The 71,929-nt window shown below is 42.8% G+C and overlaps 3 protein-coding genes and 2 pseudogenes across 9 annotated transcripts; 1 reads left to right on the top strand and 4 right to left on the bottom strand.

The window, feature by feature from the left end:
• The first annotated feature begins 856 nt into the window (after positions 1-856).
• On the top strand, positions 857-3,218 carry LOC125506825 (obtusifoliol 14-alpha demethylase-like). Its single transcript, XM_048671530.1, has 2 exons — positions 857-1,466; positions 2,074-3,218. The coding sequence occupies exons 1-2, from the start codon at positions 987-989 to the stop codon at positions 3,067-3,069; spliced, it is 1,476 nt and encodes a 491-aa protein (XP_048527487.1). The 5' UTR covers positions 857-986; the 3' UTR covers positions 3,070-3,218.
• A 17,685-nt stretch (positions 3,219-20,903) lies between these two features.
• On the bottom strand, positions 20,904-23,358 carry LOC125506824 (obtusifoliol 14-alpha demethylase-like). 4 transcript variants are annotated; one of them, XM_048671527.1, is made up of 3 exons: positions 23,184-23,357; positions 22,240-22,742; positions 20,904-22,130 (listed from the first exon to the last, which is right to left on the bottom strand). In XM_048671527.1, the coding sequence occupies exons 2-3, from the start codon at positions 22,723-22,725 to the stop codon at positions 21,141-21,143; spliced, it is 1,476 nt and encodes a 491-aa protein (XP_048527484.1). In that variant the 5' UTR covers positions 22,726-22,742; positions 23,184-23,357; the 3' UTR covers positions 20,904-21,140. The 4 variants fall into 4 exon arrangements, with proteins under 4 accessions (XP_048527484.1, XP_048527486.1, XP_048527485.1 ...); XM_048671529.1 differs by having other exon boundaries at positions 22,240-22,489; positions 22,591-23,356; XM_048671528.1 differs by having other exon boundaries at positions 23,221-23,356.
• A 959-nt stretch (positions 23,359-24,317) lies between these two features.
• LOC125506823 (obtusifoliol 14-alpha demethylase-like) lies at positions 24,318-29,477 on the bottom strand. Of its 4 annotated transcripts, none has more exons than XM_048671524.1 (4): positions 29,273-29,477; positions 29,107-29,201; positions 28,136-28,385; positions 24,318-25,497 (listed from the first exon to the last, which is right to left on the bottom strand). In XM_048671524.1, the coding sequence occupies exons 2-4, from the start codon at positions 29,112-29,114 to the stop codon at positions 24,487-24,489; spliced, it is 1,269 nt and encodes a 422-aa protein (XP_048527481.1). In that variant the 5' UTR covers positions 29,115-29,201; positions 29,273-29,477; the 3' UTR covers positions 24,318-24,486. The 4 variants fall into 4 exon arrangements, with proteins under 4 accessions (XP_048527481.1, XP_048527479.1, XP_048527480.1 ...); XM_048671522.1 differs by having other exon boundaries at positions 27,890-28,385; positions 29,273-29,469; XM_048671523.1 differs by lacking the exon at positions 29,107-29,201 and having other exon boundaries at positions 27,890-28,385; positions 29,273-29,468.
• A 7,049-nt stretch (positions 29,478-36,526) lies between these two features.
• On the bottom strand, positions 36,527-37,884 carry LOC125555667 (annotated as a pseudogene).
• Positions 37,885-67,127: 29,243 nt separating this feature from the next.
• Positions 67,128-69,441, bottom strand: LOC125555408 (annotated as a pseudogene).
• Between the last annotated feature and the right edge of the window lie 2,488 nt (positions 69,442-71,929).

The raw sequence follows: 71,929 nt of genomic DNA, 5'->3' as shown, positions 1-71,929 counted from the left end.
TGATTTGAAAAACGTGAGAATATTAACCCACATTGAATCCGTCCAAAATTGTTGGAAACACGAACAATTTTTTTGCCGCAAATCCGCGAACGTGAAATGTTTTGTAAACTTTTGGTCAAGAGACATGAAAAGTATTTGTGTTTCAAAAGAATTTTGGCTCCCTTTTTGGGAAAATGTTTCCGTTCAAAATTTAAAAGGTTTCGGATTTGCCGCCATCGTTAGTCTTACAGTCTCGCACCGATACATAGTCAAGAACCCACATTGGCTCCTGTGGCTAGCAACACTCTCACATGAACATGAGATCTTCTGATCGAATCTAGGTCAGTGCATTACTTTTGCATTTTAGCGCTACGGTACCGAAGCTGGTACACAGTAGCCTGCTCGCGGGAGCCTCTAATGGGCCAGCCCAGTCATGTTTGCCCTTGTGCGTCGCTGCTCTGTTTGACTTAGAATGCGTAAAATAGGAGGTCCCGGGTCTAGCCCCCCATCGCTCCCCCTTAGAATCATCCCTGCAGCAGCATAGGAGAGTCCCGGCAACATCGGAACCATTCCTATGTTTTGCAAAACGCACGATGATATATATCAACCTAGAGTTTTGACCGATGGAATCATCCGAAGCACGTATGTATGCATAGGTACTGTGGATTTAGTTAAAGTTGGGTAGGGAAAAGAAATAGTGTTAGGGTTTCGCCCTCCGGTCGCCGTATTGTGAGAAACACAGAACGAGCTGGAGGAATAGCGTGCTGACCTTGTACTAGCAGGTAGCGAGGTGGTACGGCATATATAAAGTATATTCCTACATGTTCCTCATATATAAAGTCTAAGTCAATTTATTTGACCGCTGGGTGAGATGTAGATGCGGAGACTGAGCTACTGAGGCGCCATACATGACTGGACGTTTACTTTTTATTCTACGCAAGTCTGCTAATCTGCACGTTAATTAATTTTTGCAGTACAAACCAATATTCTGGTTGGTGATTGTCAGCATGGAGATGGCAAGTAGCGCCAAGTGGTTTGCTGTGGCTCTTGTTTTCATCACTGTGATCCTACTCAGGGTCATAAGAGGAAGGAGGATGGCCGCTGCTCCAGCCAGTGAGAAACCACCTCCACCTGTGGTGAATGGTTTTACTTTACTAGGACTTCTACCTAGGCTTCTTACAATGGACCTTCGAACTAAGATAAATTGCCTGCACGATAAGTATGGCAGTGTGTTCACAGTTAGTCCTTTTGGACTAACTAATGTAACCTTTCTGATCGGCCCGGAGGTCCAATCCCATTTCTTTCAAGGGTTGGAGTCAGAGATTAACCATGGCAATCTTCTTGAGTTCCTTGTGCCGATGTTTGGACAAGAGATAGGTCAAGGGGTCGATGCAGCCACTCGGACTGAGCAGTCCCGCTTTTATCTCGATGCATTAAAGCAATCCAAGTTGAGGAGACATCTTGATCCAATGCTTCAAGAGGTCGAGGTGTGCACGCTATCTTCTGTAACCTTCATTCCATTCAGAAGCTTTAATACATCATCATGTGGTTATATAATGTACCATGAGGAAGCGGCTAATTGTTACTTATATATTTACTACTCTTCCAAACATAATTTATATATTGCAGCTTGCAAACTCCTGTCTTGAGACTAGTCTAGCTAGTGTTGTCTTCTGAATTCATAACTACAAGAGAAGTTACCATGGAACTTTTTCTACCTCATTAGAATTTGTAGATAAGATGGAACAATAACATTATTAGTTTCCAACTGAGAAGAGTTGTGAAAATTGAAATATTTGTCCGTACTCCGTACTCGTAACCTATCAGCATCACTGATTAACAATAGCGTTCTATAGCTTCGTTAATAGCACGCTAGAGCGTGCTGAGAATTATCTCGCTAAATAAATTATTGTACAATGCCTCGCTAATAGTGTATTTTGAGGCGTGCGCTATTTTGCTATAGCATACTACTATTTTTTTTCCTTCAGCATACTTACAGATTATATTGTGTAGAGAGTTAGTTTGAATTTATGCTTAAGGATGCTAGCTAGATTTGCAAATTTCTAGTATTGATCAATGTTCTTTTGTCCGTAGAGCTACTTTGGCAAATGGGGCCTGGAAGGAGAAGTTGATTTAAAACATGAGTTTGAAGAGTTGCTCATGTTGATATCGAGCCGATGTCTACTAGGAAAAGAGGTTCGGGAGAAGATGTTTGATGAGTTCTATAAACTATTTCGTGATGTCGAAAATGGACTGAACATGATCAGTGTCTTCTTCCCATATATTCCAATTCCTGCAAACCGTAGGCGTGACAAAGCACGTCTTAAGCTCATCGAATTACTTTCTGGAACTGTGAGGTCACGTAAGAGCTCCCCCTCAGTGGAGGAAGATGTGCTACAAAGATTGATAGATTCCAAGTATAAAGACGGCCGCTCCACAACGGAAACAGAGGTAGCCGGGATGATCATTGCATTGATCTTTGGTGGAAAGCACACAAGTTCCCTCGCTAGTACCTGGACCGGAGCTTGCCTACTCACCCATCCAAAGTTCTTAGCGGCTGCATCCCAGGAGCAAAAGGAAATCATGATGAAATACGAGGAGAAAATAGAATATGATGCCTTGTTAGAGATGAATACCCTTCATAATTGTATCAAAGAGGCACTTCGGTTGAACCCACCAACAACAATGTTGGTTCGCAAGGCACTTAAACATTTCACAGTGCGGACAAGACAAGGCCAAGAGTATGGCATTCCCAAGGGGCATACTCTTGCAAGTCCCATAATACAAAACAATTACTTGCCTTACATTTATAAGGACCCCGAGGTATATGATCCAGATCGGTTTGGTCCCATAAGGCAGGAGGACGTGGTTGGCGGCAAGTTTTCTTATACATCCTTTGGTGGTGGAAGGCATTTTTGCAGTGGGGATGCCTATGCTTACATGCAAGTTAAAGTTATATGGAGCCACTTGCTCAACAACTTTGATCTCAAATTATTATCTCCTTATCCCAAGACTGACTGGAGTAAGTTAATCCCAGAGCCTCAAGGGAATATGATGGTTAGCTACAAGAGACGCCAGCTGCTAGGCTAGCTTGCTATATATATCATTTGCATGAGGAGCACCGGCTTGCATGCTTGTGTTTGTATGGGTGCATCACTTATTACTTGTATTTGTGTATGTTTTTATGATTGTAATAATTTTCAGTAACCCTTGGATGAGCTATATATGGTCTTCTCATAGTGTGTGCCACTAGTAAACATTTGGTTGGTTTCCATTAACTCAGCGGATTCACCCATTAGCTGGTCTTTTTCCTTTTTTTCCCTTTTCTGTAAATACTGTGAAACTTTATAAAAGATTAATAAAAGTACATGCAGTAGGAAATTCTTAAAGTTTTTGGTAAAAAAACATTTTTGACCCACTCCTCTAGGATGGACTTGCAGATTGACCGGAATCATCGCATCACCACAAGAGCACGTAGACAGCGATGTTGGGAGCCATGGTCACAATGAGATGGTGGTCATCGGAAATTACCTTAGCATTGCATGTTTTCCAGATTCCTCATAGCACAACCATCGCAGTTGTGCAGCAGAGGCAAGGTCGAGCCGGAAATCATGCCATGGAGACAGGCGTGCAGAGGGCTTCGACGATGGGAGCATGGGACATGCCACCTGGAAGCACAACCCCCGGCCCTGATGGCATGGGCATGATCGCACCCGAAGAATAGGTACTGGATGGCCTCCTCCTCCCCACAGAAGACACAACTTGCAGTGGATATAATACAAGGATGATGAAGCATGCTAGCACACGGGAGGCAATGACCCTATAGCAGAGTCAAATGAATAACTCAAACCTACTCGGGGCGAAGGGTCTCCAGATGATGGACGCGGAGCCATCAACAGGGTGATGAGCCATGGTCAGGGTGTGTGCGTCGACTGCCATGAAGGGTGTCGAGAAGGTGGCAAGCACTACGTTGTCATCCACACCCATACATAGGATCATGGCGATCAACTCAGAGTTGGGCAGCAGTAATGATGCTTTTAATAGTCCAATGCACGGTCATGAGCACCTATTGTGGTTGTTTAGGGTAGCTCCAACGCCGGACGCTTAGATGGGCGCGGTGATCAGATTCCAGACCGGTTAGAAGATATCCCCTGAATCCCAACAATATGTGTAGCATCAGTTGTAGACCTTGCATTGAGTATTTCACTGTTTTTCTTCCCAAAGGAAGCGCCTAGGTAGTTTAGTCGGTCCATGTCATTAGCAACTATTGTTGCAACCTAAGGTGCTTAGACACTTTCTAAATTCTATAACATGTATTATTTTCTCTTTTAGCATCTCCACAAGTGTCTACCGTTGTAGATTCCATTAGGAGAATATCGAGGTGACCGAAAACACTATGCCACAAGCCAAAGCCATGGACGTGGTTGATGAGATCCTGCTCGCCTATGGAGGCTGGAACAATCCATTTCCTCTAGTACATCTTTAGTTATCCTATAGCCTATAGGGTTGTGCTATCCGTTGGTCGGGTGGAGGCAGAAACAGATCCTCCCAAAAAAAATCGTCATGGAAGGCAAGAGGCCAATCCAACCGACCTGGGCTAATTTAGCCCCTCATTTTCCATGAATACGTGTGGATAGCAGTGTCCATTTCGAACCCTCGTATGGATGTGCATTTAGCTGTGTCCCCGTGCTAAATTATACGGACACATGCATATGACTAATGGGGATGAAGAGAAAAAGAGAAAGAAAAAAGGGGAAAAGATAAAATGGTCTAGGTGGGCCATGTCCGACGTGGCAGATTACCTAGACGCCCTCATTTCCTCTTCGCGCACTTATATAAATTTGAAATCTGGAGTTTCAGGTCCTTCCAGCATGTGTTTATACTTGGTTAATAAAAGTGAAGTTGATTGTTAGATAAAAGTTTGACGTGGGTCCAACGCAGAAGTAGTCAGCTGAATTTTCTCATTAGCAGCCAACGTGGTCTAGGAAGTCTGCAGCCACATCCATCTCTTTCATTATTGTGGTCTGAGTGTACCAACGATTTATTTGTCACCATTACATAATACACGAGATTCTCCAATAGGTCGCATTCGTGATTGACCCATGCATGGACTTCTATATCTTGGCATAATTTTCTACTCCGCTAGGCACGGCACGAGCGAGGAAACTACGCATATCTCAGATACATTTCCAGTCTTAGCTTAGACTTATATGCATGAGAGGTACTCTTTGATGGACTAAGAGTAGACACAAGTCAGTTTCATTGCAAGTGGCATTTGTATACTTATCTTTCTTAATACTCTCTCCATTTTTATATACAAGGCCACAAACTTATATTACAGGTACCAACGTAAAATTTAAGGCCTCCCTTTGTAAATCAGCTTTTCTTTTCATATACTGGGATCATTAATACGTCACGGGCATGCAAGGAAGGGATACGAAACTGAGTGGAGTCTCGTTATGTACTGCAGAGAAAGCCAATCACATCATTCCTTTCTCAACTAAAAATGTGCTATTAATTAGGGGGCTCCTTCAAATCACAATTGCGTGCCGCAGAAATTGCATGCATTGGTCCTTCAATTAATAGATGGAGTCTAATTAATATGCATGCAACTAATGCATCGAGACAGAGGGAGTACCTAAGATTGGTTTGAAGTTTAAGCTTAGACTGACATGTGTGTATGCTATACTCTTCCGTGGACTAAGAGCAGAAATATTCTCTCTATCATCATTTTAGTCTAGACAGAGCATCTTCGGTCAAAATTCTTTGTTGTATTAACTATGCATGTGACCACGAAAAGACTGCACCGTTTCCGATTACTACTCTACTATACAAAAAGTCACTTTGGTGGACTAGTTTTAGTTAGCCCTATTATTTTTAATAGTGTCAAAATGCCATTTTGAAGTTTTAAAAAATCAACATGTTCATATGGATGTATATTACACACATGCAAATTCCGATGATGACATGAGTAACCATGTGAGCTACACAAAAATGGCAAACCCATAACTTTGGAAATATGAATTGTCCATGTATTATTCACTATTTAGAAATCACCATTTTGTCATTTTTATATACCTCACACGTTCACTTATTTCATCATCAAACTTTACACGTGTGTAATATACATCCATATGATCATGTAGAATTCTTTTTGGAATATTTTGAAACTTTAAATGTGATTTTTAAACTACTTAAAATAAGGTCCTCCAATGCACCCATGCTTCAAAAATCCATACTCGTTGCCTACTATCCTACAATCAAAAACAAAAGGACCACATTAGCATCAAAGGTCTCCCTCACCATTTGATGCCACTCAAAAAATTGTGGGTAAATTCATTGCATTACTCCAATCACAGTGCCCATACAATCAACATTGGCTAGCTCTACGGAATCTACTGGGCCAGAATCAATCCAGGGCATCGTTCTGCCCTCAAGTCTACCAAATTTAGCTAAGCTATCACCAACCTTATTTTGATTGTGACACAGTGCCCATACCGTCTCCCCCGCCGTTTGATGTCACTTAAATTTGAAATCTAGAATGTTTGATCTGACACATATGAGGTTACTCTAGCTTGTACATAGGTTGCCCATTATTGGTTCTAAGCATGAAAAAAATTCAATATGCAAAAGTGAAAACAGAGGTAACTACTCGATAAAACTTGATGTAATATCGGGAGGCGACTTATGGCACGCCGGTGAGGGAAATCAACCCCATTTTTCTTTTGACTTGGTCATTTGAATCCATTATATCTTTTGAACTGGAGGTCCAATTTAAGTTTGATTTCCATATTTGTATTCATTGTGCCGAGGGCTTTGAAATAAGACAACTTTTGAGTATGTTTCAAGAAGTTTTGAAAACTTGATGAAGTTTCAACTACTGAAACTTAATATAAATGAACAACCAATTCACTAAGTGTCAAAAACTAAAACTTACAATCATGCAAGAAAACAAACATTTTTGTGAATCGTGAAGCAATCATGTGGCCGGGCCCAGCTGGCAGGTGCGTACCCGTGCACATGCGTGCCACTGCGGATTTCCATGTGATGTCACAGAAACGTTATATTGTCCCATGCTTGTGTTCATTAATGTTCATATAGTACAAGATCTGTATTTATATTTTGTTTATTTGGTTAATAGAAGTGAACTCGATTGCTAAATAAAAGTTTGACGTGGGTCCAACACAGGAGTAGTCAGCTTAATTTTTTCATCAGCAGCCCACGTGGTCTATGAAGTCTGCAGCCACATCCCTCTCTTTCATGATCGTGGTCTGAGTGTAAAAAAGATTTATTTGTCACCATTACATAATACACGAGATTCTCCAGTAGGTTGCACTCATGATTGACCCATGCATGGAATTCTATAGCATGGCATAATTTTCTACTCCACGAGCAAGGAAAATATGTGTATCTAAGATACGTTTCCAGTTTTAGCTTGGACTTACATGCATGCGAGCTACTCTTTGATGGACTAAGAGTAGACATAAGTCAGTTTCATTGCGTGTGGCGTTTGTATACTTATCTTGCTTAATTATATAAATAAATAAATAAAAGAGAGGCACGCAATTCATGTTTGTCGTGAGTGGGAGGATGCTTTCAGTGCATAGTTGGGCTGGTATGTGGAAAGCAATCTAGTCGATGGCCCTGTACTTTTTACCATGGAAATTTTAGTAATATTCCAAACTGGGCACAATTTTCTACCCTACTAGGTACTCGTGAGCGTGGAACTCGTGTACCTAAGGTTCATTTCAAGTTTAAGGTTAGACTCATCACATGCATGCAGGCTACTCTTAAGTCTTTTCTTGTGTGGACTAAGACTAGACAGAAGTAAGTTTCACTGCATGTGACCTAAGAGTAGACATATTCTCATTGTTGTCTTCTCATTTTAGTCAGTGCATTATTGGCAAATATTCTCATTTTAGTCTAGTCGGTGCATTATTGACAAATATTCTCATTTTGGTCCAGTCAGTGCATGAATGGTCAATATTATCTGCTCTATAATTATGCACGTGACCACGAAGACGCTGCGCCGTTGTGGATTCAAGTTTCAGCTCAGGCTGGCAACATGGCTCAGTGTGCGCCAACCATTTCTGCCTAACTTTTATGTGGTGAGACCAAAACCCAATGGCATCACCTAAACAACTTAGCTTGCTCATTACTACTACTCTAGTCTACATGTCTAACCAAGCTGCCTGTTACTAAGACAAGAAATCAGGTCCAAGTTTTACTCTATACTGACGTCATCGTCTCCTGTATATAATAAAATATGCTCGAGGAACTGAAGTAGCTAGTCTGTGTCGCTTCTATTCCACGTGTTCAGACCAACCGAGTGAGTGTGATGGGTCATGTGGCAAGACCGTAAGTGGTGCTTTAATTTACAGTCGACGTTAGATGGGCATAAACATGCTCAAAAAGTTTTATGACTAAACTTGTTTGCTCAGAGGTGCTACGAATGATATATACATGACCCTGTTGGTGTGCATGACGGTTGTTGGTTCGTCACAAAACTTTCCAAAAGCATCGTAGGCATGCCTGCAGATAATCTACCTCTGAGCCAAGTAGATTCAAGTTGACGATACTTAGGGTCTAGGACGATTAGGTGTTATCCTTGGCAATCAAGAAAAAAATGTCACAGAAGTGACTCTTGATGACGAAATTTAAGAAAGCTTTTGTCATGTATCATTAGGCTTCGTGTCGTATACTATACAATAACAAATCATGCCTAAATAGACAAAAACGAGATGAAAATTTAACCACAAAGAAACATATTTAACTAAATAACTACGAATTTGCATCCTCAATGGGTATTCTCGAAAAATCATTTAAGGCTATGTTTTATGTCTTTCGAAACTCTTATGTGCCTTGTTCTCTTCAACCTACCCAACGTGAAGAATAAATGTACAAATAATTGACGAAGTTCATATTTTTTGTGTGTCCTTATCATGATCTAGACTCTTCAAAAATGCATTTTCCCGATACAAGAGAATAGACATTGGATCAACTTTAGCCACTATCATTTTATGTATTTGGAAACTCCATTTTAAAATAAACTTCAGAAAATGAAACTTCTAACACTTCTCTATTCCACTTCAAGAAGAAGAAGAAGAAGAAGAAGAAGAAGAAGAAGAAGAAGAAGAAGGTTTATTTATTTGTTTCAATGCTGCCCAAGGAGTTACCTCGTGTGTATTGACACTAGCTCTCCAAGCATGTACCATTTTTTATTTCAACCTCTATGCTTGCAAAACAATCTAGGGCAATCTCTGGTTGCATTGTATTTCTCTATATTATGATATACCTGAAAATATATTGACCATCATCAAGAAATAATAAAATGTGGTGGATGTGCATCGATGTCTCATATCTATTAGTAGCCGGACATATGTATGTGATATCACTTTATTTGATGCATGGCATGTTTCCGATCATTGCGCCAAGATAGCGCAAAAATAGTTTACAGTTGGTATGTGTATAACAAGACTACACATCGTTTGAGCTTTGTTTATCGAGCACAACAAATGAGGCTACCCCATTTCACTCAAATGATCTTAGAGAAATTAAGAGCGGAAGTATCTTCTCAACTTTGCATCAACTCCAGACAAGGAGCATTGACCTAATAGCCTGTAATATCCTACTAGTATAAATATTTAGCCTGTGACATAGTACTAATCCAAAGATGTCCAGATGACTGCGTTCTCTCATAGAGAAGGGGACATTTAGTAGCACTAGTAGAAAACAGGGCTTTGGTTTAGGCCTGGCCGGCCCATTAGTCCCGGTTCAGTCATGAACCGGGACCCATGGGGCATACGTCCCGGTTCGTGCGCCCAGGGGGGCGGCCGGGCCTCGTGGAGCATTGGTCCCGGTTCGTCTGGACCCTTTTGTCCCGGTTCCAGACACGAACCGGGACCAATGGGCCTCGCTCCTGGCCCACATCCATTGGTCCCGGTTCGTGGCTGGAACCGGGACAAAAGGGTTGCCTTTAGTCCCGGTTCCAGCCACGAACCGGGACCAATGATGTGGCTATATATACCCCTCGCCCGCGAGCAGAGCACTGCACTGCTTTGTTTTTTTCTGACCGGCGAGGGGAGGGCTTTGTGGTGCTCTATCTCACCTCCTATGCACATGAGGTGTTCGATGAAATCCCCGAGCCACACTACTTAAGCTTTCTCCTCTCCAAGCTCCATTTTCCACAAGATTTGTCTAGGTTTAGCGGTCCGTCACGTCCCGTCCCCGTCTTCACCGCCGTCGATCGCCGCCGCCGATCTCATCGCCGGCACCACCGTGGTGAGCCTCTTGTTCTTATCTTCTTTCTGGAAAAAAAATCTTACTTGTATGATTAGATAGATACTTGTATAATTTTCTTACTTTTATTATTGTTTGTTATTATATAGTGCGATGGTTTTCATATCCGCCCCGTCGGCCCTCGTCCTGTCTATGATTCGGATGTGGTATATATTATCTTCTATAAATATTTGGTTCACTTATTGTTTATGACAATTATGCCAACCAACGTGACATAGATTTTATTTATCTAGGAGGTATGTGAACCAGAAATTCCAACCGACCCTATTGTCGAGAGGTTAAATTTAGTTGAAGAAGAAAACAATAAGTTGAAGGAAAAAATAAAAAAATTGACGAGGAGAAGATAATATTGGAGTTGCATGTTGCGGATGTCGTCGATGATCACAAGATCAAGATGGATGCAATGCGCTTGAAGATTAGAAAGATTAGAAAATATGCCATTCATATCGAGGCTTGGTATCATTATGCCGTTGGATCAATTGTTACCTTGGTTGCGATTATGATCGCATTTGTTGTTGCATTGAAATGTTTTACATAGTTTCAATGTATGGTTTAATTTGATGCTCTGGAGAGCTATATGTTGTTCAATGAGAACTATGTATGTACTTTGGTTTTAATGTGATGATGAACTTCTATTAATTTGGTGGCTTATCTATTCATGATGTTCTGTAATGGTTTTTGACACACTTAATTATATATAATGCACGCAGATGAACTGGCAATGGATGTACGGTGACAGACACACCTCCGAGTATATTAAGGGCGTGCATAATTTTCTCGAAGTGGCTGAGGCAAACAAGTAGAATGGTTTTATGTGTTGTCCATGCCCTATATGTGGGAGTACGAAATCTGACCGAAAAATCCTTCACACCCACCCGCTTTATAAGGGTTTCATGCCACACTATAATGTTTGGACCAAGTATGGAGAAATAGGGATTATGATGAAAGACAGCAAAGAAGAATAGGATGATGACAACTATGTGCCCCCTGAATACGGTGATGCTGCAATGGGGGAAGCTGAAGATCAAGAGGAACCAGACGATGTGCCCGATGATGATCTCCGCCGGGTCATTGTTGATGCAAAGAGACAGTGCGAAAGTGAAAAGGAGAAACTGAAGTTCGATCGCATATTAGAGGATCACAAAAAGGGTTGTACCCCAATTGCGAAGATGGCAACACAAAGCTCGGTACCGTACTGGAATTGCTGCAGTGGAAGACAGAGAATAATGTGCCTGGCAAAGGATTTGAGAAGCTACTGAAAATATTGAAGAAGAAGCTTCCAAAGGATAACGAATTGACCGACAGTACGTACGCAGCAAAGAAGGTTGTATGCCCTCTAGGATTGGAGGTGCAGAAGATACATGCATGCTCTAATGACTGCATCCTCTATCGCGGTGCGTACGAGGATTTGAACGCATGCCCAGTATTCGGTGCATTGCGGTATATGATCAGACGAGATGACCCTGGTGATGTCGAAGGCGAGCCCCACAGGAAGAGGGTTTCTGCCAAGGTGATGTGGTATGCTCCTATAATACCACGGTTGAAACGTCTGTTCAGAAACAAAGAGCATGCCAAGTTGATGCGATGGCACAGAGAGGATCGTAAGAAAGACGAGAAGTTGAGAGCACCCGCTGATGGGTCGCAATGGAGAAAAATTGAGAGAAAGTACCAGGCTGAGTTTGGACGGACAAGCAACTTGAAATACCGGTCAAGAAGCTTCAAAAGTATATCGCCGCAGCGCAACAAGGGACGTTCGTTCCCGACAGAGAGAACGACGAGCTCACAGAGGACCTCGGCAATCCTGAGCACCCAGGACGAACACGAGGCACGGCAGGCTCCGTTGCATGGAAGGTTGGGTTTCCCGACGCAGGCGGTTACAAAACCCAGGAGAGGAAGAGGAAACAGGAGCTGAGCGATCTGCAGAAGCTCAATACAAGAGTACTAAAGCTAGAGGAACAAGTTGAGAGCCAGCGAGGAGCCGACCAACCATCTTAGCGGCACGGAGCTACCCCAGAAGCTACCCCACCATCTCAGCGGAGAAGCAGCGTGGCTTCCACCGAGCTCCTTCAGCAGCCTGACTTCTCCTAGCTACCCCGTGGATGCTATCACGGAGGCTCAAGATTGCCACCTTATGACGCATTGGCAGCACCTCAAAGTCAAGGCGGCTGTCGGCTCTGTTGCACCTCCTCAACCCGACACAACTTTTCACTGCCTTCCGATTCCACAAGGCTATGTTGTTGTGAAGGTGGATGAAATAACGAAGGGATTTGAGGAGCTCGAGCTTGACCACCCTACCGGTGAAGGGGAGACTCAGCTGGGTCTTGCTCTGAAGACTCCATGTCTATGGCGGAAGGAGCTCATCAACCTTCCGAACTGGATGCCTCCTCCTCCTCCTTTGGCGAGTCAGGGCACTCCACCTCCTCCTCCGCCTCCTCCTCCGGCGAGTGATCAGGGCACTCCGCCTCCTTCTCCGGCTGCTCCGCCGCGTGGCGGCACTCCGCCTCCTCCTCCTCCTTCTCCGGCTGCTCCGCCGTGTGGCGGCACTCTGCCTCCTCCTCCTCCTTCTCCGGCGCGTCCGAGCAGCCCGCCTCCTCCTCCGCCTCGTCAGCAACGGCAGAAGACAGCCGCCGCCGCTCCGGCTGCTCCAGCGCGTCGTAGCACTCCGCCTCCTTCTCTGCCTCGTAAGAAACAAAAGAAGACAGTCGCTGCCACTCTGGCTGCTCTGGCGTCTAGCAGTACAGTCAGAGGCGGGAGGCAATACAAACTCGGTCCATCTCTCAGGCCTCTAGAGAAGTTACCATACGAGAGGACCGTGGAGGAAAACACGGAGATCTATCCAGCCTATGTTAAGGACTTCTTTGAAACGCGAAAAGCTATGAAACATCCACCTCCGGAGGAGAAGATAGATCCCATGAAAGTTCAGCACACTATCGATGCCCTAAAGCGACCACCACCGTCTCTGCCGCAAACCAACTATAAGCGCATTATTGAAAGGTCATATCAGGAAGCGGAGCGGTCGGGAAGTACTTGCAGTGATTGAAGGTTAGCAGAACGAAGAAGTGGGAAAAAATCCCCGGCTTGGTAAACAAGCGAACCAATCGTGCCCCCCGCTCAAGGTGTCTAGCGATATCGTCGCTAATAATCCGGGGATGGTGCCCGGTACCAATCCTGCAGATTACCTGCCCGACGATGCACATTTTGATACAATGGAGGTGGACGAATTCAAATACCGGCACGGGAAGCCTCTCGTCAAACCTGGTCATCCTCCTCTAACAACGATGATGCGAAGATTCCATGAGTGGTACATGAAAACCTGCAACGAGTCTGGGAAGGATATTTTGACGCTGAGAGTTAAAAAGGAGCACGACCTCGTTGGAATTGATCTGTTGTCTGTTCCATTTGAGGAGTTCTTCCAGTTTTTCAATCAAAAGACCCTCGATAAAATAATCATCACTTGCTACTGTCTGTAAGTACTGCTTCTTTAATTAAGTCTCTATATATAGCACAACTCTTTCATTGCATGTATATATAATTATCCTTACTATATTATGCAAATTGAAGATCATCAAATGCAGAAAAGCAGAAATCTAGGATATTTGGTTCATTAACACAAATCTCATAGATGAATGGACGGTTAAATAGCAAGCCAAAGAAATCGAGGCCAACTTGCTACGGTCGTTGCTTCAAAATCAAAACAAAGATAAAATACTCTTTCCTTACAACTTCAAGTGAGTGTTAGAGCATCTCCAGCCGCGCCCCCAAGAAGGCCACCCAGGTGATTTTTCGGCCGCCGGCGCCAAAAAATCGGCCCAGTCGCGCCCCCAAGGGCCCAGTTTTCGCTGGCTCGGGCCGAAATTGGCGCCGGCGGACCCAACCCGAACCCGGCGCGCTGGGGGTCGCTCGGGGGCGCCGGGCGAATCGTTTTTGGCGCGAAGAGCCACGGGCCAGCCGCGTCAGTGACTCAACTCTCTTCTCGCCGCTTCGTCGTCCTCATCGCCTCGTTTCCCGTGGCGAATCAATGCCAAAGCTGCGCGCGCTGCCGCGCCAGTCAGCCTCCATTGATGCCTCACGGGCGGCGCAGTGAAGGCCGGGCAACGCGCGTCCCCTCGGCCGCCACGCCATCACGCCACGCGTAACGTGCCGGCCAAGCCTACCACGCGGCGCCTCCGCCTATATAAGCCGACCGCCAGTGCGCCGGAGACACGCACAGATACTCCATGCCGACGCGCCCATTTCTGCCCCCCCCCCCTTCCTCTTCTCGCCGTCTCCAGTTGAGAAGAATGGCCGAGCGCTTTCCAGGCGACGGCGCGGCGGCGAACGGCTTCGGGCGCCGCCATCTTCACGAGGACGAGGCTCGCCTCCTTTTCGAGGCCGAGTACCCAGTCCCGCCGGACATGCGGGTGCCCGGGGCTTGGAGGATCAGCGCCAGCGGCGTGCCGGTGCCACCACCACCCACCGGGACGGCGCGGCGTGCGGAGATCGCACGTATCCGCGCGTCCCTGCCGCGGGCGGCGAGGGAGAGGCCACGGTACGTCCCCGACAGCCCGCTCTGTGAGCCCTACTTCCGCCGCTGTCACGCCGAGCAGCTCGAGGCCACCAACGGCGTCGTGCCCTTCGGGCGGCTCAACTCCGAGGGCCGTCGCCGGTGGTGGGGCGTGCCCGGCTGCACGTTGGAGGCCGTCCTCAAGTACATCAAGGGCGGCAACACGCCGCGCCTCGAGTACCCTGCTCCCCCATCCTTCTCACGCCGCCGTGAAAGCTCCTGGGCGCCGAGGCGCATGGAGCGGCCTGGGGCGTCCTCCTCCTCGTCCGGCCGCTCGTCGGGCTCTCCCTGCCTCCGCCCCGTCAAGCCGGAGCCCCAGGACACGCCTGTCAGCGCGCGTACCCGCAGCTCCGGCGTCCGCATCGGCGACTCCGCCCCCCCCCCCCACCCACCGGCCGCTTCGTCCTCGTCGAGCCCAAGCCGGAGCCCGTCCTCCCCGCGGAGTATGAGGAGATAGCCCGGCGCGGCTTCTCCGACGAGGACGCCCTGCGGTGGAGTACGAGGAGATAGCCTGGCCCTGGAGGAGATTTCCGCCCTCAAGTGTGGGCGCGAGGACGAGCACAGCATCGTCTTCCTCGACAGCGACGACAACGACGACGCCTCCGGACCGTCCAACCCGCCGCGCCAACCGGGGGAGGGATGCAGCAGGGACGGCGGCGGCGGAGGCGGGGACGACGACGACGGCGGCGGTGGAGACGGCGACTACACGCGCTTCTACCGCCTCCTCGGCATGTAGAACTGCAAAGGCGGGCGGCGGGCGGCGGGGAGCGGTGAGGTAGACGGCGAGGTGCAGCGATGGAGACGGCGGGGGCAGCCCGTACTAATTTTTTTCTTTTTTTGTAAAATATGTTTAAATTTGAACGAGCTCGCCGATGTTTGCATTAAATTTGAGCCTTGTTTGCCCTGTATTTGACTTTTTCAAAAAAACGTGGGCGCCGCGACTGGGGGGCATCATGCCCCAGTGCGCGGTTTAGCGCCGGTGCGCCCCCAGGGGGCGATTTTTAGCCCCTCCTGGGGGGCCAATGGCTGGAGATGCTCTTACTGTCTTGTGCATATTCGGTTTCCCTTGTTACTCGAGGTTATAGTAATGTAATTGATGAGTTATGCATGCGTGCGCAGCTTCCACTTTATTCTCCTAGAGATTAAGCTTGAGCAGGGACTAGTAAACGTCTTAGACTCGAGACGAAAAAATCCCGAGGAGTATGCGACCATGACTAAAATGCTCGAGAAATAAGTTCAATCGATCATTATCGCACCATATCGGCAACTTTGTTCATTTCCTGATATCAAGTAATTGTTTTCTTTGTCTGGCGGGGTTTTGAAAGAGTTCACCGCACAAGCTCCGGGACTGCAGGGGGAGCTGCGATTTACACACCCCAAAGTAAGTACTACTAGCTAGTTCCGCGCATCTCCCATTGATTCTAGCTAGTTTCATCAATAACATTTATAATGCTTGATTATCAATTTGATTGACCTCTATTTCTCGTAAAGTGCTTGTGGCAGGAACCTGGGAATGATTACTGTGGATACTACGTTTGCGAGTTTATCTACAACACAACGACCAAGAATAAGCGGGGCTACTCTAAAAAACAATATGAAGTGCGTAAGCAATAATATTCATAATTTTATTTTATTACCATCATTTGTGTTGAGTTTCATTCATATATATGTATTGGCCCCCTTCTTCAAATTAGATGTGGCAAATGCGGAATGAACTCCTACCACAAGATCACATACGAGCAATTCAAGAGGAATTGGTGGGATTCTTTCTTGACCACGTCATCAATAAAGCCGAAGAATACCATGTGGAAGTTGAGTTCAGATGTTAGGGGATTGTAAGAGATCTTATATTGTATATATGTAGCCAGTAGCGTCGGATAGATATACGAAAACTTGTTGTCGGACCAATCTCTCGGAAAAGGAGAGGCTGATCACTTCTCTGTGTATATGTTCATGACGATCTTCTGTACTTAATGGTTTCCTTCATTTGCTTACTAGCTAGCGTGTCGAGTCCTCTCTATACGTATAGTACGTAGCGTCGACCAAGCACGGAGATAAGAGATGACACTTCTCTCTATTAGCTAGCTAACACAATATATGAAACCCCTAAATTAACCCTACAAAACCCCAAAACCCCAAACTCCCTCCCCCCTTTCAAAAAAAAACAAAAACCCCAGCCCCTGAACTGCTGACGCGTGGATGCCTTTTGGTCTCGTTTGGTGCTACCAACCGGGACAAAAGGCCCTCCTGCCTGGGCAAGCCGCAGCGGCCACATGGAGCCCCATCTGTCCCGGTTCGTAGGCGAACCGGGACTAAAGGTATTGGGCTTTAGTACCGATCCTTTAGTCCCGGTTCCGGAACCGGGACAAATGGGCATCTGGAACCAGGACAAATGGGCATTTTTTTACTAGTGAGTCTAATCCATGTCACTGCTAACATATACTTTTCATGATATTGCAAACAACCTCTAGCATGCTACTAGTCTAAAAATTCATCACACGACATGGTATAAGTACAAACATTAACTAGCCAAAAGGTGTCTAATTGGCTACGTTCTCTAGTAGAGAAGGGACATTTAAACAAATTCATGATATTACTCAGCTAGTGTTTTGTCGTACAGAAATAGGAAAATATAGTATTGTTGTCTGTCATCCATCAACTACTATCATTTGAGACAACTTCACGATAGACGGTTCCCAAAACTCTCTGGGTGTAACCATGCAAGTGACTTTTGATGCTAAAGCGCTATAGTAAGGCATGATCTTCATAACCATTCGTCCCTTCAGTAACCATATCCTGGATCCAAACATCTGTGGTATTTGATATTTGAAAAAAAGACAACCAATTAAGGTTGGAAATTACAAGGTTATGGTAGCACGTGAAGGTAATCCCGCCAAGAGGAGATGACTACCTGGTCGGTTGGTCCTCTAAACCAATATGTCGAAGGTACAAGGTCGGTTAAGACCTTTGAAAGAATAGCTATCCTTGAATTGTCTAAATAACGAAATACTTTGGCCATTAGGTCACATTTATGGGCCGCTATAACTGGGCATAATTTTCTACTCTAGCAGTCACATCACGAGCGAGGAAACTATGCAGATCTAAGATTTGGTTCAAGTTTTAGCTTAGACTATCATGAATATGTGCTACTCTTTTGTGGACTAGGACTAGAAGGAAGTCGGTTTCATTGCATGTGCCGTTTGTTGACCTACCTTTATTAATTGTTGGCCATTAGGTCACATTTATGGGCCGCTATAACTGGGCATAATTTTCTACTCTAGCAGTCACATCACGAGCGAGGAAACTATGCAGATCTAAGATTTGGTTCAAGTTTTAGCTTAGACTATCATGAATATGTGCTACTCTTTTGTGGACTAGGACTAGAAGGAAGTCGGTTTCATTGCATGTGCCGTTTGTTGACCTACCTTTATTAATTGTTGGCCATTAGGTCACATTTATGGGCCGCTATAACTGGGCATAATTTTCTACTCTAGCAGTCACATCACGAGCGAGGAAACTATGCAGATCTAAGATTTGGTTCAAGTTTTAGCTTAGACTATCATGAATATGTGCTACTCTTTTGTGGACTAGGACTAGAAGGAAGTCGGTTTCATTGCATGTGCCGTTTGTTGACCTACCTTTATTAATTGTTGGCCATTAGGTCACATTTATGGGCCGCTATAACTGGGCATAATTTTCTACTCTAGCAGTCACATCACGAGCGAGGAAACTATGCAGATCTAAGATTTGGTTCAAGTTTTAGCTTAGACTATCATGAATATGTGCTACTCTTTTGTGGACTAGGACTAGAAGGAAGTCGGTTTCATTGCATGTGCCGTTTGTTGACCTACCTTTATTAATTGTTTAAATAAACAAAAGAAAGGGATGCAAGTCGTATTTGTGGTGGTTGGGAGGATACTTTCAGTGCACGCCTAGTCTGCTAGGTGGAAAGCAACCTGCTCAATACGTGTATTATATGACAAACATGACCATTCTACCACGCAAAATTAATAGTAGTGCTAGGCGGGCACAACTTTCTACTCTGCTAGGCATGTCACCAGCACGAAAACTACTTGTATCTAGACTCATTTCAAGTTTTAGCTCAGACCGGTATTGCATGCATGCAAATCTTCTTTTTTACCCTGAAAACAGTAGGACATGCTCCTACTGTGTAAATGCATGCAACACTTTTGTGGACTAGGAGTAGACAAAAGTATGTTTCATTGTGTGTGATGTTTATTGACCTAACTTTATTTAATTATATAAATAAATAAAAGAAAGGCAAGCAAGCAAGTCATATTCGTGGTGGTTGGGAAGATGCCTCCAGTGTGGAAAGTATCAGATGATACGAGGCGTCCCGTGCTCAAATAATACGGGATCCCGAGAGCCCTTGGATTTGAGATCCAACTGCAGCGGCCGAAATTCTGGACTTATGCGTAAATATCAGATCCTGAAGGGCTTTTTTGCACAGTTGGAGGAGCTCAGCATGCGATCATTTTCAGTGCACAGCTAGGCTGCTCTGTGGAGTGCAATCTACTCCCTCCGTTTCTAAATATAAACCATTTTAATTAAATATTTTAATGCGAACTATATATATATATATATAGGTAAAACTGTGCAAATTCAATAATAATAGAATTGGGCATAATTTTCTAGTCTACTCTACTAGGCACGTCATGAGCGAGAAAGCTACACGTATCTAAGAATGGTTTCGAGTTTTAGCTTAGACTGACATGCATGCATGCATGCTACTCTTTTGTGGACTAAAAATAGACAAAAGTATGCTTCATTGCATGTGACATTTGTTGGCCTACATTTTTTAATTGTACTCCATTCGTCCCATAGTATAGTGAACATTGGTTTTCATGAAAATCAAGCTTCGTAAACTTTGATCAAGTTTGCTGAAAAAATCATCTACATCTACAATAAAAGAATATATACCATATAAAAAAGTATTTCATGATGAATATAATGGTATTGTTTTCGTATTCTAGATGTTGATAATTTTCTATATAAACTTGATCAAAGTTGATAAGGTTTGACCTTGAAAAAAAAAATCTAGTATACACTATACTCTCGGACGGAGGGAGTATAATATAAATAAACAAAAGAAATGCATGCAAGTCGTATTTGTGGTGGTTCGGGAGATATCAATTGAGCTGCTACGTAGATACCAATCCACGCTAGTATATTACTATGCGACAAACATGACCATTCTACCATGCAAATTTAATGATACTGCTAACTGGGGACAATTTTCTACTCTGCTTGTCACGTCACGAGCAAGGAAATTGCGTGTATCTATGATTCGTTTCAAGTTTTAGCTTAGACTGGCATGCACTCATGCTACTCTTTTGTGGACAGAGTAGACAATTGTATAAGTAAACAAAAAGAAAGACATGCAGGTCTTATTTCTGATGGTTGGGAAGATGTTTTTAGTGCACACCTGGGCTGCTACGTGAGAAAGGAATCTACTCAGTCGTATGAGAATGCTGAATGTACTACCCAAATTTAGTACTCCCTCCGTCCGAAAATATTTGTCGAAAGAATGAATGTATCTAGACGTATTTTAGTTTTAAATACATCAATTTTTATCCATTTGTCCGGCAAATATTTACGGACGGGGGGAGTATTGTAATTAAGATTTAAGAATCTTTCGCAAAAAAAATTAAGATTTAAGAATCAGTTCAAGTTTAACCTTGGGTTGACGTACATGGTTGCCATTGTGTGCATGATTGGGACACTAAGAAATTATAGTATGTCTCATATATATATATGAAGTGATATATATATATATATATATATATATATATATATATATATATATATATATATATGGGTAGTGATGGGACATGGAGGAACCCATGGGCTCATCGGTGATAAGTTTTCCAAGTGAAAATAGACTATTCATCGGAGTCACCACTGACGAGTGACCACCCCTCCCCTCCCCTCCGCGCTCTCGTTCCGTCATTGTCAATATCAGTGCAAGATTGCAAGAAATATCAGCGTAAGATAGTGTTCCTACCACGAATTTTTTCGAATGAACAAAGGAGAAGTGAAAGGATAAAAAAGAGGAAAGACATTGAAAGCAACAAAGACAATATATTTATTTATTATGGACATAGTTGTGGGTATTGACCATACTCAAACCCTAGTCCGCTACTGAACGTAACATCATTGTCTCCCAATACAAGTATGTGTCATACAAATACTAACATACCTTTTTGTATGTTACACATATCAAAAGACATATGCATACAGTACATATTGATTGCATGAATACAAGTAGAAGTAGATCATATAGTTAAGCGACTGCAAATTAAATTCCATTTCTCGTATATCTCACGAGTAATTTTCCCTGTGGATCTGGCAAGAACTTGCTCCAGTCTGTGTTAGGGAAGGGAGAGACCAATTCGAGATCAAAGTTCCTCAGCAAATGGCTCCATATCACTTTGAGTTGCATGTAAGCATAAGCCTCTCCAGTGCAAACGTGCCTTCCACCACCAAATGATGTGTAAGAGAACTTGCCACCCACTTTGTCCTCTCTTCTTTCTGGGCCAAACCGATTTGGATCATACACCTGAGGGTCCGTATAAATGTAAGGGATATAATTGTTTACTATAGTAGGAGTTGCTACGATGTAGTCCTGCGGGATGTCATATTGTTGGCCTTCTTTCGTCTGCACCGTGAAGCGCTTATGGACCCTGCGAACCAGCAGTGGTGTTGCAGGGTTCTTCCGCAGCGCCTCCTTGATGCAATTATGCAGCGTATCCATCTCTAAGAAGGCATTGTATTCTGGTCCGTCCTTGTATTTCTTGGCGACTTGATGTTGCTCCTCAATGGCAGCTCTTAAGAAGGCTGGATGGCTGAGAAGACAAGCTCCAGTCCAAGTACTAGTATGAGAGCTGGTGTGTTTTCCAGCAAACAGCAAGCCAATGATCAACCCGGCTACCTCTTCTACTGTTGTAGGGCGACCATCTTTGTACTTGGAGTCAATCAGTTTCTGCAGCGTGTCCTCCTCCACTCGCCCAGAGCTCTTACGGGACTCGACAACATTAGAGAGGATCTCTGTTAGCCTTATACGTGCCCTATCACGCTGCCGGTTTGCTGGAGTTGGGAGATATGGGAACAAGAAGCTGATCAAGGTCACACCCTTTTCGATCTCGCGAAAAAGTGTGTAGACTTCATCAAACATATTCTCCCGGACCTCTTTTCCAAGCAAACATCGGCCTGATATCAACATAAGTAGCTGCTCGAACTCAAGCTTTAGATCAACTACGCCTTCCTCTCCCCACTTTGCAAAGAAATCCTGTGCATATACATGAGTCAATTAATACACCACACGTCCATCACACACACACACACACACACACACACACACACACACACACACACACACACAGAGTAAAAAGGCGCACCTCCACTTCTTGAAGCATTGGAGAAACATGGCTCCTTAACCTGGATGCCCTCAGTGCTTCACTGTGGAAGCGCATTTGTTCCATTCGGGTGGCGGTATCTCTACCATAACCAACTGCCTTGCCAAACATGGGCACTGTGAACTCAAGCAGATTACCATGGCTAATCTCTGACTCCAAACCTTGGAAGAAATGAGTCGTCGCCTCTGGCCCGATCAAGAGTGTTACCTTGATCACTCCAAAGCAACTTACACTGAAGACACTGCCATAGTTAACATATAGATAATTGAACATAGGTGGTAGACCCTTCTTCAGAAGGGTAGGTAATAATCCTAGGAGAGCAAGTCCATTCACCATGGGTGGAAGTTGGCCTGTTGTACGCTGTGGATCAATGTTGGTGATTCTTGCTCTTGTGATCTTGGTGGCCAATACAGTAATGAAAAGAAGAGCTATGGCCCACCACATCGTAGTGAGACTTGTCAAGTCCATGGTGATGTTTATTTGACCTGCAAGAACATTAGTATGAGTTACTCTCCCTCCCATTCATTTTATTAGGCCCATCTCTAAATAGACTGTTGTTGTTCTGTTGACAGTACATATATTGTACACTTCCCTACATGTACAACAGCTGAATAAACTTTTTATATAACCACGCATGCTTGAAGCTTAAATTTACCTGAGAACAAATCACATTCTTATGGACTCGGTGAACACCCAAGCATAACATATCGATGTTTATGCGGATCTAGCTAGTGGCATACAAATACTGACTGAGAGTAGAAAATAAAAAAAAAGCCAAAAAAGGAGAATGAATAAATCGCTAACGGCACTGATTAAAAGTACAGAATACTAGTAGAATAGACTATGCATGGTTTCATTATATTGCCTCAACAACGCGCATGCACCAAACTCTAATGAACAGAAGAGGTGGCAGCATGCATGCATACGTCAATACGTAGAGGCTTATTCGTCTCTTTCACGTACTAGCTAGTAGCAGCTAGTTAAATGGTATGTCTGCACTATCATCAAATTAGGGCTGCAATCTCTGCTAGCTAGCTAACTAGCAGTGAGTGAGTGCGAGATCTGTGCGGAGTAACACACAGGAAGGCAACTAAGGATATGAACATCGATATATAGAATATATACAGAGAGAGTGAGTGAGTGCAGTCTGGGAAGTCCAACATCAATTACAGCTACTCCTAGCTAGCAGCCACACTGTGACTAATGCCCGAGCCCGACCGTTGGTTCTTCTTGGTTGGAAATATCTCTGACTTTTGAGTACATAGTGTGGTGTCTTTTACCAGTGCTGCCGTACTCCCCACGTATGGAACGTCAAGTCCTAGCTAGTCGTAATCCATGGTTTCGTGCCCGAGTTGGAGTTTGCAACCTAATAGTCTGGGTCTGGCAATGACTACCAGAGAAAATACTACTCCCTCGCTTCTGGTTTGTATCTTAGGCCACGTTTTGACTATGAATTTAACTAGCAAAATATTCTCTCTCTCTCTCTCTCTCTCTCTCTCTCTCTCTCTCTCTCTGTGTGTGTGTGTGTAAATAATCAGCGACCCTTTTTGTAAGGAATAATAATTGGGCATGCATAGGGCCTCTTTGGTTCGTAAAATTCGCAAAACACAATAATCGGGGAGAAAGAGGCCGTGGTTTTCAACAAGAACTTGAAACACGCACACTTCTACAGATTATGCTATTACTGACAAAAGATCACAGATGCATGGTAGGAATATCCTTTTCAGATGAAGGCCACCATACGTGTCTAGGCCTTTGCCGAGAGTCCATGTCTTTGCCGAGTGCTTTCTGAATGGCACTTGTCAAAGAACAGGCTTTGCCGAGTGTCCAACCTTAGCCGAGGGCCTTTTTTTGCACTCGGTTTATGAGATCCTTTGCCGAGTGTCCAACAGGACGCACTACCAATCCGGGCCATTTCAGTAGTGAATAGTGAGTGCTCCATTTGGTTTTTTTAGGGGTGAATACTCCATTTAGTGCAAGCCTCACAAAATCTGCCAACCAGGAATCTTTTCAAATGCAACAGAAAAAAGTAGTGGAAGGACACAAAAGGACGGATGACATAGAAACCAACCAAGACTATGTATTTATTTCTTGATGAACATAATTGTGGGTACGGAACTACTAGCACTCAAAGCCAAGTCCGCCACTAAATGTGGCATCCAAACACGATTGCATTGATATTACACAGAAGTAAGCGTACATATACACATATAGGTTGCAGTAGATCAACTAATTAAGTGACTGCAAAATGCCATTCCTCTTATATTTTACGAGTAGTTTTCCTTGTGGCTCTGGCAAGAACTTGCTCCAGTCTGTCTTGGGGAAAGGGGAGATCAATTCGAGCTCAAAGTTCCTCAGCAAATGGCTCCATATCACTTTAAGTTGCATGTAAGCATAGGCCTCCCCGGTGCAAATGTGTCGTCCACCGCTAAATGACGTGTAAGAGAACTTGCCACCTACTTTGTCTTCTCTTCTTTCGGGGCCAAACCGGCATGGATCATATACCTGAGGGTCCTTATAGATATAAGAGATGTTATTGTTGACTATAGTGGGAGTTGCTACGATGTGGTCTTGCGGGATGTCATATTCTTTGCCCTCTTTCGTCTTCACCATGAAGCTCTTATGTGCTCTGCGGACCAGCATTGGTGTTGGAGGGTGCTTCCTTAGTGCCTCCTTGATGCAACTATGTAGTGTATCCATCTCTATAAATGCATTGTAGTCTAGCCCCATGTCCTTGTATTTGCTACTGATTTGTTGTTGCTCCTCAATGGCAGCTCTCAAGAAAGTTGGATGGCTGAGTAAACAAGCTGCAGTCCAAGTACTAGTGTGAGAGCTGGTGTGTTTTCCAGCAAACAACAAGCCAATGATTAGCCCGACTACCTCTTCTACCGTTGTAGGGCGACCATCTTTGTACTTAGAGTCGATCAATTTCTGCAGCGTGTCCTCCTCAACTCTGCCAGAGTTCTTACGGGAATTGACGACATCGGAAAGGATTTGTGTTAGCCTTATGCGCGCTCTATCTCGCTGCCGGTTTGCTGGAGATGGGAGATATGGGAACAAGAAGCTGATCAAAGTCACACCATTGTCTTCAATCTCGTGAAATAGTGTGTAGACTTCATCGAACATGTTCTCCCGAACCTCTTTTCCGAGCAAACACCTGCTTGAGATCAACATGAGTAACTTCTCGAACTCAAGCTTTAGATCAACTATGCCTTCATCTCCCCATTTTGCAAAGTAACCCTGCATGAATGCATCGATACAACATAAGTTTTGTGCAACTTGTATGTAAACATGTACTCTAGAACAGATGAGTAATTTATGGTTTAAACTTTGTAACGAAAAGATGCCTGTGCATGCATAAACCGAGCTAGAGGCCCTTTTCGGGGCAAAAATACACTAGTAGAAAAAGGGTCAAACGTGAAGCACATTAGTGCCGGTTTGTATTTGAGTCGGCACTAATGTATACATTAGTGCCGGTTCCAACGGCTAGCCGGGCCGCTTTCATTAGTACCGGTTTGTGGCGAACCTTTAGCACCGGTTCGTGCCACGAACCGGTACTAATGACAGTGGTGGCAGGATGTTGTCAGACTGGGGCCCCTCCAGCCCCTTTAGTACCGGTTCTTGGCACGAACCGGTACTAAAGGTCGTCCTACATAAACCCTTCGTCCACCCGAGCTCGCTCTGTTCTTCCCCTTTCCCCTCTCCTCTCTGTTCTTTCCCTCTTCCTCTCGAGCTCATCACACATTTTGCCCAAAATTTGTCAAGATTTGAAGGCCCCCATCCATTCAAATGATCACAAAGGTTAGCAACTTTGTCCTTTCATCTCTCATTGCTAGATTAGCTCTTGCAATGCTTTATATAGTGATTAATTTGTGATTTTAGTAATTTGGGAGGATATATATATATATATATATATGTGTGTGTGTGTGTGTGTGTGTGTGTGCTAGTATTTGATTTATATGCAATTTGAGGTCAAAAATAACACTTAGTTTGCATATGTAGATGTGGTTTACTTAGTGCCTTCTAAATCTCCGTCGTAACCACCGTCGATCGCCCGCACCGTCCCGTCGCCGGCACCACCTTATGGTGAGCCTCTTGTTCATGAAATTTTATATAAAAATTGATATTTGTGTGATTTGGATATATAGTTACTCGTATAATTATCTTACCCGTACGTTGTTTGTTATACATATAGTGCCATGGTCATGAACCACTTCCAATTGTCATCGTGCTCCGAAGGCACCAATTAGGCTAATGCCACTGGCTCCGAAGGCAACATACATATGTAGGAGAAATTGTATATAGCTATACATGTGTGTATGTGTAAATTAATATGGTGGTTTGTGAGACATTGATGATATATATATGATTGGTTCTACTAAAAATTCTATTTATATATATATATATATATATATATATATATATATATATATAATTGGTTCTACTAGGTATGCTAAACTAAGCCTGAGCGCAAATTCCTTATTCTGCACTCCGGCCAGAACACGCGCTCATGCTCCTCTAAACAACTCAAGGCGCGCACGCTAACCGGCATGCAGTTGCTTCCCACTTGATCGTAAAGCATGAGTAACATGTAGTAAAACACACTAACCACGTTACAAGGATCACACTTCTATTTGTTTCTAATTTGGTGGTAACCGATGGTAACCGATGCTAACCACGTTACAAAGTAGTAGTTCTAGTAATTTATTTATTTCTCTGGAATGGAGGGTCTTATATAGCCACGTTATGTTCACTTTTGCATGTATGGTAACAACAAGTGGTAGATCTAGTAATTCATGGTAACGCCAAGTTGGGCTCAATTATAAATCTATGGTAACGCCACGTTGTACTTCTAGTAATGGGGAAAACTAAAATTTAATACTAGTAGTAATGAGGTGTCATAATCAAATTACCACATACCCAAAGCTAACAACAATTGGCACGTACAGAAGTCATTTACCCGGCTAGTTAACAAGGCAAATCTAGTGCGGTAATCATTTTACTATATTTTGCAAACCGTTACGAGGGTCTAAACTAAAAGAGATGTGGTCAGCTAATTTGGCTGGGCGTGGTGGTCTATGCAGCCAGTTAATCAATTATTGATGTTACGATGGTTTCCATCCTTTTTACGATCAAGCGGAGGGAGGTCTGTTGGTTGGCTAATTTGTGGCACTGCGCGCGGACGTCCGGTCCGCCCACCTAGCCGGAGCGCATGATTAGCGATTCTACGCTCGGGTGTACTTTAGCGCTACAATATATATATAACGTGTACAATGTGTAGTACCGTAAAATACCAGCAAACGAAAAAAAATTAAAATGGAAAACACAAAATTAAATGAAAAAGAAATCATAAAACCAAAAACCCCCCAAACATTTTAGTACCGGTTGGTGTTACCAACCGGTACTAAAGGGCTCCCGGCCCCCGGAGCTAGCTCGTGCCACGTGGTTTCCCTTTAGCACCGGTTCGTGCTGAACCGGTATTAAAGGGGGGGGGGGGGGGGGGGGCTTTAGTGCCGAAACTTTAATGCCGGTTCCTAAACCGGCACTAAAGGGTCTTACGAACCGGTGCTATTGCCCGGTTCTGCACTAGTGGATAACAAATGAGTAAGGGCACAGCCTGTTTGCTACGCACCTCCACTTCTTGAAGCATGGGATAAACATGGCTCCTCAACCTTGATGGTCTCAATGCTTCGATATGGAAGCGCATTTGTTCAGTTCGGGTGGCGGTATCTCTGCCATAACCAACTGCTTCACCAAACATGGGCACAGTGAACTCAAACAGATTACCGTGGCTAATCTCCGACTCCAGACCTTGGAAGAAATGAGCCGTCACCTCTGGCCCGATCAACAGTGTTACCTTCACTCCAAATGAACTTACCATGAATACACTGCCATATTTGACATATAGATCATTCGTCATTGCCGGTAGACCCTTGTTGAAAAGGGTAGGTAATAGTTTGAGGAGAGCAACTCCATTCACCAGGGGAGGAAGTTGACCTGTTGTACGATGTAGATCAACGGTGGTGAATCTTGCTCTTGAAATCTTGGTGACTAACACGGTGATGAAAAGAAGAGCCACGGCCCACCACACTGCGGTAAGACTTGTTAAGTCCATGTTGTTATTTGGCCTGCAAGAACATTAGTATGAGTTACTCCCTCCCCTTCATTTTGTTAGGCACATCTCTATGAGTTGGATTGACTAGGAGTCCTTTTATGGACGTCACATAAATGGACTGTTAAGATGTTAGAGTATATATTGTACACCATGCATGATGCTTATAGAACTATATATGATGCTTAAATTTACTTGAGAACAAATCGATTAAACTTGGAATCTGATAAAGTACCCGATGTCAGGTACGTGCACATGGCAAAAGGAACGTTTTTTGTGACATTTTATATTTGTTGAGGATGGCAAGTTTAGTGGGCAAGCATGGCAAATCTGTCTTAGTTTATCTTTTTGCTAGGAAAATTGCTGTGCTTGTAAGAAAAATGGACATCCACGCATCAACTAAAATTGCCATAAAAATCGTTTGTTTTGCCATGTGCAAGTACCTGACGTCAGGTACTTATCATTTTCGTTAAACTTCTTGTACGACTAGAAGTCCTTTTATACACTTAGAATTGAATAAACTTCTTATATAACCATGATGCTTAAATTTACTTGAGAACAAATTTCATTTTTATATACTCAGTGAATAACCAAGCATATATAACTTACTTTTTTGAAAAGATGGACAGCACCCAGGGCCTAACCGAACATAACATATGGATGTTTCTACAAATCTAGCTAGCTTGGCTTACAAATATTGACTTGGAGTAAAAAATAAAAAGGAAAAAACAAGGTACCATATCATGCAGCTGACATGACAATATTACTGATATATATGCCAAGAGAAAAAAAATCACAAATCGTGAAGCAACTTAGCGTGCAGATAGGAGACCTGGCAAGTTAAAATTAATTAATCCACAGCGCTAACTTTAGAAAGAAGATCTAGCTAGCATGCATACATACCTCAATATGTCTCGGCAAAGAGGGTTGTGAGCTCATGAGTGTATGTATACTACCTGCTAGCTGGTTAGTGTCTCACATATATATATCATGTAGCATCGTAAATTAGAACCGTCCTCAGCGCCGCACATAGAAAACACAGGAAGGAGGTAAGGGCACTTAACATGGATAGCTAGAATATATAGAGAGAGTGAGTGCAGGGTACCAAGCTATGTATGACTAACTGTTATACCAGCACGGTCCACACGGGCAAGCTAGCTAGTAGTAACAGTTTGGGAAGTCCAACATTACTTCTAGCTTAACTAGCATCCAAGCTTAGCTAGTATCCACTGTGACTAATGCATGCACGTGTTTCTTCCTGTTCAAAATTGAGCTTTGACTCTTTTCAGTAGCTAGCATAGATACCGTACTGTGTTCTACTAGTATTCGGCGGGTAATCAAGTTGGAGTCTGCAACTTAATTGTATGACAGTGACTAGGAGAAAATAGCACTGAAAGGTATTAAGTGCCTAACTATTATGTAGCTCACCATATTTGCACAGAATCGAGGGTCAAATAATATCTTTAAGCATATATCACTGCCTACTCTTTTGAAAAACCTCAGGCGTCAGTGATCACATGGGCGGCTAGTAGTTGGAGTGTTGGACTACACAACACTAGATAAACATGTTGACTGATAGACCGTGCTGAGCCGTCACAAATTTTGAACATGGTTAAGCAGGTCAAGACTCTAGCTGCTGGGAGAAATATTTGTAGTCACAACTTGGTTACTATGCTAAAACTAGCCAAAACACTGCATGTTCGATTGGCAACAGTCTTTTTTTTCTTTTGAGTGAAGATTGGCAACAGTCAAATTAAGAAGAAGAGAGAAAGCAATTTACAACAGTACGCCATTGGCATACTCTCGAAAAAAATTAAGAAGAAGAAGAAGATACCCCCCTCCCCCCCCCCCCCCCCCCCCCCCCCCCCCCCCCCCGCGTCGTCCTTCCTGGTTCACTCGGGGGCGAAACCCTAGCCCGCCGCCACAAGCCCACTCCCCTGGTCTCCCTCCCCCACCGCCGCCGTCGGCCTTCGCCGGGCCTAGCTCGCGCGGTGGTTGGCGGCGGCGGGGCGTCCACTCGCGCCATCTGCGTCGGTTAGCCCGCCCCTCCTCCCTGGTCGCCCTCCCTGGTTCACTCAGGGGCGAAACCCTAGCCCGCCGCCACAAGCCCACTCCCCTGGTCTCCCTCCCCCACTGCCGCCGTCGGCCTTCGCCGGGCCTGGCTCGCACGGTGGTTGGCGGCGGCGGGGCGTCCACTCGCGCCATCTGCGTCGGTTAGCCTGCCCCTCCTCCCTGGTCGCCCTCCCTGGTTCACTCAGGGGCGAAACCCTAGCCCGCCGCCACAAGCCCACTCCCCTGGTCTCCCTCCCCCACCGCCGCCGTCGGCCTTCGCCGGGCCTGGCTCGCGCGGTGGTTGGCGGCGGCGAGACGTCCACTCGCGCCATCTGCGTCGGTTAGCCCGCCCCTCCTCCCTGGTCGCCGCTGTGGGTTTCGCCTCTCCCCTTTTCTGCATCGGTGCTCTCCCTCGTCGACTGTCCCTGGCACCGCCCCATCCGCCGGATCCGGTGCTGGTGGTGGCTCTGACGGCGGCTGGCTGCTAGATCCGGCTGCCTCACTCTGGGCCAGGGTGGCGGCCTTGCGCCTGTTTAGGCTTGCCGCGGTCGTTCTGGAGTCGCCGGATCCAGGGCCCTGGCGGCTGCTGGCCATCGACTTTTGCCGGATCTGGCCTTTGGGGACGCTGCAGACGCGATTTTGTTCTCCGGGGAGGCGCGTGGTGTCTACGGAGATGCTCCTGGTGGGTGTGGCGGGGATGTCGGCTGGCTGCAGATGTGATGCGTGTGGTGGTTGGATGCCGAGGCGGCGACCCCGGATTGTGCGGACATCGTCGTCTCTGCGGCGAGCGGCGCTTGTGGGTGCTAATCCGTGACTTTGGCGTGTGGGCGGCGAGGTTGCGGCGGACGTGTTCTACGGTGGCGGGACGCCCCATCGGCCGGCGTTCCTGCTTTTGATGAAGACCTTCGTCCCTCCCAGCTGGCTTGCGCCCTTCTGGTCAGATCTGGGACCGTGTGGGCGGGGTGTGGAGCGGGACCGGGGGAAACCCTTGGTCATTGGCGGCGGCCACGACATTGACGGCGCCATTGGCGTCGACTCCCTCCTTGGAGGCCTTGTTGAGGTCCCCTCCTAATCGCTGCTTTGCATCCTGGTGGTGAAAGCTCTAGCTCCCCTTGCGGACAGCGGCGGCGTGCTGTCGTCGCATCCCTTCTTGGAGGCGTCGTCCGGGGCGCATGGCTGCAAGGTTGGCGCTTGCTACTTGTTTGTGGGCGGATGGTGGCGCCTTCATGTTCATCCTCTTCCGTCGGTCTTCGTCTGTGGTATCGTCTTCAACTCGCGTTTGGATGTGCAGTTGGCTGTGCCCGGTGGTGAGGTCATGGTAGTCCTGTGGGTGTGGTTCAAGCTCTGGTTCCTCACGTCTGGGATGCTCTGCTGGTTCTGTTCATGCCGCTCTCGGTGAGCTTTCTACCTTCCGACGGTTCGGCGCCCTTCGAGCCAGGGCGAGAGGATTGTGGTCTTCTTTGGAGGTTGATTAGGATGGCATGCTTTCAGGCTCTGCAGGAGTAGGTGATGGCGTTGGCCTCTGACGCTGGTGCTGCTTGTGTTCTCACCCTGTTGCCGGTGTAGCTGTTGTTCTAGACGTTTGGCCTTTACAATTCAGGCTGGGACCCCTCTTCTATTTTTCGTTTGCCTGTATTGCTGTTAGGTTGTGAGTTGTTCTAGCACCTTGTATCTTTGCCGTTTTTCTTGTAAGTTGTCTGTTTGTAATCCTGGCCGATTGATGGCTTTGTTAATTCAAAACCGGGCTAGGTTCGAGCCTTTTCTCGGGCTCGGCCGTCGCCTTTTCTCTAAAGAAGAAGAAGAAGAAGAAGAAGAAGAAGAAGAAGAAGAAGAAGAAGAAGAAGAAGAAGAAGAAGAAGAAGAAGAAGAAGAAGAAGGAGAAGAAGAGATTGGGTGGTGGAGGAGGAGGGCAATAACTAGAGGCGGTTACCTAGCTAGTATTAGTGGTCGATAGATTAACATCACTAAACGCCGCCGAGTGCTAGAGACCCATCACCTAGACACCACCTTTGCTCAAGTAAATGTTGCATTAATTCTCCTTAGTCTATTTCTCCTTTTAGCTAGTATCATGCATGCCAACTAAGCAATTTTGATGAGGTGATATAGAATTAAATGAATAAAGAAAGCGTTGAGTATCATATTATAAGACTGTATCACAATAAATTGTATATTATTATATGTCATGCATGGCAACAAATGAGACCACCTAAAATACTAGTTTTTTTTGCGGGGACACCTAGCTAAGATACTACTATATAATACTCCCCACTAGCTATTACTTATTTTATTCTTAAGTTAGTACTTAGTTAAATTCCCTGGTTTACTGTCTGCCTAGCAACCAATAGAGTAAACTATTCCCAAACTACCGTTTGAGTGCGAACGTAGTTGCGTACATGACAACATAGTTGTGGAGTTGGTAGTTTCCTTCTAGTAGCTCTTTGGTGGTAACAATACCCATGAAAAGAGAGGTAAAAATTGGCATACCTTTTGCTAAATAGGGTAACCCGGATGAAATGTTGTTAAATGAGGTAATTAGTGCCAGAAATATCAATGTAGGGGGTGAAAACTAAAATTTACTCTAGATAGAAGTCCCCTCTGCTTATTTGGAAAAATTCTCTTCCACTGATCTTGTGCAAATGGACAATTCCAGAAGAGATTAATAAGAGTTCCCTCTTGACTATCACAATATCAGCACGGTTGAAGCTTTGATGATGGAATGGCTTTATGTGAAGAAGATATCTACATTTATACAACCATGTAACAACATTCAGAAGAAAACTTTGTGTTCAAGTTGGGCAGCACATTTCCAAAGCTTAGCAAAGAGGAAGTGACCCCCCCCCCTTTTCTTGGGTCAAGGACTCATGGGCCAAAGTGCACGACACAGACGTGATCACCACCTTCTCTACCGAGCTCCGATGCCCGGAGTTGACTCAAAAGATCAGGCGCAAGTCCCCACAGATGACACCAGAGCTCTTCGACATTGCCAAAAACTACACTACCGGGATGTAAGTGGTCCTCAACAAGCAAAAGTACAACGAGGGGAAAGATAGAGGAGCGCCCAAGTCATCCAAGGCCAAAGCCACCAGAGTCTCCCAGATCCAAGAGCGCTCGCGGATTGTCAAGGAGGAACAACAATCATAAGCGCGAGAGCGATGATAAGGATGACCTTGTCGCGACGGCCAAACATGCCCTGACATGGGGTATCGACATCGCAACCCGAAAGAAAAGAGGAATAGATCTCTTTTGAAACTAGAAAACCAAGAAGCCATTGTGGGTGAATATTGTCGAAGATCTTTGGATTGTTTGGTTTCAAGATATTCGAAGCAGCAGCCGCTATGGCTTTGAAGAAGAAAGGCATGTTAAAGTTGGTCTTGAGCTAAATGACAAGCCTCTCCATGGGATGGTGAATGTGAAACATAGGTTCACCAGTTGGAGCTGAAACTGCAACTCCAGAAGGGATTTTGAGCATTTCGATGGGCTAGAAAAGAAAACTAATGATATTCAAAAAAATAACCAAAAATAACATCTGCAAATGATCCTTCGCATAATTCTCTAATAAAGAACAAAAACTTACCCTTCACATAGTCTAGTTTGACTCAAATGAGTTGTGTCAATATCAAGAATACAAACAAGCATGAGAAAGGTTGTTGAACACCAAGCATGCCAGCAAACCTCTCTCGAGTGTAAACTTTGATCAAATCAAAATGATGACTCTGAGTTTTGATTTTTTACTTTTTCAAATTTGCATACTTTTTTCAAACTCACAAACTTTTTACTAAAATATTTTTAAACTTACGAATGTTTTTCTCAAATCTGTGGATACTTTTTTCAAATTCACAAACGTTTTCATTTTTTGTGAACTTTCCTCAAATTCATCAAATTTTTCAAACTTTGTGAAAAAAATTCAAATTCATGAACTCTTTCATAATTATGAGTTTTTTTAAAATGTTAAATTTTTTCAAAAAACGTGTTTATTTTTTATTTTTATGAACTTCCTTTTCAAATTTATTTTGCTTTTTCAAATCCATGAACTTTTTGTAAACCGACCAACATTTCATAAATCCATGAACTTTTCTAATTTCACGAACATATTCAAAATCACAAAATCCTGAACCAGCAGCACCACAAAACTGACAAGTAAGTGAAGCGAAGGAGTGAAGTTTAATAGGCCACAGCCCACTTCCGTTCGCATGAGCGTCGGTTCCTGATTCGACGCTATAGGCGCTTTTTCTCAGCTATGTATCGCTTTTTCTCTCTGCATTTTTCTCTTTTTTCGATGCTAGCATAGGTTATATTTATCTTTTAAAACAATATTTTATTTTTTAGTGTTTCTTTGTTTTATTTAATTTTTCTTCGATGTCCACTGGTAATTGATTTCTTCTTTTTCCTTTTTCATTTTTTTCAACTCATTTTTTTAACACATTGTAAATTTTTCATATATATTAGAGACATTTTAGACAAGTTTAATATTTTATAAATTCGTAATTAACCTTTTTTGAATTTATGTTTTGATGTTTAACTTTTACACATTGTACATTTTTCCTATACATCTGAAACATTTTATATATACGTTTAACAATTTTTGAAGTACAAGTAAACATTTTTCAAGTATGCATTGAACATTTTTATAATGAAACAAAACCGTTTTTCAACCTACACTGTTTTTTTAATTGTAAAAATATAATTTTTAAATTTCATGAATGTTTATTTAAACACATGAGCTTTTCCAAATAGCACGTGATTTTTTTAGAATGTTGTGACACATTTTTTTAATTTTGCAAACACTTTTTGCATTGCTTAAACATTTTTAAAATTTCATGAACATTTTTTTGGAACGCATGACCAGTTTTTTAAATGTCTTGATAATTCTTTTTGAATGCTACGAACAATTTTTTTAACCACATGAACATTTTATAAATGTTCAGTGATATTTAAAACAAATAACTAATGTAATATTTAAAATATTTTAAAATAATAATAAACACACAAACCAAACAGAATGCTAAGCGTCTTGATGCAAAAGGACAATTCCAAACGAGAGATGAAGAACAATTTCTCTTGAATTCACTAGTAAAATTGGTCTTGAGCTGAATGAGAAACCTCTCTATGGGGTGGTGAATGCTAAGCGTGGTCCACGGCTCCATGAGAGATTTTGGGTATTTTGATGGGCTAGACCAGAAAACTAATGATATGCGGAAAACAACCAAAACATATACCATCTACAATAATCCTTCGCACAACTCTCTAATAAAGTACAAAAAAATTATCCTTCACATAGTCTAGTTTGAATCAAATGAGTTGTGCCAATATCACAAATACAAGCAATCACGAGAAAGGTTGCAATGTCACTGCATATTTAAATCAACTCCTTGAATTGATTCATTTAAAATGGTAGAAGTAGTGATCGGTTAATTTGGCTAGAACACAAGGTGAAAACTGATGCCATGACATTTCGTCAACAACACTTTCATCCACTATTTTGAGCTCAGTATATATATGAGAAAAACAATCCAATATTTGGCTAGAACACAACTACATTGGACACTCAACTAGACTACGTTGATGAACTAGCTCAAATCAACCATCACACATATATAGCGAATTTGATTGCAACGTGTGCGCACAAAATATCCAGACATGATCTTGAAACTCATTTGGCCACTACTTTCTGATAATAAGTGTGGCTCTTCTCTTGGGCTCACTTCTCACTAATGTCGGCGTCTCCAAAAGACTATGTCCCAACAAATTAACAAAACACTAACAAGGTGGCAGGTTCCCATAACAAAACAAGGTCTTGATTAGCATAGATCGGCGATGCTCGATGCTGATTTTCACACCGCTGGAAAGCGGTAGCAACGCCTGCACCAACGAGTTGGCCCTTGAATCTTCTTCATGGCAGTGGATTTTGATTCTCTCGATACAAGGGTAGTTGCCTGAGCCCGACAACGGTGCTCTCTTGTCGACTACAAAGCAGATTTAGCACCCTTGCATGTACTACATTTCTCCTGCAGAGTGTCAACATTAAGGTACTATATTAGCAAGGGCCTAAGAGGTCCTACTGTTCCAGCGGGTCAATTGGTATTTAGAGATGGTTCCAGGTGGTTACCATTTCGAGTTTAAAACTTAGCTCGTTCAACTTGGGCGAACGATGTAGGAGGCGACGCGGCGGGTAGAAGTAAGCAGCTAGGCTCCAATCACCCAACAACAGACTTGTCAGGTTGCTGAACACCGGGCATGTCTGCAAACCTCTCTCAGATGTGAACTTTGATGAAATCAAAATGATGACAGTGAGTTTAGTAGTTGATTATTCGATACTTTTAAGCTAGCTTGTTAAGATACACATATATAGGAGGGGAAACAAGTAAGCTGAAAAAAGTGAAGATCCTTTGAATTTACATCCGAGAAGAAACTATATAACAAAATCTAACCAAGGAAGCAAATATATTCACCTAGACTCGTATGGATATGAAAAGAAAACTAGTTTGTACCTCAGGTAATGGTGTCTGCAACTCCAAGGCGTCGGATGTGAGAGGCCAGCAAGTAGACCAATGACCCATAAGTAGACCATGACCCAGAAGTAGACCATGACCAAGTATTGTGCTTTCCATAAACTGAAATGTGTCATATCTCAGGCTAACTGAAGTTGTTACTAGAAAGAACATATCCCTGGTTAATATAGCACAGAAATGACATCATGATTCTAAGATAGAGAGATGGGTAAGATTGCTAGCACAAATCAGGACACCTTGGTGATAAGGTAGCTAATGATATGTAGAACCTTGAGTGACCTCGATGAGATCTCCATCAAGTCCACCAAACAACAATGCTCTAGCTCTAAATGCTCAAGGATTGGGCAGTCGCAGTTCAGCGACCTAAAGAACTCATCTCTCGACAAGAGAGATTGGAGCCTGACTATTTTGAGGTGTTGTATACAAAACATGGTTGTGCTATCCAGAAACACGGGTCCTGAAACATGAAGGAGATGAACTTTGTGCATCATGACATGAAGAATCCACTCACAACACATGATACTATCAACTTCATGGACAAAGATCTGGGATTCATCCAAGGAAGCAGTGTTGTCACGTAAGAGCAGCAACGAGCAAGCGATCCCCGATCTTATCTAACTTGTCACCATCCATGAAGTTCTGGTGATCGATGCAAATGAATGGCGTAGAAGCCCGGAGATAGCGCCACCTCGTCGAGAGCAGACTTGTGTGCATGGCCCCCACCATTGACCAGAAGGACATCACATGGTGGAGCAGCTCGTTGGGAAGGCTCCTATCATCGGTGCCTCACGTGCTCTTGGAACTGAAGGGGATTGAGGCTAGTTCTGACATTTCACCACACAGCCGACTGCATGGATCCAGCAGTGCAACGAATGAATACTTAAAATCAGACATACACGATGTAGATAGCTTTGAAGTTAGAAACACCAAATGAGCTGAGAATGTTCCATGCATGATACGTCTATCAAAAAAGAAAAGAGAAAGGTATGCTTTTGATCCCTTAAGTTTACCAAAAGTCTACATCTAGTCCCTTAAGAATTTTTGGGCAACATTTAGTCCTGCATGTCACAAAACCGGAAAATTTTCATCCAAAACCGAAGCAAAGTGGTATTGATGCTGACATGTCACTGGTTTTGGAATCCCACCTGCCATGTCAGCAGTCAAAGTCAAAGATCCCTCGTTTCGCAAGAAAAAAGTCAAATCCCTCTCACAAATGCACTAGCAGGAAGCGGAACCAGCGATCAACAACCAACAGGCCGCAACCGCACGCGTGCCATAGCCTGCAACTAACTTGAGATCCGTCACACCCGGTACGAACTCGACACCACTTTCTTACTCCATCACAGCAGTCATCGCGGACATTGCCTTGTCTTCTCCTACCTCTCCAGCAGCACGGGATCCAGATCGACGGTGAGCCCAACCACACTGCCTCCTCCTCACACGACCACCTCCTTTGCCATGATACACTTGTCCACATATCTACAAACTGGTTATATTTATTCGAAATGATTTAGTTATTACAATATATTGCCAGGTTCCTCCGAGTGCTAGTATTGGTGATCCCCAAATGTGCTTTTACACGCTGTACTTGATGTTGATGAGCAGCAAAAGAAAGAAAACCAAATGGTGCTCTACGCACAAAACATGGCAATCAGTTTGAAACGAAGCATAAGATTCTAACAACTCTTAAAAAGAGTACATGCCACTTCACTGAATGGTGAGGTTTCATACAGATATCTATCAGTAAAACAATAATTATTGAACCCAAAAGATGCATGCGAATGCACCAACCTATACCACAGAATTTGTTGATGTTTATATGCAGCAGCACAGCGACGGAGCCAGAAAAAGGTGATAGGGGGGCAGGGGCCTGAACGAAAGTATTGTGCATACCACAGTTCACATCCGATTTTAGTATGATGCTTACTTTAAATGACACTAATCAAGAAAATGATGCAATCCAACTGTGATTCGGTCTAGATCATAAAAAAATCCGAAGGTAAACCACTGTATCCGATTTTAGTACGGGACTTACTTTGAACTATACCGATCAAGAAAATGATGCAATTCAATGGTGATTCGGTTTGGATCGTACATAAGTCGTACGGTAAACTATCGTATGCACGGCAGTGCTCGGGGCTTGTCTAGAAGAATCAATCACAAACAAAGAATCATATAGCATAGTAAATATTATGAGGTTAGATACTCAAAGTATAGCTTGTTTCTGCAATAGTAATAAAACTTACATATTTTTAAATTTAAGTTTGGCTCTATGAGAACTCTCGACAATTTCTTCAGAATTGGTTACTATTCCTAGTTGGCTAGAAAGTGTTCTCAACGAAACTCTTCCTCTTCATGCCTACAAACGCATAACCCGACATGCAAATATTTTTGAATTATTTCATAGTTATAGTTTCTGGTTATATTGTTTTTATGGTACATCAAAATAAATCCTAGATTGAAAGATGGAGTTCGAAATGAAGACTAACCAAAAACGAAGTCGCTGACAGCCACAGAAAAAAAAATCATATGGGATCCCACAGGTTCGAGAATCTTTTGTACCGCGAGGAGGCTAGGCCTGTACAGGCGCAACTCGCGTCCGCAACCGCCGAGTGGACGAGCCGGCGGCGAGTGGTGGAAAACGGAAGAGATCAGCGATCGATCAGCTTGCGGCGTGGTTGAATAATGATCAGCAGCGATTGTCTTGCTTGCACGGCTTGATTACACCCAAAGTTGGCTGCTTTATAATTATCTATTTGTGATATTTGGACTAATGGCTCTAATGGGCTTCTTCATCATACAGCAGCGCAATAGGGGGGCGACACTACAGGAGGTTCCAGACGGTTTTCTCTGGTTTGGGGAACCTTCTAGGAGGTTCCTGATCTGTTTTTTTTGTTTCTGTTTCTTTTTCGATTTTATTCTTCCCGGTTACTCTTTTCTCTCCTTTTCTCTCTTTTTTGTTTCTTTTGCTTTCAATTTCTTTTAACTTTTCCAATTGTTTGTTTATATGTTCATGTTTTTCAAAAATTATTCACTAATATCTAAAACTATTCGCATTACCAAAACTCATTCATGTTTTCAAAAATTTTGGGGTTTCAAAAATGTTCACGTTTCCAAAAGAATTTCTTGTTTTCAAAAATTGTTCACAAATTTGGAAAAAAATTGTGTTAGCAATTTTACACGGGAATGTTTAAAAAAATGTGCTCCTTTCCAAAAATTGTTCTCATTTTCCAATTTTGTAAATACTTTTCTAAAAAATCCAATTTAAAAATTGCTCATATATTCAAAAAAATCGTCATATTTTTTAAAATGTTTGATTGTTCTCAAAATTTGAAAAGTGCGCAGGTTTGATAAACAATAGTTTTTTTGGAAAAAAAAACTGATTTTTATAAATTTGAAGGAAAAATATTGATGTTTTCGACAAAAAGTCACAAATTTTAAAAAATGTTCCTTTTTCCAAAAATTGTTCGCATGTTCATATTTGTTAGATTTTAAAAAATGTTCATATTTGTAATAACTGTTCATGTTTTTTCATAATTTACTCAAAAATAATACCAATGTTTGGGCATTTCCAAAAATGTTCCCGTTAAAATTTGTTCACAAATACCCAAAATCTTCATGCTTTCAGAATTTGTTTGAAAAATTATAAAATTGTTTGAATTTTCAAATTTTGATTATGAGTTTCAAAATACTTTCCTGTTTTAAGAAAATGTTAGTGTTTGAAAAAACTGTTCACATTTTCAAATTTTGTTCAGAATTTCAATCTTGTTCAGGGATTCAAAACAGTTTGGTGTTTTCAGTTTGTAAATTTTTGTTCACGGATTTGAAAAATGTTTGTGTTTCTAAAATTTAAAATGTGAAATGTTTCTGATTTGAAAAACGTGAGAATATTAACCCACATTGAATCCGTCCAAAATTGTTGGAAACACGAACAATTTTTTTGCCGCAAATCCGCGAACGTGAAATGTTTTGTAAACTTTTGGTCAAGAGACATGAAAAGTATTTGTGTTTCAAAAGAATTTTGGCTCCCTTTTTGGGAAAATGTTTCCGTTCAAAATTTAAAAGGTTTCGGATTTGCCGCCATCGTTAGTCTTACAGTCTCGCACCGATACATAGTCAAGAACCCACATTGGCTCCTGTGGCTAGCAACACTCTCACATGAACATGAGATCTTCTGATCGAATCTAGGTCAGTGCATTACTTTTGCATTTTAGCGCTACGGTACCGAAGCTGGTACACAGTAGCCTGCTCGCGGGAGCCTCTAATGGGCCAGCCCAGTCATGTTTGCCCTTGTGCGTCGCTGCTCTGTTTGACTTAGAATGCGTAAAATAGGAGGTCCCGGGTCTAGCCCCCCATCGCTCCCCCTTAGAATCATCCCTGCAGCAGCATAGGAGAGTCCCGGCAACATCGGAACCATTCCTATGTTTTGCAAAACGCACGATGATATATATCAACCTAGAGTTTTGACCGATGGAATCATCCGAAGCACGTATGTATGCATAGGTACTGTGGATTTAGTTAAAGTTGGGTAGGGAAAAGAAATAGTGTTAGGGTTTCGCCCTCCGGTCGCCGTATTGTGAGAAACACAGAACGAGCTGGAGGAATAGCGTGCTGACCTTGTACTAGCAGGTAGCGAGGTGGTACGGCATCTTGCCTCCTGGTGGCGGCGGCGACGACAAAGCCAGCAACTGGGGACGTCTCACTATCACTTTGTGCATGTGATTGCTAGCAGAATTGGGTTGGCGCGTCTTGTTTTTCCTGCTGCTCAACTATGCCTTATTAGGACCAGCTTCCCCCTGTTCAAAAACTTAGCCTGGTATTGGTCATAGACCATTTGTAAACAGCCCAAGTATGAGTTTAATGCTAGGCGATTGTTGACAACCCTTCCGTAGTGGTGAGTTCCTCTCCCCAGCCATGACCGCCCCTATGTCTCGCTCAATGTGAGGCCTAGGGAACCCAGCATAAGGGCAACGCGAGATGGGTCGGCCCAGCTATGCTGGAAGCCACAACTTCGTTTTTTTATTTTTCTTACTTTTTTTACACTTCCAAGTATCATGAACATATATATTAAAAAATATAATTTACATAACATGTTGAAAAATATTTCATCATGTATATAAAATGTTGACCATGTGTACAATCTGCGTGAAAAAAGTTGATCATGTATATAAAAAATTTCAATCTAGCATTTCAAAAAAAATGTTAAACAATAATTTGAAACATGTAAATCAAGCATTTGAAAATGTTAAATTTGTATAGAAAATATTGACAATCCATTGGGAAAATGATAATCTTGCATTTTAAAACATTGATAAACCATTTGAAAAATGCTAAATGTGTATCAAGCAATGTTATTCATGTAATAAAAATGATAATCAAGAATTTGAAAATAAATGTTAAAAGAATATATTAAAAATGTTAATCAAGCATTTGAAAATAACTATTAAATGGATATAGAAAATTTTTGATCATGTATTAAAAAAAGGTCAATCTAGTATTTCAAAAATGTTAAATGTGTGTAGAAGTTTATTTTTGTATTTGAAGAAAATGATAATCAAGCATTTCAAAAAAAAACAAGTATAAAGGAAAAATGTTGATCATGTATTCAAACACTATTAATCTTGTTTTTCAAAAATATTAAATGTACAGAAAAAATTAATCTTGTACTTGAAAAAAGTGAATCGAGCATTTAAAAAATGTATATAGGAAAATTGTTGACCATGTAATAAAAAATGTTAATCTTTTATTTAAAAAATTACTAAATTTTTTTTGAAAAAATGTTGACCATGTCTTAAAAAATGTTAAACTTGTATTTGAAAATATTAATCAAGCATTTCGATGAATGCTAAAAGTGTATAGAAAAAATATTTACCATGTATTGAGAAAATGTTATTTTTGTATATATCAAAAAGTTAATAAAGCATTTAAAAATATGAAATATATATTAAAACTTGTGTTTAATATAAATCTAAATTTAAAACTAGTGAAACCTGGGAAAAAGCAAATAAAAACTGATGAGAAATATAAAAAGCCGAAATAAAAGGAATAGAAAGAAAGAAGATTTTTTTTGATAAAACGGAGCAAAAATAAGTAAAACTGAAGAAAAAGGAAAAAAACAAAAACAGAGAAACTAACGTAGAAAAGCCGGTGAAAAAGGAAGAAAACAGAAAAACAAAAAACCCTGAAAAAAACAACAAAAAGCTAGCGGTTTAACCCTCAAGTAGGACGCTCTCTAGTATATACCATGAATTTGATTGTAACTATGTGGCTAGAATCGATGCCTTTCATCCATGAGACCCCGGTTTGAATCCTGGTTCCGCACAGTCGGGGTTCCACACAGGGGCTATCGTGCGAGCGACCCGCCTGGGCTTCCCTGTTAAGCGTTCCAAGTACACCGGTTTTGAGACTGTTCCTAGCCGGGTTTTTACCGGTTTTGGAAACCTTCCAGAAGGTTCCTGAACCGGGTTTTTCCTTTTTATATTTATTTTCGTTTTTATTATTTATTTTTTCCTTCCCTTGTTCATGTTTTTTCTGTCTTTTTTCTTTCTTCTTGCTCTTTTTTATTTTTTCTTCTTTTTCTTTTTTTCAACGAATGTTTTCAGAAATTTTTCTAAAAATTTAATTTTCAGATTTTGTACCTTTTCTTAGAAAATGTTCCTGTTTTCAAATTTTATTTCAGAAATTTCATAAAATTTTATAATTTAAAAAATTGTTCGCTTATTTTTAAAAAAAGTGTTCATCTTTTTAAATTTTGTTCACAATCTAAAAAATGTTCGGTTTAAGAAATATGTCCCGATTTAAAAATTGTTCAAAAATTCTAAACATATTCATGTTTCAAAATTTGCTAACAAATTCCAAAAATGTTCGTGTATTTAAACTTTGTTCGTGAATTAGAAAATGCTCAGGAATTTTTAAAAAAATTCCCATTTATGAAAATTGTTCAAAATAATTCAGGAAATTGTGCTCGTTCACATTTTTGAATTTCGAAATTGTTCAGTTTCAAATTTTTGTTCACAAATTTCAAAAACAATATTTGGACGGTTCAAAACAGGTTCCCGTTTTCAAAAAGAATTCAGAATTTTCGAAAATGTTTAGATTTTCTTTTTTTTCAGGGGTTTCGAAATTGTGCAGTTTCAATATTTTTCACAAATTTCAAAAAATGTTCGAGCTGTTCAAAATATGTTCCCGTTTTCAAAAAAAAATCTCAATTTTCAAAACTGTGCACGTTTTCATTTTTTTCAGGAGTTTTGAAATTGTCCAATTTGAAATTTTCGTTCACAAATTTCAAAAAATGTTTGGGCAGTTCAAAACATGCTCCCGTTTCCAAAAATTGTTCCCAATTTTTAAAAATGTGCATGTTTTCATTTTTTCAGGAGTTTCTAAAAAATTTCAATTTGAAATTTTGAGAAAATGTTCTTGTTTCACATTTTTCAAAATATGTTCGCGTTTTCAAATTCTATCTTTGAATTTCAAAAAATGTTCCCATTTTCAAAAAAATGTAGCTGATTTTTACAAATATTTCAGTATTTTTTGTAAATCAGCAATTTGCTTGTGTGTCACAGATCCCTTCGGTTTTTTCATAAAAAATGCTTTTGAAATTCAAGATATAATTTGGATCTGCTAAGGGATTGGTTCTTTAAGCTTGGCGCTGTTATAGAATCGATAACGACTGCTAGCTCAACTGGTAGTACCACGTTTGGTGTAGTGTCAGGTCCAGTATTTGAATTCCCGTGACAGTGGTATTTCTTTTTTAGCTAAAGCGCACTGTCGTTCGCTATATTCATGGGCCAGCCCAGTTTGACACCCGTGTGTGCGAAACCGCGCCTCTTTGCCGCAGCGAGCGGCGAATAGGATCTCCCCGCGAGCTAATGGTCTGGCTCAGTTTCTTGCGCTAGGTGCTATTCCGTTCAGCGATAACATCTTTGATCTCGCTTAATGCGAGATATAGCTACCACGCGCATTCATATTGTAATTCACTAACCGGCGCATATCCTCCACTGGCAAGTGTATAAATGGGCCGGCCCATGTAGGTCATTTCTTCTTCACCTATTTATTGGGAACCGTTTCAATGATTGTACTGACGGTTTTTCTGGCGTTTTTTCTTCTGGTTTCCACAACATATTTTTGGCCGGCTTTCACATTTTGTTTGTCTTTTTTTTCTTCTTTTTTAATTTTTTTATTTCTTTCTTTTTATTTTATTTTATATTTTATTAAATTCGAGAGCTTTCACCAATTCGTGAACTCTTAAAAAATTGTCTTTATTATTCCAATTTTTTGTTAACTTTGTTTTCAAATCATCTATTCTCAAATTCATGAATTTTTTATAAACTTCATGAACATTTTTAAAATCTTTGTGAACTTTTTTTTCAATTTCATGATTTTTTTGGAATTCATGTTTTTTTGCAAAGCCATGATTTTTTTTCAAATTCATGAATTGTTCTTAACTTGCAAACGTTTCGAAATTTTGTGAACTTTTTCTCACATCAGTCAAATGTTTCCAGAATGTTAACGGGTCAATTGAACAGGTCAGAAGTCAAAGGTCCATGGCAAGCCGGTCAAAAGCTTAGCCTTTTTCAACGTTTTTAACATTCGTGCTAATTTTCAATTTTTAATTTTTTGAGATTCTATAGTAGAGCAGGGAGTAGAAAATATTAAACAGAAAAAACTCTATCGTACAACTTTTTTTTATCACTGTATCGAACAACTTACCACCAACAGAGGAGCAGTAGTGGGCCGAGGCCTAGTACAGTCGGTAATGTCCGCCAAGAGAGAGTTTACTGGTGCTGAACGCGCCTAAAAAGACATCTCGCTCCTAAAACGGATTTTCAGAAGTTGGCACGGAGCACTTTATTTTGAACCCCCCAAAACAAGTGCTTAAAAGATTGTATAAAAATTTGATTCTTCTTACATGAATACGCATGCATGTGGTCTAAGTACGTGTGAAATTTCGTTAGAAAAAATGTTGTAATGTACGCTGCACAAAAAAGACAAAATTTCGACCCAAAAATTGAAACAACTGGCCCCAAATTTGCATGTATTTTGTCTTTTTTGTATCTATCACATGCAAGCATGTATATTGGTGAAATTATGACACGTTATACTGCACTGCTAGACGTACATGTATACAAAATTTTGGAATTTTTCAAGCTATTCAAATTCGTTTCTTAAACTTGAAAATAACGGGCAAAAGGTTTTCATTCTTAATTCCTGAATTTTTAAGAATGTATGAACTTTTTCCAAATTTGCTTAACTTATTTTTCAAATTCATGAATTTTTTAATTTTTGTGAACTTTTCTCAAATTCATGATTTTTTTCAATTTTTGTGAACTTTTCTTAAATTCCTGAACTTATTCAATTTTGCCAACATTTCTCAAATTCGTGAACTTTGAAATTTTGTGAATTTTTTCTCAAATTCATACATTTTTTCAAATTTGTGAACTCTTTCAAATTAATGAGTTTTTTTGTAAATGTTGCAGTTTTTTTTCGAAAGTCATAATTCCTTTTGTGATTTTTTTTTCAAATTTATATACCTTTTCTAATTCATGAACTTTTTGTAAAGCCACCAATATTTGATAATTCCATGAAGTTTTCTTATTTGCTGAACATATTAAAAATATCAAAAAACGGTGGCCTTTTTTTTTCCTGAACCAGCAGCACAACACAGCTCAGAAAAAAAGGAAGCAAGGCTGCGATTAGCCACTACCCATTTCGGTTCTATTCAGCGTCGGTTCCCGTTTCGGTCACTGAGCAGTACCGTAAAAAAATGTGAGCTTGATAATGCGATCAGGTGGTAAGAATAATGTCACTGTCTTCTGTACCAGCTAGGCCAGCACCCAGCATACATGAATTACACACCACGCATTTTGAGAGGTGATAGCCTCCAAAATAGAGGTATTCAACCAAATGCATGAATTACTACATTGAAAAGAATGCTACTCACGTCAAAAAACAAAAGTATGCTACGCACCTCTTAATACCTGCCCAAGAATCTTCTTCTCATTAAATATTGACGTCATCCAAAATACCATGGCAGATTTTTTGAACAAAATGCCTTCAGCAAAATAAATTCTGGGATCTCTCTCACCTTATCGAACTCTAGATGATCACAATTCAGCACCTGACAAATTTTGCATCAAATCTTCCGATGATGCAGCAAAAACAAAATTTCATTTTTTCCCTCACCTTTTCGGCAGAGCGTGGTTGCAAAAAGAGGTCATCCATCATTGCAGCGGTGGCAGGGGTCAGATGTCTTCGTGCCGGGCCGTGCGCCGCCACTGTCGTCGGCAACCATTCTGTGGGACTGGCCTCGCCGGGAGCATTTAAGGGTCGAGTGCCGCCAGGCCATGCGCCACGTGTCGTGAGCGGCCATGGACGTTGGCCATCTGAGCCGAGGACACGGGCGGAGGCGTAGGGGTTGATTGCAGTGGACCATGTCGCGTAGACGTTGCCGCCACGCCGACATCTTGCTATTCGCTGCCATTGCCGTCTGCAGTCGTGTGGCAGGTGGATTGCCGGAGGACACCGCTTCGACGCTCGCCTGGGAGCGCAAACGCTGTTTGTCAGGTTGCGCATCGTGTGGAGCAGTGGAGGTGGGCGTCGTCGATAGTGGGATGGCTCAGGCCGTGTACCTCATGTCGAACCCTTGATCCAGCTAAGGCCGAGGGAAAGTTCCGTCAGCACGATGACGTGGTGACGGTGTTGATGAAGTTACCGACGCAGGGCTTCGCCTAAGCACTACAATGATATGACCGAGGTGGAAATCTGTGGAGGGGGGCACCGCACACGGCTAAGATCAACTTTGATGTGTTCTAGGGAGCCCCCCTCCCCATGTATATAAAGGAGGGAGGGGGAGGCCGGCCAGCCCTCATAGGCGCGCCAAGGGGGGAGGAATCCTCCTCCTAGTAGGAGTAGGACTCCCCCCTTTCCTAGTCCTACTAGGAGAAGAAGGAAGGAGGGGGAAAGAGAAGGAAGGAGGGGGCGCCGCCCCTCCCCCTAGTCCAATTCGGACTAGGCCCATGGGGGGGGGCGCGGCCATCCCTTGACAACCCCTCTCTCTCTCTCCCATAGGCCCAATAAGGCCCATTACTTCTCCGGTGGTTCTGATAACCCTTCCGGCACTCCGATATTTATCCGGTGACCCCCGGAACTCATCCGGTGTCCGAATAACATCGTTCAATATATCATTCTTTATGTCTCGACCATTTCGAGACTCCTCATTATGTCCGTGATCACATCCGGGACTCCGAACTATCTTCGGTACATCAAAACACATAAACTCATAATACCGATCATCATCGAACGTTAAGCGTGCGGACCCTACGGGTTCGAGAACATTTTAGACATGACCGAGACTCATCTCCGGTCAATAAACAATAGCGGAACCTAGATGCTCATATTGGCTCAAACATATTCTACGAAGATCTTTATCGGTCAAACCGCATAACAACATACGTTGTTCCCTTTGTCATCGGTATGTTACTTGCCCAAGATTCGATCGTCGGTATCTTAATACCTAGTTCAATCTCGTTACCGGCAAGTCTCTTTACTCTTTCCGTAATGCATCATCCCATAACTAACTCATCAATCACATTGCTTGCAAGGCTTATAGTGATGTGCATTTACCGAGAGGGCCTAGAGATACCTCTTCGATAGTCGGAGTGACAAATCCTAATCTCGATCTATGCCAACTCAACAAACACCATCGGAGACACCTGTAGAGCATCTTTATAATCACCCAGTGACGTTGTGACGTTTGATAGCACACTAAGTGTTCCTCCAGTATTCGGGAGTTGCATAATCTCATAGTCATAGGAACATGTATAAGTCATGAAGAAAGCAATAGCAACATACTAAACGATCATCGTGCTAAGCTAATGGATGGGTCTTGTCAATCACATCATTCACTAATGATGTGATCCCATTAATCAAAGGACAACTCATGTCTATAGTTAGGAAACTTAACCATCTTTGATTTAACGAGCTAGTCTACTAGAGGCATACTAGTGACACTCTGTTTGTCTATGTATTCACACATGTACTAAGTTTGCGATTAATACAATTCTAGCATGAATAATAAGCATTTATCATGATAAAAGGAAATATAAATAACAACTTTATTATTGCCTCTAGGGCATATATCCTTTAGTCTCCCCCTTGCACTAGAGTCAATAATCTAGATTACATAGTAATGATTCTAACAACCATCGAGTCTTGGTGTTGATCATGTTTTGCTCGTGAGAGAGGCTTAGTCAATGGGTCTGCAACATTCAGATCCGTATGTATCTTGCAAATCCTATGTCTCCCTCCTTGACTTGATCGCAGATGGAATTGAAGCGTCTCTTGATGTGCTTTGTTCTCTTGTGAAATCTGGATTCCTTTGCCAAGGCAATTGCACCAGTATTGTCACAAAAGATTTTCATTGGACCCGATGCACTAGGTATGACACCTAGATCGGATATGAACTCCTTCATCCAGACTCCTTCGTTTGCTGCTTCCGAAGCAGCTATGTACTCTGCTTCACATGTAGATCCCGCCACGACGCTTTGTTTTGAACTGCACCAACTGACGGCTCCACCGTTTGATGTAAACACGTATCTGGTTTGCGATTTAGAATCGTCCGGATCAGTGTCAAAGCTTGCATCAACGTAACCGTTTACAATGAGCTCTTTGTCACCTCCATATACGAGAAACATATCCTTAGTCCTTTTCAGGTATTTCAGGATGTTCTTGACCGCTATCCAGTGATCCACTCCTGGATTACTTTGGTACCTCCCTGCTAAACTTATAGCAAGGCACACATCAGGTCTGGTACACAGCATTGCATACATGATAGAGCCTATGGCTGAAGCATAGGGAACATCTTTCATTTTCTCTCTATCTTCTGCAGTGGTCGGGCATTGAGTCTGACTCAACTTCACACCTTGTAACACAGGCAAGAACCCTTTCTTTGCTTGATCCATTTTGAACTTCTTCAAAATCTTGTCAAGGTATGTGCTTTGTGAAAGTCCAATTAAGCGTCTTGATCTATCTCTATAGATCTTTATGCCTAATATGTAAGCAGCTTCACCGAGGTCTTTCATTGAAAAACTCTTATTCAAGTATCCCTTTATGCTATCCAGAAATTCCATATCATTTCCAATCAGTAATATGTCATCCACATATAATATCAGAAATGCTACAGAGCTCCCACTCACTTTCTTGTAAATGCAGGCTTCTCTGAAAGTCTGTATAAAACCAAATGCTTTGATCACACTATCAAAGCGTTTATTCCAACTCCGAGAGGCTTGCACCAGTCCATAAATGGATCGCTAGAGCTTGCACACTTTGTTAGCTCCCTTTGGATCGACAAAACCTTCCGGTTGCATCATATACAACTCTTGTTCCAGAAATCCATTCAGGAATGCAGTTTTGACATCCATCTGCCAAATTTCATAATCATAAAATGCGGCAATTGCTAACATGATTCGGACAGACTTAAGCATCGCTATGGGTGATAAAGTCTCATCGTAGTCAATACCTTGAACTTGCCGAAAACCTTTTGCGACAAGTCGAGCTTTGTAGACAGTAACATTACCATCAGCGTCAGTCTTCTTCTTAAAGATCCATTTATTCTCAATTGCTTGCCGATCATCGGGCAAGTCAACCAAAGTCCATACTTTGTTCTCATACATGGATCCCATCTCAGATTTCATGGCTTCAAGCCATTTTGCGGAATCTGGGCTCACCATCGCTTCTTCGTAGTTCGTAGGTTCATGATTTCCAGAACAGGATTACCGTACCACTCTAGCGCGGATCTTACTCTGGTTGATCTATGAGGTTCAGTAGTATCTTGTCCTGAAGTTTCATGATCATTATCATTAGCTTCCTCACTAATTGGTGTAGTTGTCACTGAAATAGTTTTCTGTGATGAACTACTTTCCAGTAAGGGAGCAGGTACAGTTACCTCGTCAAGTTCTAATTTCCTCCCACTCACTTCTTTCGAGAGAAATGCCTTCTCTAGAAAGGATCCATTCTTGGCAACGAATGTCTTGCCTTCGGATCTGTGATAGAAGGTGTACCCAACAGTTTCCTTTGGGTATCCTATGAAGACACATTTCTCCGATTTGGGTTCGAGCTTATCAGGTTGAAGCTTTTTCACATAAGCATCGCAGCCCCAAACTTTAAGAAACGACAACTTTGGTTTCTTGCCAAACCACAGTTCATAAGGCGTTGTCTCAACGGATTTTGATGGTGCCCTATTTAACGTGAATGCAGCCGTCTCTAGAGCATAACCCCAAAACGATAGCGGTAAATCAGTAAGAGACATCATAGATCGTACCATATCTAGTAAAGTACGATTACGACGTTCGGACACACCATTACGCTATGGTGTTCCAGGTGGCGTGAGTTGCGAAACTATTCCGCATTGCTTCAAATGTACACCAAACTCGTAACTCAAATATTCTCCTCCACGATCAGATCGTAGAAACTTTATTTTCTTGTTACGATGATTTTCAACTTCACTCTGAAATTCTTTGAACTTTTCAAATGTTTCAGACTTATGTTTCATTAAGTAGATATATCCATATCTGCTTAAATCATCTGTGAAAGTGAGAAAATAACGATATCCGCCACGAGCCTCAATATTCATCGGACCACATACATCGGTATGTATGATTTCCAACAAATCTGTTGCTCTCTCCATAGTACCGAAGAACGGTGTTTTAGTCATCTTGCCCATGAGGCATGGTTCGCAAGTACCAAGTGATTCATAATCAAGTGGTTCCAAAAGCCCATCAGTATGGAGTTTCTTCATGCGTTTTACACCAATATGACCTAAACGGCAGTGCCACAAATAAGTTGCACTATCATTATCAACTCTGCATCTTTTGGCTTCAACATTATGAATATGTGTGTTACTACTATCGAGATTCATCAAGAATAGACCACTCTTCAAAGGTGCATGACCATAAAAGATATTACTCATATAAATAGAACAACCATTATTCTCTGATTTAAATGAATAACCGTCTCGCATTAAACAAGATCCAGATATAATGTTCATGCTCAACGCTGGCACCAAATAACAATTATTTAGGTCTAATACTAATCCCGAAGGTAGATGTAGAGGTAGCGTGCCGACCGCGATCACATCGACTTTGGAACCATTTCCTACGCGCATCGTCACCTCGTCCTTTGCCAGTGTTCGCTTAATCTGTAGTCCCTGTTTCGAGTTGCAAATATTAGCAACAGAACCAGTATCAAATACCCAGGTGCTACTGCGAGCTCTAGTAAGGTACACATCAATAACATGTATATCACATATACCTTTGCTCACCTTGCCATCCTTCTTATCCGCGAAATACTTGGGGCAGTTCCGCTTCCAGTGACCAGTCTGCTTGCAGTAGAAGCACTCAGTTTCAGGCTTAGGTCCAGACTTGGGTTTCTTCTCTTGAGCAGCAACTTGCTTGCTGTTCTTCTTGAAGTTCCCTTTCTTCTTCCCTTTGCCCTTTTTCTTGAAACTAGTGGTCTTGTTGACCATCAACACTTGATGCTCCTTTTTGATTTCTACCTCCGCAGCTTTTAGCATTGCAAAGAGCTCGGGAATAGTCTTATTCATCCCTTGCATATTATAGTTCATCACGAAGCTCTTGTAGCTTGGTGGTAGTGATTGGAGAATTCTGTCAATGACGCAATTGAGGTGACGATGCGCGTGGGAAACGGTTCCAAAGTCGATGTGATCGCGGTCGGCACGCTACCTCTACATCTACCTTCGGGATTAGTATTAGACCTAAATAATTGTTATTTGGTGCCAGCATTGAGCATGAACATTATATCTGGATCTTGTTTAATGCGAGACGGTTATTCATTTAAATCAGAGAATAATGGTTGTTCTATTTATATGAGTAATATCTTTTATGGTCATGCACCCTTGAAGAGTGGTCTATTCTTATTGAATCTCAATAGTAGTGATACACATATTCATAATGTTGAAGCCAAAAGATGCAGAGTTGATAATGATGGTGCAACTTATTTGTGGCACTGCCGTTTAGGTCATATCGGTGTAAAGCGCATGAAGAAACTCCATACTGATGGACTTTTGGAACCACTTGATTATGAATCACTTGGTACTTGCGAACCGTGCCTCATGGGCAAGATGACTAAAACACCGTTCTCCGGTACTATGGAGAGAGCAACAGATTTGTTGGAAATCATACATACAGATGTATGCGGTCCGATGAATATTGAGGCTCGTGGCGGATATCGTTATTTTCTCACCTTCACAGATGACTTAAGCAGATATGGGTATATCTACTTAATGAAACATAAGTCTGAAACATTTGAAAAGTTCAAAGAATTTCAGAGTGAAGTTGAAAATCATCGTAACAAGAAAATAAAGTTTCTACGATCTGATCGTGGAGGAGAATATTTGAGTTACGAGTTTGGTGTACATTTGAAGCAATGCGGAATAGTTTCGCAACTCACGCCACCTGGAACACCACAGCGTAATGGTGTGTCCGAACGTCGTAATCGTACTTTACTAGATATGGTGCGATCTATGATGTCTCTTACTGATTTACCGCTATCGTTTTGGGGTTATGCTTTAGAGACGGCCGCATTCACATTGAATAGGGCACCATCGAAATCCGTTGAGACGACGCCTTATGAACTATGGTTTGGCAAGAAACCAAAGTTGTCGTTTCTGAAAGTTTGGGGCTGCGATGCTTATGTGAAAAAGCTTCAACCTGATAAGCTCGAACCCAAATCGGAGAAATGTGTCTTCATAGGATATCCAAAGGAAACTATTGGATACACCTTCTATCACAGATTTGAAGGCAAGACTTTTGTTGCTAAATTCGGAAACTTTCTGGAGAAGGAGTTTTTCTCGAAAGATGTGAGTGGGAGGAAAGTAGAACTTGATGAGGTAACTGTACCTGCTCCCTTATTGGAAAGTAGTACATCACAGAAAACTGTTTCTGCGACACCTACACCAATTAGTGAGGAAGCTAATGATAATGATCATGAAACTTCAGGACAAGATACTACTGAACCTCGTAGATCAACCAGAGTGAGAACCACGCCAGAGTGGTACGGTAATCCTGTTCTGAAAATCATGCTGCTAGATCATGATGAACCTACGAACTATGAAGAAGCGATGGTGAGCCCAGATTCCGCAAAATGGCTTGAAGCCATGAAATCTGAGATGGGATCCATGTATGAGAACAAAGTATGGACTTTGGTTGACTTGCCCGATGATCGGCAAGCAATTGAGAATAAATGGATCTTCAAGAAGAAGACTGACGCTGACGGTAATGTTACTGTCTACAAAGCTCGACTTGTTGCAAAAGGTTTTCGACAAGTTCAAGGGGTTGACTACGATGAGACCTTCTCACCCGTAGCAATGCTTAAGTCTGTCCGAATCATGTTAGCAATTGCCGCATTTTATGATTATGAAATTTGGTAGATGGATGTCAAAACTGCATTCCTGAATGGATTTCTGAAAGAAGAGTTGTATATGATGCAACCGGAAGGTTTTGTCGATCCAAAGGGAGCTAACAAAGTGTGCAAGCTCCAGCGATCCATTTATGGACTGGTGCAAGCCTCTCGGAGTTGGAATAAACGCTTTGATAGTGTGATCAAAGCATTTGGTTTTATACAGACTTTCGGAGAAGCCTGTATTTACAAGAAAGTGAGTGGGAGCTCTGTAGCATTTCTGATATTATATGTGGATGACATATTACTGATTGGAAATGATATAGAATTTCTGGATAGCATAAAGGGATACTTGAATAAGAGTTTTTCAATGAAAGACCTCGGCGAAGCTGCTTACATATTAGGCATAAAGATCTATAGAGATAGATCAAGACGCTTAATTGGACTTTCACAAAGCACATACCTTGACAAGATTTTGAAGAAGTTCAAAATGGATCAAGCAAAGAAAGGGTTCTTGCCTGTGTTACAAGGTGTGAAGTTGAGTCAGACTCAATGCCCGACCACTGCAGAAGATAGAGAGAAAATGAAAGATGTTCCCTATGCTTCAGCCATAGGCTCTATCATGTATGCAATGCTGTGTACCAGACCTGATGTGTGCCTTGCTATAAGTTTAGCAGGGAGGTACCAAAGTAATCCAGGAGTGGATCACTGGATAGCGGTCAAGAACATCCTGAAATACCTGAAAAGGACTAAGGATATGTTTCTCGTATATGGAGGTGATAAAGAGCTCATTGTAAATGGTTACGTTGATGCAAGCTTTGACACTGATCCGGACGATTCTAAATCGCAAACCAGATACGTGTTTACATCAAACGGTGGAGCTGTCAGTTGGTGCAGTTCAAAACAAAGCGTCGTGGGGGGATCTACATGTGAAGCAGAGTACATAGCTGCTTCGGAAGCAGCAAACGAAGGAGTCTGGATGAAGGAGTTCATATCCGATCTAGGTGTCATACCTAGTGCATCGGGTCCAATGAAAATCTTTTGTGACAATACTGGTGCAATTGCCTTGGCAAAGGAATCCAGATTTCACAAGAGAACAAAGCACATCAAGAGACGCTTCAATTCCATCTGCGATCAAGTCAAGGAGGGAGACATAGGATTTGCAAGATACATACGGAGCTGAATGTAGCAGACCCGTTGACTAAGCCTCTTCCACGAGCAAAACATGATCAGCACCAAAGCTCCACGGGTGTTAGAATCATTACTGTGTAATCTAGATTATTGACTCTAGTGCAAGTGGGAGACTGAAGGAAATATGCCCTAGAGGCAATAATAAAGTTATTATTTATTTCCTTATATCATGATAAAAGTTTATTATTCATGCTAGAATTGTATTAACCGGAAACATAATACATGTGTGAATACATAGACAAACAGAGTGTCACTAGTATGCATCTACTTGACTAGCTCGTTAATCAAAGATGGTTATGTTTCCTAACCATTGACAAAGAGTTGTCATTTGATTAATGGGCTCACATCATTAGTTGAATGATCTGATTGACATGACCCATTCCATTAGCTTAGCATCTGATCGTTTAGTATGTTGCTATTGCTTTCTTCATGACTTATACATGGTCCTATGACTATGAGATTATGTAACTCCCGTGTGCCGGAGGAACACTTTGTGTGCTACCAAACGTCACAACGTAACTGGGTGATTATAAAGGTGCTCTACAGGTGTCTCCAAAGGTACATGTTGGGTTGACGTATTTCGAGATTAGGATTTGTCACTCCGATTGTCGGAGAGGTATCTCTGGGCCCTCTCAGTAATGCACATCACTTAAGCCTTGCAAGCAATGCAACTAATGAGTCAGTTGCGAGATGATGTATTACAGAACGAGTAAAGAGACTTGCCGGTAACAAGATTGAACTAGGTATTGGATACCGACGATCGAATCTCGGGCAAGTAACATACCGATGACAAAGGGAACAACGTATGTTGTTATGCGGTCTGACCGATAAAGATCTTCGTAGAATATGTAGGAGACAATATGGGCATCCAGGTTCCGCTATTGGTTATTGACCGGAGACATGTCTCGGTCATGTCTACATCGTTCTCGAACCCGTAGGGTCCGCACGCTTAAGGTTTCGATGACAGTTATATTATGAGTTTATACGTTTTGATGTACCGAAGGTTGTTCGGAGTCCCGGATGTGATCACAGACATGACGAGGAGTCTCGAAATGGTCGAGACATAAAGATTGATATATTGGACGGCTATATTCGGACACCGGAAGTGTTCCGGGTGATTTCGGAGAAAACCGGAAGGCCAGAGGGTTACCGGAACCCCCCCGGGAGAAGTAATGGGCCATATGGGCCTTAGTGGAGAGAGAGAGGGGCAGCCAAAGGTGGGCCGCGCGCCTCCTCCCCCCCTGGTCCGAATTGGACTAGGAGAGGGGGGGGGCGGCGCCCCCCTTTCCCTCTCCCTCCCCACTTCTTTCCCCCTCCTAGTAGGAGTCCTACTCCTACTAGGAGGAGGACTCCTCCTTGGCGCGCCATAGGGGCCGGCCGGCCTCCTCCTCTCTTGAACCTTTATATACGGAGGCAGGGGCACCCCAGAAACACACAAGTTGATCCACGTGATCATATTCTTAGCCGTGTGCGGCGCCCCCTGCCACCATAGTCCTCGATAATATTGTAGCGGTGCTTAGGCGAAGCCCTGCGACAGTAGTACATCAAGATCGTCACCACACCGTCATGCTGACGGAACTCTTCCCCGACACTTTGCTGGATCGGAGTCCGGGGATCGTCATCGAGCTGAACGTGTGCTAAAACTCGGAGGTGCCGTAGTTTCGGTGCTTGATCGGTCGGGCCGTGAAGACGTACGACTACATCAACCGCGTTATCATAACGCTTCCGCTATCGATCTACAAGGGTATGTAGATCACACTCTTCCCTCTCGTTGCTATGCATCACCATGATCTTGCGTGTGCATAGGAAAATTTTGAAATTACTACGTTCCCCAACAGTGGTATCAGAGCCTAGGTTTTATGGTTTGATGTTATATGCACGAGTAGAACACAAGTGAGTTGTGGGCGAAATAAGTCATACTGCCTACCAGCATGTCATACTTTGGTTCGGCGGTATTGTTGGATGAAGCGGCCCGGACCGACATTACGTGTACGCTTACGCGAGACCGGTTCTCCCGACGTGCTTTGCACATAGGTGGCTTGCGGGTGACTGTTTCTCCAACTTTAGTTGAACCGAGTGTGGCTACGCCCGGTCCTTGCGAAGGTTAAAACGGCATCAACTTGACAAACTATCGTTGTGGTTTTGATGCGTAGGTAAGATTGGTTCTTGCTTAAGCCCGTAGCAGCCACGTAAAACTTGCAACAAACAAAGTAGAGGACGTCTAACTTGTTTTTGCAGGGCATGTTGTGATGTGATATGGTGAAGACATGATGCTGATTTTATTGTATGAGATGATCATGTTTTGTAACCGGGTTATCGGCAACTGGCAGGAGCCATATGGTTGTCGCTTTATTGTATGCAATGCAATCGCGCTGTAATGCTTTACTTTATCACTAAGCGGTAGCGATAGTCGTGGAAGCATAAAATTGGCGAGACGACAACGATGCTACGATGGAGATCAAGGTGTCGCGCCGGTGACGATGGTGATCATGACGGTGCTTCGAAGATGGAGATCACAGGCACAAGATGATGATGGCCATATCATATCACTTATATTGATTGCATGTGATGTTTATCTTTTATGCATCTTATCTTGCTTTGATTGACGGTAGCATTATAAGATGATCTCTCACTAAAATTATCAAGAAGTGTTCTCCCTGAGTATGCACCATTGCGAAAGTTCTTCGTGCTGAGACACCACGTGATGATCGTGTGTGATAGGCTCTATGTTCAAATACAACGGGTGCAAAACAGTTGCACACGCAGAATACTCAGGTTATACTTGACGAGCCAAGCATATACAGATATGGCCTCGGAACACGGAGACCGAAAGGTCGAGCGTGAATCATATAGTAGATATGATCAACATAGTGATGTTCACCAATGAAACTACTCCATCTCACGTGATGATCGGACATGGTTTAGTTGATTTGGATCACGTGATCACTTAGAGGATTAGAGGGATGTCTGTCTAAGTGGGAGTTCTTAAGTAATTTGATTAATTGAACTTAAATTTATCATGAACTTAGTACCTGATAGTATCTTGCTTATGTATGTTTGATTGTAGATAGATGGCCCGTGTTGTTGTTCCGTTGAATTTTAATGCGTTCCTTGAGAAAGCAAAGTTGAAAGATGATGGTAGCAATTACACGGACTGGGTCCGTAACTTGAGGATTATCCTCATTGCTGCACAGAAGAATTACGTCCTGGAAGCACCGCTGGGTGCCAGGCCTGCTGCTGGAGCAACACCAGATGTTATGAACATCTGGCAGAGCAAAGCTGATGACTACTCGATAGTTCAGTGTGCCATGCTTTACGGCTTAGAATCGGGACTTCAACGACGTTTTGAACGTCATGGAGCATATGAGATGTTCCAGGAGTTGAAGTTAATATTTCAAGCAAATGCCCGGATTGAGAGATATGAAGTCTCCAATAAGTTCTATAGCTGCAAGATGGAGGAGAACAGTTCTGTCAGTGAGCATATACTCAAAATGTCTGGGTATAATAATCACTTGATTCAGATGGGAGTTAATCTTCCAGATGATTGCGTCATTGACAGAATTCTCCAATCACTGCCACCAAGCTACAAGAGCTTCGTGATGAACTATAATATGCAAGGGATGAATAAGACTATTCCTGAGCTCTTCGCAATGCTGAAAGCTGCGGAGGTAGAAATCAAAAAGGAGCATCAAGTGTTGATGGTCAACAAGACCACTAGTTTCAAGAAAAAGGGCAAAGGGAAGAAGAAGGGGAACTTCAAAAGGAACAGCAAGCAAGTTGCTGCTCAAGAGAAGAAACCCAAGTCTGGACCTAAGCCTGAAACTGAGTGCTTCTACTGCAAGCAGACTGGTCACTGAAAGCGGAACTGCCCCAAGTATTTGGCGGATAAGAAGGATGGCAAGGTGAACAAAGGTATATGTGATATACATGTTATTGATGTGTACCTTACTAATGCTCGCAGTAGCACCTGGGTATTTGATACTGGTTCTGTTGCTAATATTTGCAACTCGAAACAGGGACTACGGATTAAGCGAAGATTGGCTAAGGACGAGGTGACGATGTGCGTGGGAAACAGTTCCAAAGTCGATGTGATCGCAGTCGGCACGCTACCTCTACATCTACCTTCGGGATTAGTATTAGACCTAAATAATTGTTATTTGGTGCCAGCGTTGAGCATGAACATTATATCTGGATCTTGTTTAATGCGAGACGGTTATTCATTTAAATCAGAGAATAATGGTTGTTCTATTTATATGAGTAATATCTTTTATGGTCATGCACCCTTGAAGAGTGGTCTATTCTTATTGAATCTCGATAGTAGTGATACACATATTCATAATGTTGAAGCCAAAAGATGCAGAGTTGATAATGATGGTGCAACTTATTTGTGGCACTGCCGTTTAGGTCATATCGGTGTAAAGCGCATGAAGAAACTCCATACTGATGGACTTTTGGAACCACTTGATTATGAATCACTTGGTACTTGCGAACCGTGCCTCATGGGCAAGATGACTAAAACACCGTTCTCCGGTACTATGGAGAGAGCAACAGATTTGTTGGAAATCATACATACAGATGTATGGTGGTCCAATGAATGTTGAGGCTCGTGGCGGATATCGTTATTTTCTCACCTTCACAGATGACTTAAGCAGATATGGGTATATCTACTAAATGAAACATAAGTTTGAAACATTTGAAAAGTTCAAAGAATTTCAGAGTGAAGTTGAAAATCATCGTAACAAGAAAATAAAGTTTCTACGATCTGATCGTGGAGGAGAATATTTGAGTTACGAGTTTGGTGTACATTTGAAACAATGCGGAATAGTTTCGCAACTCACGCCGCCCGGAACACCACAACGTAATGGTGTGTCCGAACGTCGTAATCGTACTTTACTAGATATGGTGCAATCTATGATGTCTCTTACTGATTTACTGCTATCGTTTTGGGGTTATGCTTTAGAGACGGCCGCATTCACGTTAAACAGGGCACCATCGAAATCCGTTGAGACGACGCCTTATGAACTATGGTTTGGCAAGAAACCAAAGTTGCCATTTCTTAAAGTTGGGGGCTGCGATGCTTATGTGAAAAAGCTTCAACCTGATAAGCTCGAACCCAAATCGGAGAAATGTGTCTTCATAGGATATACAAAGGAAACTATTGCATACACCTTCTATCACAGATCCGAAGGCAAGACTTTTGTTGCTAAACTCGGAAATTTTCTAGAGAAGGAGTTTCTCTCGAAAGAAGTGAGTGGGAGGAAAAGTAGAACTTGATGAGGTAACTGTACCTGCTCCCTTATTGGAAAGTAGTACATCACAGAAAACTGTTTCTTGCGACACCTACACCAATTAGTGAGGAAGCTAATGATAATGATCATGAAACTTCAGAACAAGATACTACTGAACCTCGTAGATCAACCAGAGTGAGACCACGCCAGAGTGGTACGGTAATCCTGTTCTGGAAATCATGCTGCTAGATCATGATGAACCTACGAACTATGAAGAAGCGATGGTGAGCCCAGATTCCGCAAAATGGCTTGAAGCCATGAAATCTGAGATGGGATCCATGTATGAGAACAAAGTATGGACTTTGGTTGACTTGCCCGATGATCGGCAAGCAATTGAGAATAAATGGATCTTCAAGAAGAAGACTGACGCTGACGGTAATGTTACTGTCTCAAAGCTCGACTTGTTGCAAAAGGTTTTCGACAAGTTCAAGGGGTTGACTACGATGAGACCTTCTCACCCGTAGCGATGCTTAAGTCTGTCCGAATCATGTTAGCAATTGCCGCATTTTATGATTATGAAATTTGGTAGATGGATGTCAAAACTGCATTCCTGAATGGATTTCTGGAAGAAGAGTTGTATATGATGCAACCGGAAGGTTTTGTCGATCCAAAGGGAGCTAACAAAGTGTGCAAGCTCCAGCGATCCATTTATGGACTGGTGCAAGCCTCTCGGAGTTGGAATAAACGCTTTGATAGTGTGATCAAAGCATTTGGTTTTATACAGACTTTCGGAGAAGCCTGTATTTACAAGAAAGTGAGTGGGAGCTCTGTAGCATTTCTGATATTATATGTGGATGACATATTACTGATTGGAAATGATATAGAATTTCTGGATAGCATAAAGGGATACTTGAATAAGAGTTTTTCAATGAAAGACCTCGGTGAAGCTGCTTACATATTAGGCATAAAGATCTATAGAGATAGATCAAGACGCTTAATTGGACTTTCACAAAGCACATACCTTGACAAGATTTTGAAGAAGTTCAAAATGGATCAAGCAAAGAAAGGGTTCTTGCCTGTGTTACAAGGTGTGAAGTTGAGTCAGACTCAATGCCCGACCACTGCAGAAGATAGAGAGAAAATGAAAGATGTTCCCTATGCTTCAGCCATAGGCTCTATCATGTATGCAATGCTGTGTACCAGACCTGATGTGTGCCTTGCTATAAGTTTAGCAGGGAGGTACCAAAGTAATCCAGGAGTGGATCACTGGACAGCGGTCAAGAACATCCTGAAATACCTGAAAAGGACTAAGGATATGTTTCTCGTATATGGAGGTGACAAAGAGCTCATCGTAAAGGTTACGTTGATGCAAGCTTTGACACTGATCCGGACGATTCTAAATCGCAAACCGGATACGTGTTTACATTAAACGGTGGAGCTGTCAGTTGGTGCAGTTCTAAACAAAGCGTCGGCGGGATCTACATGTGAAGCAGAGTACATAGCTGCTTCGGAAGCAGCAAACGAAGGAGTCTGGATGAAGGAGTTCATATCCGATCTAGGTGTCATACCTAGTGCATCGGGTCCAATGAAAATCTTTTGCGACAATACTGGTGCAATTGCCTTGGCAAAGGAATCCAGATTTCACAAGAGAACCAAGCACATCAAGAGACGCTTCAATTCCATCTGCGATCAAGTCAAGGAGGGAGACATAGAGATTTGCAAGATACATACGGATCTGAATGTTAGCAGACCCGTTGACTAAGCCTCTCTCACGAGCAAAACATGATCAAGCACCAAGCTCCATGGGTGTTAGAATCATTACTGTAATCTAGATTATTGACTCTAGTGCAAGTGGGAGGACTGAAGGAAATATGCCCTAGGAGGCAATAATAAAATTATTATTTATTTCCTTATATCATGATAAAAGTTTATTATTCATGCTAGAATTGTATTAACCGGAAACATAATACATGTGTGAATACATAGACAAACAGAGTGTCACTAGTATGCATCTACTTGACTAGCTCGTTAATCAAAGATGGTTATGTTTCCTAACCATGGACAAAGAGTTGTCATTTGATTAACGGGATCACATCATTAGTTGAATGATCTGATTGACATGACCCATTCCGATTAGCTTAGCACACGATCGTTTAGTATGTTGCTATTGCTTTCTCATGACTTATACATGTTCCTATGACTATGAGATTATGTAACTCCCGTGTGCCGGAGGAACACTTTGTGTGCAACCAAACGTCACAACGTAACTGGGTGATTATAAAGGTGCTCTACAGGTGTCTCCAAAGGTACATGTTGGGTTGACGTATTTCGAGATTAGGATTTGTCACTCCGATTGTCGGAGAGGTATCTCTGGGCCCTCTCAGTAATGCACATCACTTAAGCCTTGCAAGCAATGCAACTAATGAGTTAGTTGCGGGGATGTATTACGGAACGAGTAAAGAGACTTGCCGTAACGAGATTGAACTAGGTATTGGATACCGACGATCGAATCTCGGGCCAGTAACATACCGATGACAAAGGGGACAACGTATGTTGTTATGCGGTCTGACCGATAAAGATCTTCGTAGAATATGTGGGAGCCAATATGAGCATCCAGGTTCCGTTATTGGTTATTGATCGGAGACGTGTCTCGGTCATGTCTACATAGTTCTCGAACCCGTAGGGTCCGCACGCTTAACGTTACCATGACGGTTATATTTATGAGTTTATATGTTTTGATTACCGAGTTTGTTCGGAGTCCGGATGTGATCACGGACATGACGAGGAGTTCTCGAAATGGGTCGAGACATAAAGATGATATATTGGACGGCTATATTCGGACACGGAAGTGTTCCGGGTGATTTCGGAGAAAACCGGAGAGCCGGAGGGTTACCGGAACCCCCCCGGGAGAAGTAATGGGCCATATGGGCCTTAGTGGAGAGAGAGAGGGGCAGCCAAAGGTGGGCCGCACGCCTCCTCCCCCCTGGTCCGAATTGGACCTAGGAGAGGGGGGCGGCCCCCTTTCCTCTCCCTCCCACTTCTTTCCCCCTCCTAGTAGGAGTCCTACTCCTACTAGGAGGAGGACTCCTCCTTGGCGCGCCATAGGGGCCGGCCGGCCTCCTCCTCTCTTGAACCTTTATATACGGAGGCAGGGGCACCCCAGAAACACACAAGTTGATCCACGTGATCATATTCTTAGCCGTGTGCGGCGCCCCCTGCCACCATAGTCCTCGATAATATTGTAGCGGTGCTTAGGCGAAGCCCTGCGACAGTAGTACATCAAGATCGTCACCACGCCGTCGTGCTGACGGAACTCTTCCCCGACACTTTGCTGGATCGGAGTCCGGGGATCGTCATCGAGCTGAACGTGTGCTAAAACTCGGAGGTGCCGTAGTTTCGGTGCTTGATCGGTCGGGCCGTGAAGACGTATGACTACATCAACCGCGTTGTCATAACGCTTCCGCTATCGATCTACAAGGGTACGTAGATCACACTCTTCCCTCTCGTTGCTATGCATCACCATGATCTTGCGTGTGCGTAGCAAAATTTTGAAATTAGTACGTTCCCCAACAATACATGTTCCTATGACTATGAGATTATGCAACTCCCGTTTATCGGAGGAACACTTTGTGTGCTACCAAATGTCACAACTTAACTGGGTGATTATAAAGGAGCTCTACAGGTGTCTCCAAAGGTACATGTTGGGTTGGCGTATTTTGAGATTAGGATTTGTCACTCCGATTGTCGGAGAGGTATCTCTGGGCCCTCTCGGTAATGCACGTCACATAAGCCTTGCAAGCATTGCAACTAATGAGTTAGTTGCGAGATGATGTATTACGAAACGAGTAAAGAGACTTGCCATAACGAGATCGAACTAGGTATTGAGATACCGACGATCGAATCTCGGGCAAGTAACATACCGATGACAAAGGGAACAACGTATGTTGTTATGCGGTCTGACCGATAAAGATCTTCGTAGAATATGTAGGAGCCAATATGAGCATCGAGGTTCCGCTATTTTTTATTGACCGGAGACGTGTCTCGGTCATGTCTACATTGTTCTCGAACCCGTAGGGTCCGCACGCTTAAGGTTTCGATGACAGTTATATTATGAGTTTATGAGTTTTGATGTACCGAAGGAGTTCGGAGTCCCGGATGAGATCGGGGACATGACGAGGAGTCTTGAAATGGCCGAGACGTAAAGATCGATATATTGGACGACTATATTCGGACATTGGAAAGGTTCCTAGTGGTTCGGGTATTTTTCGGAGTACCGGGGAGTTACGGGAATACGGGGGAAGAAGTATATGGGCCTTATTGGGCTTTAGGGGAGAGGGAGAGGCAGGCCGCGCGCCCCCCCATTGACTAGTCCAAATTGGACTAGGGGGAAGGGCGGCGCCCCCTCCTTCCTTCTCTTCCCTCTTCCCCTTCCTTGTCTCCTACTCCTACTACTTGGAAGGACTCCTAGTTGGACTAGGAAAAGGGGAATCCCACTCCCGGTGGGAGTAGGACTCCCCTAGGGCGCGCCATAGAGAGGGCCGGCCCTCCCCTCCTCCACTCCTTTATATACGGGGGCAGGGGGCACCCCATAGACACAAGTTGATCTTTGTGATCGTTCTCTTAGCCGTGTGCGGTGCCCCCCTCCACCATAATCCTCGATAATATTGTAGCGGTGCTTAGGCGAAGCCCTGTGATGATAGAACATCAAGATCGTCACCACGTCGTCGTGCTGACGGAACTCTTCCCCGACACTTTGCTGGATCGGAGTCCGGGGATCGTCATCGAGCTGAACGTGTGCTAGAACTCGGAGGTGGCGTAGTTTCGGTGCTTGATCGGTCGGGTCGCGAAGACGTACGACTACATCAACTGCGTTGTCATAACGCTTCCACTTTCGGTCTACGAGGGTACGTGGACAACACTCTCCCCTCTCGTTGCTATGCATCACCATGATCTTGCGTGTGCGTAGGAAATTTTTTGAAATTACTACGTTCCCCAACACTTCCTCACTAATTGGTGTAGGAGTCACAGGAACTGATTTCTGTGATGAACTACTTTCTAATAAGGGAGCAGGTACAGTTACCTCATCAAGTTCTACTTTCCTCTCAGTCACTTCTTTCGAGAGAAACTCCTTCTCCAGAAAGGATCCATTCTTAGCAACGAATGTCTTGCCTTCGGATCTGTGATAGAAGGTGTACCCAATAGTCTCCTTTGGGTATCTTATGAAGATACATTTCTCCGACTTGGGTTCGAGCTTATCAGGTTGAAACTTTTTCACATAAGCATTGCAGCCCCAAACTTTAAGAAACGACAACTTGGGTTTCTTGCCAAACCATAGTTCATAAGGTGTCGTCTCAATGGATTTAGATGGTGCCCTATTTAACGTGAATGCACCCGTCTCTAAAGCATAACCCCAAAACGATAGCGGTAAATTAGTAAGAGACATCATAGATCGCACCATATCTAATAAAGTGCGGTTACGACGTTTGGACACACCATTACGATGTGGTGTTCCGGGTGGCGTGAGTTGGGAAACTATTTCGCGTTGTTTCAAATGAAGACCAAACTCGTAACTCAAATATTCTCCTCCACGATCAGATCGCAGAAACTTTATTTTCTTGTTACGATGATTTTCCACTTCACTCTGAAATTTTTTGAACTTTTCAAATGTTTCGGACTTATGTTTCATCAAGTAGATATACCAATATCTACTTAAATCATCTGTAAAGGTCATAAAATAACGATACCCGCCGTGAGCCTCAATATTCATCAGACTGCATACATCAGTATGTATTATTTCTAATAAATCTGTTGCTCGCTCCATTGTTTCGGAGAACGGAGTTTTAGTCATCTTGCCCATGAGGCATGGTTCGCAAGTACCAAGTGATTCATAATCAAGTGATTTCAAAAGTCCATCAGTATGGAGTTTCTTCATGCGCTTTACACCAATATGACCCAAACTGCAGTGCCACAAATAAGTTGTACTATCATTATCAACTCTGCATCTTTTGGCTTTAATATTATGAATATGTGTATCACTACTATCGAGATTCAACAAAAATAGACCACTCTTCAAGGGTGCATGACCATAAAAAATATTACTCGTGTAAATAGAACAACCATTATTCTCAGATTTAAATGAATAACCGTCTCGCACCAAACAAGATCCAGATATAATGTTCATGCTTAACGCTGGCACCAAATAACAATTATTCAGGTCTAAAACTAATCCTGAAGGTAGATGTAGAGGTAGCATGCCGACGGCGATCACATCGACTTTGAAACCATTTCCCATGCGCATCGTCACCTCGTCCTTAGCCAATCTTCGCTTAATCCGTAGTCCCTGTTTCGAGTTGCAAATAATAGCAACAGAACCAGTATCAAATACCCAGGCACACATCGCCAGCCCCGGCGTGATCATCGCCGGATTTCTTGAACATATACCACCGCGCGCAAATCACAAAGTAGACAAGGTTTATAGTGGCAATGACGGCTGTGACCAGGTAGAATAGGTCCACCCTCCCCTGGTCCAGGTCCTGTGCCAGCCAGTCCGGCCCCCCGTCGTGGCCACGCGTCGCCCGGTGCACCACCACCACCATCAGCCCGCTCTCATAGCTTGCCAATGCAAACCCCAGGAAGTGGAGCGCCCCAGCTACACTCCTCATGTTCTCTGGGAACTGCCGGTAGTAGAACTCGATTTGCCCGATGGCGCCAAAGGCCTCAGATAAGCCTGCCAGAAGCTGCTGCTGCGCCACACTGCTCCACAGCCACTGACACCAGCATCGTCGCCACTGACAGCGCCAGGCCGATGCCAATCCGCTGGAGCAGTGTGATGCCACCATCGCGCTTCGTGAAGCGGCGGAGCGTCGGCACCACGAACCAGTCATGCAAGGGAGAGCATCTGAAAGACGACAACGGAGCCTTGAGGGATCTGGAAGCTGCTGGAGTTGCTGATCCGGCGGTCGGTCTGCGCCGCCTGGAGCACGACCTATGTGCCCAGCTGGGTGAGGACGATGAAGTAGATGACCCCCGACAACCACACTGGGATGATGCGTGCAAGACACTTCACCTCCTCCACCTGTTGCATCGTGCATAGCCTCCACGGATCTGCCGGTATCCTCCCATCGGAGCACAATGCGTCCTGAGGGGTCCGCAATGCCGCCTTGTCCAAGCACGTGAACTGGTCGGTGAAGGCAAGCTTGGAGACTAGCTTGCTTCGGTGTGGCGGGTCGAACAGCTCGGCAGTGCCGCTAGGTCGCCGAAGGTGGCGCTTGCGAGAGCAGCGGCGACGAGGACCTGGGCGAAGCTTGTGAAGGGGCTGCCCTCGGGGCGTACACGGACGTAGAGGCGAGTGCCCATGAAGAATACGATGCAAGAAAGGCCCATGAGCGCGGCGGGCACTGCGAGCCCCAACGCCCAATTGACGTTGCTTTGAAGATAGATGATTACCGTGGCGGAGAGCATCATGGCAACAGTGAAGGTGAAATAGTACCAATTGAAGAAGCTGGCGATGCCTCGGCGGCCATCGGCGGTGTGCGGGTTGAACTGGTCGGCCCCGAAGGCGAGGTTGCATGGTCGGATGCCTCCAGCACCGGCAACTAGGAAGAAGAATGACAATAGTATGGTGGCAAGCTGGGAACAATTGGGACCCTCGCACTTTTGCCCCTTGGATGTGTTGCATGCCGGAGGATGGAGGGTGTGGATAGCGGCTGTGAGGGTGAGGATGAGCATGCCGACGAAGGAGGACATGGTGGCAGCGGCGATGGTGGTGTAGCGACCGAGGCAGGTGTCACTGATGTATGCGCCCAAGACGGTGGCGAGGTTGCTGGTGCCAGAGAAGACGTTGAGGAGGGTGGCAGCGTTGACGCTTGGCATGTGGTACACCGTTGTTAAGTACACCAGCATGTTGGACAACGCCCCGATCGTCCCAAGCTTCTCGAACGTCTCGTTCCCTGAGACAATAACTCCATATTATCTTAGTATTACTTGTAGAAAATTAATTCACCAAAAATTAACAGCATTTAATTTTTGTGATATTCTGTTCCCACTTGCAAATTGTTGTCTAATAGCTCAGTGCAACATGTTGTCATGGCACGGCACGGCATGGCAATTTGTCTTTTTTTTTCGGGTAGCATGGCAATTTGTCGTTAGCTAGCAACAACTGGTAGCAAGCAAAGGTAAACAACTAACTGAATTATTGTCATCATCCGTCTCTACATACTCCTGAGTGCCTTTTCAGCCGTTTCAGCAGACTGGTCATTCGTGGTGTGTACAAAGTTTGTTGAGATCCAGCCAAGAAGACGAAGAAGAAGACAGTAGCGCATGCAGTTCAAGGAAAAGAAAAACGGAGGCAGGTAGGCAAAAGCACCTATGACGTACGGCCCGCCTCCTCGCCATCCGTGGTGGTTGTGGACACCGCCCGCCTCCTCGCCATCACCGGCGTCCGACGAAGACGACTCGGCCTCCTCCGACGCGACCCTCACCGGCGCCATCTTCTCCATGCTGATGGCCTTCTGCTCCTGCTGAGGCCTATTTGCCTCCATCAATCTCTTACTTAAAAATCTCCAGGTGGCTGGTGCAAGAAGCAGAGGGGTCGAGGCCTGCCGTATAAATAAGCCAGCCAGCCAGATTAGGAGATCTTGCTTCCAAGATACTTCTCAGATAGAAAAACAGGCAGAAGGAAAGCAACGGCGTCTTGTTTCATATCGATATATCGATGTGTGATGGTTACGCAGAGGTGTGATTGTATCAGCTTGATATATCAATTGAATGAAAAATGTTGTTTATCAAAGAAACAGGTCGAGTCAATTACACCACTGATGCCACAACATGACATGAAAAGTCAGTTCAGTGCTAAAACGTGGGGTGTACATTGAACTCGTGTCACAACTTGGTTTTGACGTGCATATACAGTGAATATCACGTTTATATATGAACGGGTGTTGATTAGGCGCATCACATGGCATGGGGCTTGCTGTCAGCGACTGTATGGCAAAAAGAATATATGTGGCCTGCTATTTTGCAAATAACAGCCTTGAATTTTTTTCTCACAAAAAACTCCGTGCCACGGCCACAAGGGCCCACTTGTCAGCACCATATAAATAATTAAAAGTTAGCGAAAGCCGGCATTCGAATCGCTGGCCCATAACGAGCAGCTGTGCTTTGCTAACCACCTAGTGCACGAACATTTCACGTTATGAGTGAAATGCCAACGAAGGCCAAGCTCCAGCGAACTCGTTTTCAAATTTTATTTTTTTCGGAGAGCGATGAATTCCAAATTTATTTGTGAACACACATGCACATGTATCCTACATATGTGCAAAATTTCACAGCATCACACTCTTACATGTGGCGTATAGAAAAAAAGACAAATATACATTTCTAAATGGGCCTTTTATTTTTGTTATTGGGCCTGAAATTTGTCTTTTTTGTACAGCCTAGAAATCACAACATTTTTTGACGATCAACACATTGCTGCGGAATAAATATATGTTTCCATGGGAAAAAAAATCTAATTTTTTTGAAACTTTTGAATTTTTTTTGGTATTTTCAAAATACCCAGCTCACTGGAGCTCGGCCTCCAGCAATCCGCACTCCCTAACAGTGCTTTATGTTCTTTGATATAACCTTTCTGGCTTAGCCAGCTGGAGTCCCAGCGGCCCATTTTGCACTTTATGTTCAAAACAGTTATAAAATACATGTAAATTGTAACCGTGTGTTCTATTTTTTAAATAAAAATGAACACATTTATATACTACATAAATCTTTTTATTTATATAGATATTTTTTGAAATAATACTTGAATATTTTTATAATGTAATATTATTCAATTTCATTATTATTTATAACATAAGAATATAATTTACATATATTTTATAATTTCCCAAAAAAGTAACGCTGCTGGGAGGAGTGGTGGCCACTCGCACCTGATGACTACATGTAGCTGCTTTGAATCCCAGCCAACTATTCTTATATTATATGTATATATGTTCCTTAAAGCATAAACACTTCTATATACTACATGAATATTTTGTTAGAACTTTGAATATTTGAAAATTTACATAAGAATTTATGAAAATATATAGAAAATAGATATTTCTTAAGGCATGAACACCTTTACATACTACATGAATATATTTTCTAAACTGTGAACATTTTAAACTTATAAAATCATTTATTAGAATATATGAAAAATAAACACTTTCTTAAAGCATGAATACTTTTATATATTACATAAATATATTTTTTACACTGTGAACAATTTTAAACTTATATAAGCATTTGTTGAATATATGTTTTTATTCAGTATGCAAATTATTACATGAATAATTTGGTAATTTATTAATTCTTTATATGGCTAAATTTTAAATCAATACGTGATTATTTTACAATGTAACTTACTTAGTTTATATGTACATTATTTTATAACGCATTATTATTAGTTACATACTTCCTCCGTTCCAAAATAAGTGTCTCAACTTTGTACTAGCTCTAGTACAAATTTGTACTATGCTCAAGACACTTATTTTGGGACGGAGGGAGTACATTATAATATAAATTTCTGAAAACAAATATTGCAAAACAAGGCCGTAAGGACTGTAGCCCACTTAGAGTGAAACGAATATATAGTGGTGGTATCTGATTATAACGTGAAAAGTACTCGGGTCAGGTTGTTGGCCGAGCGCACCTACTAGTTGCAGGTCAGCGGTTCGAGTTCCCGTATATCCGGATTTTTGTCCAATTACTAGCAAAAGTGCTTGTACATTGTAACGGAAAAAAAATCATAATCTCCAATGTCCATTAAAAAGTACTCGGGTCAGGTTGTTGGCCGAGTGCACCTACTAGTTGCAGATCAGCGAGGTACACTATCAGACTCGATTTCGTGCAATCATGAACAATTTTTGAAATCAAGAACATTTTCTTCAACTCGTGAACATTCTTGAAATTCGTGAACAATTTTACAAATTTTAGAACATTTTTGAAAATCAATAACATTGTTTGAATTCATGAAGATTTTATACTATTTGCAAACATTTTTGAAATTGTGAGCATTTTTCTAAATAATTTCCTTGATTCTGCAAACATTTCTAGAATTGACGAATTTGTTTTTTGAAATTGGTGGAACAGTTGATGAAATTAACGAACATTGTTTTGATCTATCGAACAATTTG

The sequence above is a fragment of the Triticum urartu genome, chromosome 5 (assembly GCF_003073215.2).
Source record: "Triticum urartu cultivar G1812 chromosome 5, Tu2.1, whole genome shotgun sequence".
NCBI lineage: Eukaryota > Viridiplantae > Streptophyta > Magnoliopsida > Poales > Poaceae > Triticum > Triticum urartu.
This window is presented reverse-complemented; position numbering and strand designations above follow the sequence as displayed.

Bases quoted from the DNA above. Each gene is read 5' to 3' on its own strand.
- LOC125506823 (XM_048671522.1), bottom strand. The intron at 25,498-27,889 runs GTGCGTAGCAAA...GCATTCATGCAG, and splicing joins CCATGCTTCAAGAAGTGGAG to GGTTACTTTGCAAAATGGGG.
- LOC125506824 (XM_048671526.1), bottom strand. From the start codon at position 22,779: ATGGGAGGGAGAGTAACTCATACTAATGTTCTTGCAGGTCAAATAAAC. The intron at 22,131-22,239 runs GTGCGCCTTTTT...GTATATGCACAG, and splicing joins CAATGCTTCAAGAAGTGGAG to GATTTCTTTGCAAAGTGGGG.
- LOC125506825 (XM_048671530.1), top strand. From the start codon at position 987: ATGGAGATGGCAAGTAGCGCCAAGTGGTTTGCTGTGGCTCTTGTTTTC. The intron at 1,467-2,073 runs GTGTGCACGCTA...TTTTGTCCGTAG, and splicing joins CAATGCTTCAAGAGGTCGAG to AGCTACTTTGGCAAATGGGG.